Source organism: Rhinoraja longicauda, chromosome 8, assembly GCF_053455715.1.
Source record: "Rhinoraja longicauda isolate Sanriku21f chromosome 8, sRhiLon1.1, whole genome shotgun sequence".
Lineage (NCBI taxonomy): Eukaryota > Metazoa > Chordata > Chondrichthyes > Rajiformes > Arhynchobatidae > Rhinoraja > Rhinoraja longicauda.
Window position 1 is genome coordinate 5,461,509 of NC_135960.1, and position 60,674 is coordinate 5,522,182.

Below are 60,674 nucleotides of genomic sequence, written 5' to 3' on the forward strand. Positions count from 1 at the left end.
GCCGCATCTTTAACAGAGTCATCATCTGTAGCATAGGTAACTGCATTTTTAACTTCGTTATCCTCAGTTTCCTTGTCACTCTTCACAAGTGACGTGTTTCATGAACGTACCTCCTCTGGAATCCTCGTGTGTAGGAAAATAACTGCAGATGCTGGTTCAAATTGAAGGTAGACACAAAATGCTGGAGTAACTCAGCGGGTCAGGCAGCATCTCAGGAGAGAAGGAATGGGTGACGTTTCGGGTCGAGCCCCGTTCTTCTTGAGTCCTGTTCGTTTCACTTTCTTCCATAAATGAACTACTTCCTCCTGCACACTCTTCCTCAGGAGCTGGTTTCTTTAGGCACTTCAGCAAAGACGTAGTGTCTTAATATGCAAATCAAACTCACAAAATACTGAAGTCACGAGAAAAGAAAATGCAGAATATCACTGCAAGAAAATGGCACAATCTAACTTTAGATTGCCTCAAATCTCCTTAATATAACTGGAATTCACGTTGCTTGATGCAAATAAGTGCTGGTAGATTGAAGTACAGTAAATATATATAGAATTCTAGTTCCAGCAGAAAAGTAGCTAAGTTGGCAACACAAAGTAAAGTTACAGTTCAACAGTTGTTTACGGCAATCCTCCAGAGTTGCCATTTATAAATTTACTAGACCAAGTGGATCCGTTGGGCCCAAACCTCTCCTGCATTGGTGCAGCACCCTCTCCTCCCCCACTTCCCCTTCCCCCCCTCCCCCCTCTCCCCCTCTCCCCCTCTCCCCCCCACCCTACCCCCTCTGCCCCTCCCTCCCCCCCCCCTGTTGCACTCCCACCCCCTTCCCCTTCCCTTCTCCCCTTCCCCTCTCCCCTTCCTCTCCCTCTCCCCTTCCCCCTTCCCTCTCCCCCTCCCCCACTCCCACCCCCTTCCCCTCACCCCTTCCCCTCCCCCACCCCTCCCCTTCCCCTCTCCCCCTTCCCCTCTCCCCCTCCCCCTCCCTCCCCCTCCCCCTCTCCCCCTCTCCCCCTCTCCTCTCCCCTCCCCTTCCCCTCTCACCCCTTCCCCTCTCCCCCTCTCCTCCTCCCCTCACCCCCTCCCCCTCACCCTTCCCCTCTCCCCCTCCCACTCCCCTCCCCCTTCCCCTCCCCCCTTCCCCTCTCCCCCTCCCCTCTCCCCTCCCCTTCCCCTCTCCCCCTTCCCCTCTCCCCTTCCCCTCTCCCCCTTCCCCCTCCCCCCTTCCCCTTCCCCTCTCCCCCTCTCCTCTTCCCCCTCCCCCTCTCCCCCTTCCCCTCTCCCCTTCCCCTCTCCCCTTCCCCTCTCCCCCTTCCCCTCTCCCCCTTCCCCTTCCCCTCCCTCTCCCCCTCCCCCTCTCCCCCTTCCCCTCTCCCCTTCCCCTCTCCCCTCTCCCCTCCCCCTTCCCCTCTCCCCCTTCCCCTCTCCCCCTTCCCCTCTCCCCCTTCCCTCTCCCCTTCCCCTCTCCCCCTTCCCTCTCCCCCCTTCCCCTCTCCCCCTTCCCTCTCCCCCCTTCCCCTCTCCCCCTTCCCCTCTCCCCCTCCCCCCTCCCCCCTCTCCCCCCTTCCCCTCTCCCCTTCCCCTCTCCCCCCTTCCCCTCTCCCCCTTCCCCTCTCCCCCTTCCCCTCTCCCCCTTCCCCTCTCCCCTTCCCCTCTCCCCCTTCCCCTCTCCCCCCTTCCCCTCTCCCCCTCCCTCTCCCCTTCCCCTCTCCCCTTCCCCTCTCCCCCCTTCCCCTCTCCCCCTTCCCCTCTCACCCCTTCCCCTCTCCCCCCTTCCCCTCTCCCCCCTTCACCTCTCCCCTTCCCCTCTCCCCCTTCCCCTCTCCCCCCTTCCCCTCTCCCCCCTTCCCCCTTCCCCTCTCCCCCTCTCCTCTTCCCCTCCCCTTCCCCTCTCCCCCTTCCCTCTCCCCCTTCCCCTCTCCCCCCTTCCCCTCTCCCCCTTCCCCTCTCCCCCTTCCCCTCTCCCCCTTCCCCTCTCCCCCTTCCCCTCTCCCCCCTTCCCCTCTCCCCCTCTCCCCCTTCCCCTCTCCCCCTTCCCCTCTCCCCCCTTCCCTCTCCCCCTTCCCCTCTCCCCCCTTCCCCTCTCCCCCTTCCCCTCTCCCCCCTTCCCCTCTCCCCCTTCCCCTCTCCCCCTTCCCCTCTCCCCCTTCCCCTCTACCCCCTTCCCCTCTCCCCCCTTCCCCTCTCCCCTCTTCCCCTCTCCCCCTTCCCCTCTCCCCCTTCCCCTCTCCCCCTTCCCCACTCCCCCCCCTTCCCCCTTCCCCCTCCCCTCTCCCCTTCCCCTCTCCCCCTTCCCCTCTCCCCCTCCCCTTCCCCTCTCACCCCTTCCCCTCTCCCCCCTTCCCCTCTCCCCCCTTCCCCTCTCCCCTTCCCCTCTCCCCCCTTCCCCTCTCCCCCTTCCCCTCTCCCCCCTTCCCCCCTTCCCCTCTCCCCCTTCCCCTCTCCCCCCTTCCCCCTTCCCCTCTCCCCCTCTCCTCTTCCCCTCCCCTTCCCCTCTCACCCCTTCCCCTCTCCCCCCTTCCCCTCTCCCCCCTTCCCCTCTCCCCCCTTCCCCTCTCCCTCCTTCCCCCCGCTTCCCATCTCCCCCCTTCCCCTCTCCCCCTTCCCCTCTCCCCCTTCCCCTCTCCCCCCTTCCCCCTTCCCCTCTCCCCCCTTCCCCTCTCCCCCTTCCCCTCTCCCCCTTCCCCTCTCCCCTTCCCCTCTCCCCTTCCCCTCTCCCCTTCCCCCTTCCCCTCTCCCCCTTCCCCTCTCCCCCTTCCCCTCTCCCCTTTCCCCCCTCTCCCCCTCCCCTCTCCCCCTTCCCCTCTCCCCCCTTCCCCCTTCCCCTCTCCTCTTCCCTTCCCCTCTCCCCCTTCCCCTCTCCCCCTTCCCCTCTCCCCCCTTCCCCCTTCCCCTCTCCCCCTCTCCTCTTCCCTTCCCCTCTCCCCCTTCCCCTCTCCCCCCTTCCCCTCTCCCCCCTTCCCCTCTCCCCCCTTCCCCTCTCCCCCCTTCCCCTCTCCCCTTCCCCTCTCCCCCCTTCCCCTCTCCCCCTCTCCTCTTCCCCTCCCCTTCCCCTCTCACCCCTTCCCCTCTCCCCCCTTCCCCTCCCCTCTCCCCCCTTCCCCTCTCCCCTTCCCCTCTCCCCCCTTCCCCTCTCCCCTTCACCTCTCCCCCCTTCCCCTCTCCCCCTTCCCCTCTCCCCTTCCCCCTCTCCCCCCTTCCCCTCTCCCCCCTTCCCCTCTCCCCTTCCCCTCTCCCCCTTCCCCTCTCCCCCTTCCCCTCTCCCCCCTTCCCCTCTCCCCTTCACCTCTCCCCCCTTCCCCTCTCCCCCCTTCCCCTCTCCCCCCTTCCCCTCTCCCTCCTTCCCCCCGCTTCCCATCTCCCCCCGCTTCCCATCTCCCCCCTTCCCCTCTCCCCTTCCCCTCTCCCCCTTCCCCCTTCCCCTCTCCCCTTCTCCTCTCCCCCTTCCCCTCTCCCCCTTCCCCTCTTCCCCTCTCCCCCCTTCCCCCCTTCCCCTCTCCCCCCTTCCCCTCTCCCCCTTCCCCTCTCCCCCTTCCCCTCTCCCCCTTCCCCTCTCCCCCTTCCCCACTCCCCCCTTCCCCTCTTCCCCACTCCCCCCTTCCCCTCTCCCCCTTCCCCTCTCCCCCCTCTCCCCCTTCCCCACTCCCCCCTTCCCCTCTCCCCCCTCTCCCCCCTCTCCCCCTTCCCCACTCCCCCCTTCCCCTCTCCCCATTCCCCTCTCCCCCTTCCCCACTCCTCCCCACTCCATCCCCCTCAACCCCCCTTATCCTCCCTCCTCCCCCCCCCCCCCCCACCACCCTCCTCCCTCCCTCCCTCCATCCCTAGGAGATAGATTTAAACATTAAAATGGGAATAACGTTCAAAATATAACACCGATTTCAATGAAACTTCTATTAGCACCAAAGGGACGACGGTGAGTAAGGTGGCCTAAAATTGTCGTGCTCTCGTGTACCGTTTTAGCTGTAGTTCAGGAGCAAACAAACGAGGGTTTTAGTATATGGATGATCCCACTAGCTCGTCTGGTCTTCCCTGAAAGGTTATATTACGGTAAATTTGGGAAATATCCTGCTACTTTGAAATTAGAAAACCATAGGTAGAGAGAAAAAAACATATCAAATTTCCAGCTCCACTAACCACTTTAATGGCAATGCCTTTTTTAAATATAGAAAAAATATATATAAATATCTGAATAAATTAAGTCATTCACCCCTCTAGTTTCATTCACCCCAACAATAATTTCATTCACCCTTGGGTGAACCATTCACCAGTTTAAGGAAGCACTGCCTTAGAGCACAGGAGGATGAGGGGTGATCTTATTTGAGGTGTATAAAATCATGGGAGGAATAGATTGAGTAGATGCACAGAGTCTCTTGCCCAGAGTAGGGGAATCGAAGGCCCAGAGGGCACAGGTTTAAGATGAGGGGGAAATGATTTAATAGGAATCTGAGGGGTAACATTTTCACGCAAAGGGTGGTGGGTGTATGGAACAAGCTGCCAGATGAGGTAGTTGAGGCAGGGACTATCGCAACGTTTAAGAAATAGTTAGACAGGTACATGAATAGGACAGGTTTGAAGGAATATGGACCAAACGCAGGCAGGTGGGACTAGTGTAAACATAGAAAATAGGTGCAGGAGTAGGCCATTCGGCCCTTCGAGCCAACACCACCATTCAATAAGATCATGGCTGATCATCCAATATCAGTACCCTGTTCCTGCTTTTTTCCCCATATCCCTGGATTCCTTGAGCCCTAAGAGCTAAATCTAAGAGAGAGGGTTAGATTTGAGCAAGGGGTGGGCAAGTTCGGTTCGAAGGGCCTGTTTCTAACATTGTATCACTCTCTGTCTACATTAAAAGCTTTTGTTGTGTGCAAACCAGTCATCAGAAAGACAATACATGGTTACAATCAAGCCATCTACAGTGTACAGATACATGGTAAGGAAATAACGTTTAGTGCAAGGTAATGCCAGTGAAGTCATATCCAAGAGAGTCCGAGGGTCACGGACGAGGTAGATAGTAGTTCAGGACTGCTCTCTGGTTGTGGTAGGATGGTTCAGTTGCCTGACAACAGCTGGGAGGCCACAGGTCTCATCGGTCATGCTAGGCCTCAATGCTCGGGTCCTCGCCACTCCAAGAGTTGATGCAGTTGGCCTTCAGGTGCCTTCGGGAGTCAGAGAATGGACAGATCTTTAGTTTAGTTTAGAGATACAACACTGGAATTTAGAAGGATGAGAGAGGATCTTATAGAAACATATAAAACTATAAAAGGACTGGACAAGCTAGATGCAGGAAAGATGTTCCCAATGTTGGGGGAGTCCAGAACCAGGGGCCACAGTCTAAGAATAAAGGGGAGGCCATTTAAAACTGAGGTGATAAAAAAATATTTTCGCCCAGAGAGTTGTGAAATTGTGGAATTCTCTGCCACAGAAGGCAGTGGAGGCCAATTCACTGGATGAATTTAAAACAGAGTTAGATTGAGCTCTGACGGCTAGAGGAATCAAGGAATATGAGGAGAAGGCAGGCACGGGTTACTGATTGTGAATGGCGGTGCTGGCTCGAAGGACAAAATGGCCTCCTCCTGCACCTATTTTAACACAGAAACAGGCCCTTCGGCCAACCGAGTCCACACACTAACACAATCCTACACACACAAGGGACAATTTACATTCATACCAAGCAAATTAACCTACAAACCTGTATGTCTTTGGAGTGTGGGAGGAAACCGAAGATCTCAGGGAAAACCCTCACGATCACGGGGAGAACGTACAAACGCCGTACCGACAGGCAGCACCCGTTGTCAGGATCGAACCCGGGTTTCTGGCGCTGTAAGCTCTGCAAGGCAGCAACTACCGCTGCGCCACCGTGCCGCCCTAAAGAGGAGTCTGAGAGGAGTTCAAGAAGATCATAGTTAAAAGTCAGAAATGTTGCAGTAGGAATAGAGATGTAAGAGTGGGGCCGAGCGATTGTAATGCGCGTTTGTAGATCGGCTTCTGTGGCCAGCACGCAAATGGTCGCCTGGGTTGGGCGCCATCTTGTAAGCAATGGCAATCGTAATGCAATGCAGATGAGGAAAAACCTTTTTCACCCAGAGAGTTGTGAATCTGTGGCATTCTCTGCCACAGAACGCAGTGGAGGCCAATTCACTGGATGTTTACAGGAGAGAGTTAGATAGAGCTCTAGGGGCTAGCGGGATCAAGGGATATGGGGAGAAAGCAGGAATGGGGTACTGATTCTGGATGATCAGCCATGATCATATTGAATGGCGGTGCTGGCTCGAAGTGCCGAATGGCCTCCTCCTGCACCTATTTTCTTTGTTTTCTATGTTTCTATGTCATTGCCTTTTTAATAACTCTTTTCTTCTGCCTCTTCCAGCGACTGTGCGGAACCACCTACCCCCTCAGCATCATATTCGTGGTGGTGAATGAATTCTGTGAACGCTTCTCCTTCTATGGCATGAAAGGTCTGTACCCGCTCAGAGCCGTTTGTTTTTTTTACAATTGTTTAGTTTAGTTTAGAGATACAGCGCAGAAACAGGCCCTTCGGCCCACCGAGTCCGCACCGACTACCGATCCCCACACACTTGCACTACCCTACACGCACACACACACACACACGCACACGCACACTGGGGATAATTTTGCATCTTACAATTACACCAAGCCAATTTTAACCTACAAACATAGAAACATAGAAAATAGGTGCAGGGGTAGGCCATTCGGCCCTTCGAGCCAGCACCGCCATTCAATATGATCATGGCTGATCATCCAACTCAGTATCCCGTACCTGCCTTCTCTCCATACCCCCTGATCCCTTTAGCCACAAGGGCCACATCTAACTCCCTCTTAAATATAGCCAATGAACTGGCCTCAACTACCTTCTGTGACAGAGAATTCCACAGATTCACCACTCTCTGTGTGAAAAAAAACTTTCTCATCTCGGTCCTAAAAGACTTCCCCCTTATCCTTAAACTGTGACCCCTTGTTCTGGACTTCCCCAACATCGGGAACAATCTTCCTGCATCTAGCCTGTCCAACCCCTCAAGAATTTTGTAAGTTTCTATAAGATCCCCCTTCAATCTTCTAAATTCCAGCGAGTTTAACCTAAAACCTATACGTCTTTGTAGTGTGGGAGGAGACCAAAGGTCTCGGAGAAAACCCACTCAGGTCACAGGGAGAACACACAAACTCCGCACAGACAAGCACCCGTGGTCGGGATCGAACCCGGGTCTCTGGCGCTGTAAGGCAGTAGCTCAACCACTACGCCACCGTGCCGGTACAGGAAGGTACTGCAGATGCTGGTTAATAGCGGATAGACACAAAATGCTGGAGTAACTCAGCGGGACAGGCAGCATCTCTGGAGAGAAGGAACGGGTGACGTTTCGGGTCGAGACCCACCCATTCCTTCTCTCCAGAGATGCTGCCTGTCCCGCTGAGTTACTCCAGCATTTTGTGATACCTTCGATTTGTACCAGCATCTGCAGTTATTTTCCTACACAACTTGTTGTAATCTCTGATAACTTGATTCACTGTCCACTACGCCGCCAGTTCTGGTGTCATAAGTTCATACGTTCATCAGTGATAGGAGCAAAATTAGGCCATTCGGCCCATCGAGCCTACTCCGTCGTTCAATCATGGCTGATCTATCTCTCCCTCTCAACCCCATTCTCCTGCCCCTCTCCCCATGACCTTTGACTCCCTGCAAGCATATAAACCATTTTAACAACATTGTCATCCGAGTTGTTACTTGAGATGACAAACAACAATAGACAATAGGTGCAGGAGTAGGCCATTTGGCCCTTCGAACCAGCACTACCATTCAATGTGATCATGGCTGATCATTCTCAATCAGTACCCCGTTCCTGCCTTCTCCCCATTCCCCCGTGACTCCGCTATCCTTAAGAGCTCTATCTAGCTCTCTCTTGAAAGCATCCAGAGAATTGGCCACCACTGCCTTCTGAGGCAGAGAATTCCGCAGATTTACAACTCTCTGACTGAAAAAGTTTTCTCCTCGTCTCCGTTCTAAAATTCATTTGTTTAGTTTAGTTTGGAGATACAGCATATCACCGGGTCCGCGCCGACCAGCAATCCCCGCACACTAACACTATCCTACACACACTGGGGACAATTTTACCGAAGCCAGTTAACCTACAAACACGTGTGGTCTTTGGAATGTGGGAGGAAACCGGAGCACCCGGAGAATACCCACATAGATCACGGGGAGAACGTACAAACTCCATACAGACAGCACCCATAGTCAGGATCGAACCTGGGTCTCTGGCGCTGTGAGGCAGCAACTCTACCGCTGCGCCACCCATGTTTAGATTTTGGTTTAGATTTATAATTCTGTGCTGCCTGACCGTATGAGTACCGAGATACAGTGAAAGGTTTTGTTTTACATGCCATCTGATTAAATCGGATCATAATTATAAATGAATACCGTCAAGCCCTTCATTAGTACAACAGAGGGCGGCACGGTGGCGCAGCGGTAGAGTTGCTGCCTTACCGCAAATGCAGCGCCGGAGACCCGGGTTCCATCCTGACTGCAGGTGCTGTCTGTACGGAGTTTGTACGTTCTCCCCGTGACCTGCGTGGGTTTTGTCCTTGATCTCCGGTTTCCTCCCACGCTCCAAAGATGTACAGGTTTGTGGGTTAATTGGCTTGGTAAATGTCAAAATTGTCCCTCGTGGTTGTAGGACGGTGTTAATGTGTGCGGGGATCGCTGGTCGGCGCGGACCCGTTGGGCCGAAGGGCCTGTTTCCGCGCTGTATCTCTAAACTAAATTAAACCAAAAAGAGATCGTCATGGGGATACACAGTGTGGAAACAGACCTAGCGGATCAACTTGCTCGCACCGCCCAACATGCCCCACCTACACTAGTCCCACCTGCTTGCATTTGGCCCATATCCCTGTAAACATGTCCTATCCATGTATCTGTCTAAATGAGAAGAAATGCTGCTAGTGTGCCTGGGCAAATGAAGGCAAGCATCTGAATGGCGGCTTGACCATCCTATCTACCTGAGTGCTGCCACACTCAGGAACCCTTGGAGTGGAATGCCCTTTAGCACCAACTCCTCCGTAATCAAATAAAACAGATTACTCGTCGTAGAGTCTCGGACCAGAGGCCTCAGAATAACGGCACTTACCTTTAGAAATGAGATGAGGAGGAATTTCTTTAGTCAGAGGGCGGTGAATCTGTGGAATTCATTGCCGCAGAAGGCTGTGGAGGCAAAGTCAGTGGATATTTTTAAGGCGGAGATTGATAGATCGGCAGGTCAAATTTCCCTCTGTCTAAATGACTTAGACGAAGGGATTAAAAGTACCATTAGCAAATTTGCAGATGATACTAAGCTGGGGGGTAGTGTGAATTGTGAGGAAGATGCAATAAGGCTGCAGGGTGACTTGGACAGGTTGTGTGAGTGGGCGGATACATGGCAGATGCAGTTTAATGTAGATAAGTGTGAGGTTATTCACTTTGGAAGTAAGAATAGAAAGGCAGATTATTATCTGAATGGTGTCAAGTTAGGAGGAGGGGGAGTTCAACGAGATCTGGGTGTCCTATTGCATCAGTCAATGAAAGGAAGCATGCAGGTACAGCAGGCAGTGAAGAAAGCCAATGGAATGTTGGCCTTCATAACAAGAGGAGTTGAGTATAGGAGCAAAGAGGTCCTTCTACAGTTGTACCGGGCCCTGGTGAGACCGCACCTGGAGTACTGTGTGCAGTTTTGGTCTCCAAATTTGAGGAAGGATATTCTTGCTATGGAGGGCGTGCAGCTTAGGTTCACTAGGTTAATTCCCGGAATGGCGGGACTGTCGTATGTTGAAAGGCTGGAGCGATTGGGCTTGTATACACTGGAATTTAGAAGGATGAGGGGGGATCTTATTGAAACATATAAGATAATTAGGGGATTGGACACATTAGAGGCTGGAAACATGTTCCCAATGTTGGGGGAGTCCAGAACAAGGGGCCACAGTTTAAGAATAAGGGGTAGGCCATTTAGAACGGAGATGAGGAAGAACTTTTTCAGTCAGAGAGTGGTGAAGGTGTGGAATTCTCTGCCTCAGAAGGCAGTGGAGGCCAGTTCGTTGGATGCTTTCAAGAGAGAGCTGGATAGAGCTCTTAAGGATAGCGGAGTGAGGGGGTATGGGGAGAAGGCAGGAACAGGGTACTGATTGAGAGTGATCAGCCATGATCGCATTGAATGGCGGTGCTGGCTCGAAGGGCTGAATGGCCTACTCCTGCACCTATTGTCTATTGTCTATTGTCTCTCAAACTTGCAATAGTATCTTCCTCAACTACCTCCTCTGGCAGCTTGTTCCATACACCCTAGATAGGCCTAGATGGTGTGGATGTGGAGAGGATGTTTCCACTAGTGGGAGAGTCTAGGACCAGAGGTCACAGCCTCAGAATGAAAGGACGTCCCTTTACGAAGGAGATGAGGAGGAATTTCTTTAGCCAGAGGGTGGTGAACCTGTGGAATTCTTTGCCACAGAAGGCTGTGGTGGAGGCCAAGTCAATGGATATGTTTAACATAGAAACATAGAAAATAGGTGCAGGAGTAGGCCATTCGGCCCTTCGAGCCTGCACCGCCATTCAATATGATCATGGCTGATCATCCAACTCAGTATCCCGTACCTGCCTTCTCTCCATACCCCCTGATCCCTTTAGCCACAAGGGCCACATCTAACTCCCTCTTAAATATAGCCAATGAACTGGCCTCAACTACCTTCTGTGGCAGAGAATTCCACAGATTCACCACTCTCTGTGTGAAAAAACCCGTTCTCATCTCGGTCCTAAAAGACTTCCCCCTTATCCTTAAACACTGTGACCCCCTTGTTCTGGACTTCCCCAACATCGGGAACAATCTTCCTGCATCTAGCCTGTCCAACCCCTTAAGAATTTTGTAAGTAAGGCGGAGATCGACAGATTCTTGATTAGTACGGGTGTCAATGATGATGGGGAGAAGGCAGGAGAATGGGGTTTGGGGGGGGGGGGGGGGGGAGTAGGTAGGTCAGCCATGATTGAATGGCGGAGTAGACCTGATGGGCCGAAGGGCCTAATTCTGCTCCTGGAACGTATGAGCGTATGAGGAGGATGCATCGTTCGCTGACTGACCCGCCGTCATTCCTTGTATTCCAGCTGTCCTCACCCTGTACTTTGTAAACTTTCTTCATTGGGACGATGATCAGTCGACAGCCATTTACCACGCCTTCACTGGACTTGCCTACTTCACCCCGGTCTTGGGAGCCCTCATTGCCGACTCCTGGCTGGGAAAGTTTAAGTGAGTTCACGTGTGCGGGGGGGGGGGGGGGGGGGGGGGAGGGGTGGCGTCGCACGTATCCCCCCACACGTTACCACGTGCCGACCTGTACCCCACTATCACCGGCCTCGAGACCAAACATCCCGAAGCCCTGCTCATTGTAGCCGGAGACCTCCGACAAGCCGAACCACAAGGGGGCGTGATGCCAAAGTACCACCAGCATGTCCACCGCGTCCGTGGATATTCCTGAGGCCGAGTCACACAAGTTCTTGATTAGAACGGGTGTCAAGGGTTAACGTTTTCAAAGGTCTTTTAATGTCTTGCTTACCAATTAAGGTACAGTGATATTCGTATTGCCTACAGCCACACTGAAAAAGAAGCAACAAGACACACAACTATATAAAAGTTAACATAAACATCCACCACAGCGGATTCCCCACATTCCTCACAGTGATGGAAGGCAATAAAGTCTAATCTTCTTCCCTCATTTTTCTCCCGCGGTCGGGGCAGTCGAACCCACCGCAGTCGGGGCGATCGAAGCTCCCGTCTCGGGGCGGTCGAAGCCCCCGCGACTTGGAGCTCCCGAAGTCGGTCTCTAAACAGGGGCCGAGAGCTCCAAGTTGTTAAAGTCCGCAGGCTCCCGCGGTTGGAGCTCCCGAAGTCGGCCTCCAGCAGAGGCCGCCAACTCCTCGATGTTAGGCCGCAGTGCGGACGGAGATACGATACAGAAAAAAAATCGCATCTCCGTCGAGATAAGCGATTTAAAAGAGAAGGAATGGGTGACGTTTCGGGTCGAGGCCCTTCTTCAGACTGAAGAAGGGTCACGACCCGAAACGTCACCCATTCCTTCTCTCCTGAGATGCTGCCTGACCTGCTGACTCCAGCATTTTGTGAAATAAATACCTTCTGGTACACTGTCTGTTGGCTGATCAGAACCTCGCCAATGAACTGAAATCAAAGATCAAATAAATTTAAAGAGTTGTTCTCCATTGTCTTCCATTCACTCCCAAAGGAACAGTGTTTAACCTCCAAATAGAGTAAGGATCTGCGTAAAGTACTGTCTGCACTTTTAAAACTCCCCTATTTGCAGTGGGCCTCACTATGACAATGGAGGAGGCCCAGGACAGAAAGGTCAATAGACAACAGGTGCAGGAGGAGGCCATTTGGCCCTTCGAGCCAGCACTGCCATTCAATGTGATCATGGCTGATCATTCTCAATCAGTACCCCGTTCCTGCCTTCTCCCCATACCCCCTGACTCCGCTATCCTTAAGAGCTCTATCCAGCTCTCTCTTGAATGCATTCAGAGAATTGGCCTCCACTGCCTTCTGAGGCAGAGAATTCCACAGATTCACAACTCTCTGACTGAAAAAGTTTTTCCTCGTCCTAAAATGAAGGATGAAAATATTTTTTCTAGCGGCTCATCGCGTCTTCTTGAAATACTGATTTGATATTTGCCTTTTTTGATGACGAACAGGACCATCATCATCCTTTCTATTGTGTACGTCATCGGCCATGTGGTGAAGTCAATCGGTTCCATCCCTATCGTGGGCACCCATACTGTACATGTGTGAGTAAAAGAAAAGATGCTCGTCAAAATAATTTCGGCACCATGTCGCCGTACATGCACAGAGTCTCTTGCCCAGAGTAGGGGAATTGAGGACCAGAGGACATAGGTTCAAGGTGAAGGGGAAAAGATTTAATAGGAATCTGAGGGGTAACTTTTTCACACAAAATGGCGGTGGGTATATGGAACGAGCTGCCGGAGGAGGTAGTTGAGGCTGGGACTGTCCCAACATTTAAGAAACAGTTAGACAGGTACATGGATAGGACAGGTTTGGAGGGATATGGACCAAGTGCAGACAGGTGGGGCTAGTGTAGCTGGGACATTGTTGGCCGGTGTGGGTAAGTTGGGCCGAAGGGCCTGTTTCCACTCCGTTTCACTCTATGACTCTATCCGAGGAAAGACGTGCTGGCTCTGAAGAGGGTCCAGAGGAAGTTTACAAGAATGAAAGGTGGACACAGAATGCTGGAGTAACTCAGCGGGTCAGGCAGCATGTCGGGAGAGAAGGAATGGGTGACGTTTTGGGTCGAGACCCTTCTTCAGAATGATCAAGAATGAACCTAGGAGTGAGTGTGTTAACCTATGATGAGTCCATGTTTGTTGGCACTGGGCCTGTACTCACTGGTGTTTAGAAGGATGGGGGGAGGGGAGAACCTCATTGAAATTTACAGAATAGTGAAAGTCTTGGATATACTGGATGTGGGGAGGATGTTTCCACTAGTGGGAGAGTCTAGGACTAGAGGTCATAGTCTCAGAATTAAAGGATGTTCCTTTAGGAAGGAGATGAGGAGAAATTTATTTAGTCAGATGGTAGTGAATCTGTGGAATTCTTTGCCACAGAAGGCTGTGGAGGCCGATAGTGGATATTTTTAAGGCAGAGATAGATAAATTCTTGATTAGTACGGGTGTCAGAAGTTATGGGGAGAAGGCAGGAGAATGGGGTTAGGAGGGAGAAATAGATAGGAGTATTGAATGGCGGAGAAGACTTGATGGGCCGAATGGCCTAATTCTACTATTCCTTATAACCTTATGACAAACATAGAAAATAGGTGCATGGCTAATCATCCGGATTCAGTACCCCTTTCCTGCTTTCTCCCCATGTCCCTTGATTCCGTTAGCCCTAAGAGCTAAATCTAACTCTCTATTGAAGACATCCAGTGAATTGGCCTCCACTGCCTTCTGTGGCAGAGAATTCCACAATAGCTTGGTTTGGGAACAGCTCCATCCAAGACCGCGAGAAATTGCAGCGAATTGTGGACGCAGCCCAGACCATCACACAAACCAACCTCCCTTTCATTGACTCCATCTACACCTCACGCTGCCTCGGCAAGGCCAGCAGCATAGTCAAGGACGAGTCGCACCCTGGCTACTCCCTCTTCTCCCCTCTCCCATCGGGCAAAAGGTACAGAAGTGTGAAAACGCACACCTCCAGACTCAGGGACAGTTTCTTCCCAGCTGTTATCAGGCAACTGAACCATCCTACCATAACCAGAGAGCGGTCCTGAACTGCTATCCACCTCTTTGGTGACCCTCGAACTGTCCTTGATCGGACTTTGCTGGCTTTACCTTGCACTAAACGTTATTCCTTTGTCATGTATCTATCAGTACACTGTGGACGGCCCGATTGCAATCAGGTGTTGTCTTTCTGCTGACTGGTTAGCACGCAGCAAAAGCTTTTCACTGTACCTCAGTACACGTGACAATAAACTGAACTGAAATGACCTCACCTCAGTATTGCCAGGAAAAATCATCTTGCCTTTTAAATGAGACAAAGCTTCTTTCATTCCCAGGGCCTTATCTATGTTTGGTCTCTTCCTAATTGCCTTGGGGACAGGTGGCATTAAACCGTGTGTGGCAGCCTTTGGTGGTGACCAGTTTGAAGCGCACCAGGTATGTGATCATCCGGTGGGGGGGGGGGGAGGGCGGCTGGGAAATGGTTTTAATGGTCATGACACCAAAGTTACAGGCAGATAGAAAACTGTGGGTCCCAGGAGTGATTGATGGCACTGGGCCTGTGCTCGTTGGAGTTTAGAAGAATGAGGGGGGGGACCTCATTGAAACATACCAAATAGTGAAAGGCTTGGGATAGAGTGGATGTGGAGAGGATGTTTCCACTAGTGGGAGAGTCTAGGACCAGAGGCCACAGCCTCAGAATAAAAGGATGCACCTTTAGGAAGGAGATGAGGAGGAATTTCTTTAGTCAGAGGGTGGTTTAGATTTAGGAGGGTTCGATCCTGACTACGGGCGCCGTCTATACGGAGTTTGTACGTTCTCCCCGTGACCTGCGTGGGTTTTCTCCGAGATCTTCGGTTTCCTCCCACACTCCAAAGACGTACAGGTTTGTAGGTTAATTGGCTGGGCAAATGTAAAAATTGTCCCTAGTGGGTGTAGGATAGTGTTAGTGTGCGGGGATCGCTGGGCGGCGCGGACCCGGTGGGCCGAAGGGCCTGTTTCCGCGCTGTATCTCTAAACCTAAATCTAAATCTAAAATTGCTCCAGCACTTTGTGTCTTTTTTTGTATTATTAGTCTCGGGCCCACTTTAAGTCTGGGTCTGGCTGAATGGCGGGTGCTTGACCACCGGTCACTCTTCTCCTCCACTACACTCCCGGTGGAGGACACCAATGGTGATGAGATACCTCAGCGATGCTCTGGGACACCTACCTCTCTGATCTAACCCCATAGGACCATGAGACATTGGAGCAGAATCAGGCTATTCAGCCCATCGACTCTGCTCCACCATTCGATCGTGCCTGATCTGCTTTTCCCTCTCAACCACAATCTTCCCTCTTCTCCCCATTTGCGGTGCTGGCTGGATGGGCCTACTTCTGCACCTATTGTCCATTGTCTAACCCCTGACACACGTACTAATCAAGGGCCTGTATCTCTAAACTGAACTGAAAACCAAATTATCTTGATGGCAAATAGTTTTACAAAACACGGACATTGCGTTGGTCGATCGGTTTCCTCACCTCTAACTTCTTGCTGTTACGTTTCAGAACGTGGAGAGAAGAAGGTTCTTCTCTTTCTTCTATCTGTGCATTAATGCAGGAAGCTTGCTGTCAACCATCATCACTCCCATCCTGCGAGGTGAGTGTGGCTTCACAATCATCCGCTGGAATTGCATTTGGATCATTGGTGCCTTGTACAATAGGTGGAGCAAAGGGGAAGAAGATACAGAGTGCAGAATATAGAATAAATGGGTGCAGGAGTAGCCCGTTCGAGCCAGCACCACCATTCAATATGATCATGGCTGATCATCCAGAATCAATACCCCGTTCCTGCTTTCTCCCCATTTACCCTTGATTCCGTTAGCCCGAAGAGCTATATCTAACTCTCTCTTGAACACATCCAGTGAATTGGCCTCCACTGCCTTCTGCGGCAGAGAATTCCACCAGGTGCATCACAGCTTGGTTTGAGAACAGCTCCATCCGAGACCGCCAGAAACACAGGTGTGAAAACGCACACCTCCAGATTCAGGGACAGTTTCTTCCCAGCTGTTATCAGGCAACTGAACCATCCTACCAACAACCAGAGAGCGGTGCTGAACTACCGTCTACCTCATTGGTGACCCTCGGACTATCTTTGATTGGACTTTGCTGGCTTTACTTTGCACTACTCGTTATCAGTACTCCATTCCCCGCTAGCCCTAAGAGCGATATCCGACTGACTCCGTTGGGTATTTTCAAAGCGAAGATTCAATCCAAGGCCACTGCAAGAAATTGCAACGAATTGTGGACGCAGCCCAGACCGTCACACAAACCAACCTCCCTTCCATTGACTCCATCTACACCTCACGCTGCCTCGGCAAGGCCAGCAGCATAATCAAGGACCAGTCTCACCCCGGCCACTCCCTCTTCTCCCCCCTCCCATCCGGCTAAAGGTATAGAAGTGTGAAAACCTCCTCTGCAGATTCAGGGACAGTTTCTTCCCAGCTGTTATCGGGCAACTGAACCATCCTACCACAACCAGAGCAGTCCTGAACTACTATCTACCTCATTCGTGAACCTCAGTCTATCTTTAATCGAACTTTGCTGGCTTTACCTTGCACTAAACGTTATTCCCTTATCATGGACCTGTACACTGTAATGGCTCGATTGTAATCATGTATTGTCTTTCTACTGACTGGATAGCACGCAGATAGCACTGTACCTCAGTACACGTGACAATAAACTATGCTGACCTATTGACAGATCCTTGATTAGTACGGGTATCCGTACTGAGGCAGGAGAATGGGGTTGAGAGGGAAAGATAGATCAGCCATGATTGAATGGCGGAGTAGACTTGATGGGCCGAATGGCTTACTTCTGTTCCTATGACTTATGGACATGGAACTGATGCGCTACAATGCTGAGAACAATATCCTGCACTCTGTATCTTCCCCTTTGCTCTATCTATTGTTAAATTTGACTTAATTGTATTTATGTATGGTATACTTGACCTGTTTGGATAGCACGTAGAGCAAAGCTTTTCACCATTAGACCGGAAATGCGTGAGTAACTCAGTGTGTCGAGCAGCATCTCTGGATAAAATAGATACGTGACGTTTCGGGTCGGGACCTTTCTTCAGACCCAACCCGAAGCTGGCTCGAAGGGCCGAATGGCCTCCCCCTGCACCTATGAGTTATCTGTCCATTTTCTCCAGAGATGCTGCCCGACACGTTGAGTTACGCTAACATTGTGTGTCTATTTTTATTTATTCACAAAATGCTGGAGTAACTCATCTGGTCAGGCAGCATCTCAGGAGAGAAGGAATGGGTGACGTTTCGGGTCGAGACCCTTCTTCAGACCTGCTGAGTTACTCCAGCATTTTGTGAATAAACACCTTCGATTTGTACCAGCATCTGCAGTTATTTTCTTACGTGTGTCTATCTTTGGTATAAACCGGCATTTGCAGTTAATTTTCATTACATGCTGCCTAATCCAAGGTTTCAAGGTTTAGACAATAGACAATAGACAATAGTTGCAATAGGTGCAGGAGGAGGCCATTCGGCCCTTCGAGCCAGCACCGCCATTCAATGTGATCATGGCTGATCATTCTCAATCAGTACCCCGTTCCTGCCTTCTCCCCATACCCCATGACTACGCTATCCTTAAGAGCTCTATCAAGGTCAGTTTATTGTCACGTATACCAATTAAGGTACAGTGCTATTTGAGTTACCATACAGCCATACCAAGTGAAAAGCAACAAGATGCACAACCACATAAAAGTCAACATTAACATCCGTCACAGTGGACTCCACATTCCTCACTGTGATGGAAGGCAATAAAGTTCAATCATCTTCCTCTTTGTTCTCCCGCGGTCGGGGCAGTCAAACCGTCCGCAGTCGGGGCGATCAAAGCCCCCGCGGCCGACGATCGAAGCCCCCGTGGGGGTGATTAACCGGGGCGGTTGAAACTCTCTCCGCGGCATGGAGCTCCCGAGTCGGCCTCTTCTTACCAGAGACCGCGGGCTTCACGACGTTAAAGTCCACAGGCCCAGCGGTTGGAGCCTCGATCCCCAGCAAAGGGATCGCAAGCTCCGCGATGTTAAAGTCCCGCAGACTCCCGAGGCTTGGAACGCCGGGAAAGGCCGCCAACTCCACGATGTTAGGCCGCAGTGGGGACGGAGATACGATACGGGAAAATAAATGGCATCTCCGTCGAGGGTAAGAGATTGAAACGAAGTTTCCCCCAACTGCCCCCCCTCACACCCCCACATAAAACAATGACTTTAACACATACTCAAAATAACAAAAAAGAAGAAAGAACAGACAGACTGTTGGCGAGGCAGCCACTGCTGAGTTATTCCAGCACTTTGTGTCTATCTTTGGCATAAAACTGCATCTGCAGTTCCTGTTTATGACATTTAAAGACATTCTTTAGTCAGAGGGTAGTTAATCTGTGGAAATCATTGCCACAGAGGGCTGTGGAGGCCAAGTCAGTGGATAGTTTTAAGGCAGGGATAGACAAATTCTTGATTAGAACGGGTGTCAAAGGTTACGGGGAGAAGGCAGGAAAATGGGATGAGGAGGCAGAGATCAGCCATGATTGAATGGTGGAGTAGACTCGGCGGGCCGAATGGCCTGATTTTACTCCTATAACTTGTGAATTGGTGAGCTTAAAGCTTCTCAATGTACCTTCGTATAAGTGGTAATAATAAACCTAAACAGTCTTAGAATAAAGGGGAGGCCATTTAAAACTGAAGTGAGAAGGAACTTTTTCATGCAGAGAGTTGTGAATTTGTGGAATTCTCTGCCACAGAGGGCAGTGGAGGACAATTCACTGGATGGATTTAAGAGAGAGTTAGATAGAGCTCTGGGGGCTAGTGGAATCAAGGGATATGGGGAGAGGTTGGGCACAGGTTACTGATTGTGAATGATCAGCCATGATCACAATGAATGGCGGTGCTGGCTCGAAGGGCCCACTGGCCTCCTCCTGCACCTATTGTCTATGTTTCTATGTTAAACTTAGCCCTTGTGTCCTCATTGACGTTGCCTTGTGTTTCCATCCAGCGGATGTGGAGTGCTTTGGCGGAGAGTGTTACGCTTTAGCTTTCGGTGTTCCTGCGGCTCTGATGGTGGTTGCCACAGGTAAGCAAAACGATCGACTTCAGCATGTATTTCCTCGCTAACGTTCTGTCCCCATCGCTGCTGGAAGCATCCACTCTTCTCCCTGGATTTATGAAAATTAAATGCAATTGAATTGAATACCGTATTGTCACGTGTGACAAGTCGCAGTGAATTTCTTTGCTTGCGCACCCAAGGTACGCAAATAGCCGCCACATAAAGGGCGCTGACAAAAAGTTACAAATTCCGCCGGGTTACTCCAGCCCTTTGTGTCTTTCTTTGGTATAAACCTGCGTCTGCAGTTCCTTGTCATTGCAAAGTCATCACAAGGGCGGCACAGTGGCGCAGCGGTAGAGTTGCTGCCTTACAGCACATGCAGCGACTGAGACTCAGGTTCGATCCCGACTACGGGCGCCATCTGTACGGAGTTTGTACGTTCTCCCCGTGACCTGCTTGGGTTTTCTCCGAGATCTTCGGTTTCCTCCCACACTCCAAAGACGTGCAGGTTTGTGGGTTCATTGACTGGGTAAAAAAATGTAAAAATTGTCCCTAGTGTGTGTAGGATAGTGTTAGTGTGCGGGGATCGCTGGGCGGCGCGGACCCGGTGGGCCGAAGGGCCTGTTTCCGCGCTGTATCTCTAAATCTAAAAAAAATCTAAAGCCAATTCCTTGTGATGACAAAGGTTGTTCGGCTCGGAAACGGAGCCCCAACAATGGGGGGGGGGGGAGGGGAGGGCATGGCGGGGGAGGGGTCGCTGAGAACGAACAGAACGAAGGGGGGCCGCCGAGAAGGGATGGGGACCCGGGGGTGGGGAGGGAGGGAGGGTGGGGTGCCGGCTCCCCGGTGTAATGGCACGTAGAGCATACGGTACCTAGTAACTTTGTCGCTGGTAAACACGCGGCAGCACGTGCTCTGTCTCGGTTGTACGCAAAACAAAGCGTTTCACTGTGCCCAGGTACACGTGACAATAAAGTCTCATAAGATCATAAGCGATAGATGCAGAATTAGGCCATTCGGCCCATCAGGTCCACTCCGCCATTCAATCATGGCTGATCTGTCTCTCCCTCCCAACCCCATTCCCCTGCCTTCTCCCCGTAACCCCTGACACCCGTACTAATCAACAATCTGTCGATCTCCGCCTTAAAAATATCCACTGACTTGGCCTCCGCAGACATGAAAAACCCATTCCTTCTCTCCTGAAATGCTGCCTGTCCCGCTGAGTATTTTGTGTCTACTATGTGGCCTTATTTTTGTAAATCGGCATTTGCGATTCCTGGTATCCTCTTCTGCCATCCTCTGACTCTTATCACTAAACCAATGTTGTCACCAATTGTCTGGCTCACCCTGCATCTTGCCTGCCAGATGAATCTACCATGTAGGACCTTGTCAGAGGTCCTGATCAAGTCCATGTAGACAGTTGTCACCTCTTCAAACTACCTTCAAACTCCCTTATCAGCCCTCTCCTTGAGTACTTTAGTCCAGAGATACACTGGGGAAACAGGCCCTTCAGCCCGCCGAGTCCACTCTGACCAGCGATACCTGCACGAGGCCACTATCCTGCACGCACAATTTCCAATTTTACCCAAGCCAATTAGCCTACAAACCTGTACGTCTTTGAAGCGTGGGAGGAAACCGGAGATAGCGGAGAAAACCCACGGGGAGAACGAACAAACTCCACACAGTCAGCACCCGCGTGGTCAGGATCGAAGCCGGGCCTTTTGGCGCTGTAAGGCAGCAACTCTACCGCTGCGCCACCGTGCCGCCCAATCTTGGGGTTTGGGGAGGATTGTCACCAAGTATGACAAACGTTCCAGACGCTTCACATTTCCGGGCGGAATCAGAGGAATGGTGAGTCTCAATAGACAATAGACAATTGGTGCAGGAGTAGGCCATTTGGCCCTTCGAGCCAGCACCATGAGGGAGCCGAAGAACAGGCAAAACATGGCCATGAAAATGTGAGCACTGATTTTATTATTTTGCCCCTTTTTCTTTAGCCGTGTTCATAGCTGGGAGTGGCTTGTACACAAACCTTCCACCGCAGGGAAACATATTGGTTGATGTTTCCAGTTGTATTGGGGTAAGTGTGTAGGAACTGACCCACTGACTGATCAAGCTTGTGCAGGGAAAAAAACCCTGCAGATGCTGGTATAAATCGACGGTAGACACAGAATGCTGGAGTAACTCAGCGGGTCAGGCAGCATCTCGGGAGAGAAGGAATGGGTGACGTTTCGGGTCGAGACCCTTAGACTGAATCTGAACTGGTCAAAAGTGAGTGGTTTTGCAAAAAGTGAAGATGGTTGTGAAAGATTGCAGCAGGATCTGGATCGATTGGCCAGGTGGGCAGAGGAATGGTTGATGGAATTTAATACAGAAAAGTGTGAGGTGGGAAGTCGAGCAAGGGCAGGACCTACACAGTAAATGGTAGGCCTCTGGGGAGTGTTGTAGAGCAGAGGGATCTAGGAGTGCAGGTGCATGGTTCCTTGGAGGTCGAGTCGCAGGTAGATAAGGTGGTCAAAAAGGCATTTGGCACATTGGCCTTCATCAGCCAGAGTATTCTGCATAGAAGTTGGGAGGTCATGTTGCAGTTGTATAAGACGTTGGTGAGACCGCATTTAGAATATTGTGTTCAGTTCTGGGCACCATGTTATAGGAAAGATATTGTCAAGCTTGAAAGGGTCAGAGAAGATTTACGAGGATGTTGCCAGGACTAGATGGTGTGAGCTATAGGGAGAGGTTGAGTAGGCTGGGGCTCTATTCCATGGAGTGCAGGGGGATGAGGGTGATCTTATAGAGGTGTGCAAAAACATGAGAGGAATAGATCGGGTTGATGTACAGTCTCTTGCCCAGAGTAGGGGAATTGAGGACCAGAGGACATCGGTTCAAGGTGAAGGGGAAAAGATTTAATAGGAATATGAGGGGTAGCTTTTTCACACAAAGGGTGGTGGGTGTATGGAACAAGCTGCCAGAGGAGGTAGTTGAGGCAGGGTCTATCCCAACGTTTAAGAAACATTTAGACAGGTACATGGATAGGACAGGTTTGGAGGGATATTGACCAAGCGCAGGCAGGTGGGACTAGTATAGCTGGCTGATGTGGGCAAGTTGGGCCGAAGGGCCAGTTTCCACACTGTATGACTCTCTGTGGGAGTAAACCGGGGCACCCAGAGGAAACCCACGCAGTCACAGGGAGAATGTGCAAACTCCACACAGACAGAAGCTGAGGTCAGGATTGAACCCGGGTCTCTGGTGCCGTGAGGCAGCAACTCTACCAGCTGCGACACTGTGCTGCCCGTATTCTTTCTAGATTTTATTTAATACATGAAGTAAATGTCTTAGCCAGCTTCAAAGTCATGTTTTCAGGTCCGTTAGCCAGGACTCTGGATACTTCTCCAGTTCCTGTCTCATAAATTGCCTTCTTAAGGCTGGAAGTTGGGTTGAGTTTAGATTTTTTTTAGATTTAGAGATATAGCACGGAAACAGGTCCTTCGGCCCACCGAGTCCGCGCCGCCCAGCGATCCCCGAGACATTAACACTATCCTACACACACTAGGGACAATTTTTACATATTACCCAGTCAATTAACCTACATACCTGTACGTCTTTGGAGTGTGGGAGGAAACCGAAGATCTCGGAGAAGACCCACGCAGGTTACGGGGAGAACGTACAAACTCTGTACAGACGGCGCCCGTAGTCAGGATCAAACCTGAGTCTCCGGCGCTGCATTTGCTGTAAGGCGGCAACTCTACCGCTGCGCCACCGTGCTGCCCCTTTTAGTTTATTGTCACGTGTACCGACATACAGTGAAAAGCTTTTGTTGCGTGCTAAGCAGTCATTGGAAAGACAATACATGATTACAATCGAGCCATTTACCATGCACAGATACACGATAAGTGAATAACGTTTAGTGCAAGGTAATGCCAGTAAAGTCTGATCAAAGATAGTCTGAGGGTCACCGATGAGGTAGATAGTGGCTCAGGACTGCTCTCTGGTTGTAGGTAGAATGGCTCAGTTGCCCGGTAACAGCTGGGAAGAAACTGTATAGGAAGGAACTGCAGATGCTGGAGATAGACACAAAATGCTGGAGTAACTCAGCGGGACAGACAGCATCTCTGGAGGAAAGGAATGGGTGGCGTTTCGGGTCGAGACCCTTTTTCAGACTGAGAGTCAGGGGAGAGGGAGACACAGAGACATGGAAGGCTAAGGTGCGTAAATGACGGATGCCCCTGAATCTGGAGGTGTGCGTTTTCACACTTCTATACATTTTGCCCCATGGGAGAGGGGAGAAGATGGAGTGGCCAGGGTGCGACTGGTCCTTGACTGTGCTGCTGGTCTTGCCGAGTCAGGGTGAGGTATAAATGGAGTCAATGGAAGGGACGTTTTAAAGAAAGCTATTGAAAATTAGGAGGAGTTGTGATATTGGGGATGGGTAGAACAGTGGGTAACCACGTGGCATGGATTTAATATAGAAACAAGGAACAACAGATGCTGGTTTCCAAAAAAGGACACAAAGTGTTGGAGTAACTCAACGGGTTCGGCAGCGTCTGGAAAACATGGACAGGCAACGTTTCGGGTCGGGACCCTTCTAAGTAGTCAGTCTGAAATGCAGGTTAAGTTCAAGTCTTGAAATGCAGGGTCAGTTTCTAATCGGGCGGCACGGTGGCATAGAGTTGCTGCCTTACAGCGCCAGAGACCCGGGTTCATTCCCGACTATGGGCGCTGTCTGTACGGAGTTTGTACGTTCTCCCCGTGACCTGCGTGGGTTTTCTCCGAGAACTTTGGTTTCCTCCCACACTCCAAAGACGTACAGGTTTGTAGATTAATTGGCTCGGTGTAATTGTAAAAATGTTCCCTAGTGTAGGTTAGTGTTCATCTGCAGGGATTACTGGTCGGTGCGGACTCAATGGGCCCAGGAGGACCTGTTTCCGTGCTGTATCTCTAAAACAAAAAAAATAAACTTAGCTCAACGAGGTTGGACCGCATCAGGAGAACGTGGACAGGCAACGTTTTGGGTCGGGACCTTTCTAATCAGTCTGAAGTGCAGGTTAATTTCAAGTCAACGAGACCTGGGTGTGGTGGTACACCAGTCATTGAAAGTAGGCATGCAGGTGCAGCAGGCAGCGAAAAAAGCGAATGGTATGTTGGCATTCATAGCGAGGGGATTTGAGTATAGGAGCAGGGAGGTTCTGCTGCAGTTGTACAGGGCATTGGCGAGACCGCACCTGGAGTATTGCGTACAGTTTTGGTCTCCTAATCTGAGGAAATACATTCTTGCCATAGAGGGAGTACAGAGAAGGTTCACCAGGTTGATTCCTGGGATGGCAGGACTTTCAAATGAAGAAAGTCTGGATAGACTCGGCTTGTACTCGCTGGAATTTAGAAGATTGAGGGGGGATCTTATAGAAACTTACAAAATTCTTAAGGGGTTGGACAGGCTAGATGCGGGAAGATTGTTCCCGATGTTGGGGAAGTCCAGAACAAGGGGTCACGATTTAAGGATAAGGGGGAAGTCTTTTAGGACCGAGATGAGAACGTTTTTTTTCACACAGAGAGTGGTGAATCTGTGGAATTCCTTGCCACAGAAGGTAGTTGTGGCCAGTTCATTGGCTATATTTAAGAGGGAGTTAGATGTGGCCCTTGTGGCTAAAGGGATCAGGGGGTATGGAGAGAAGGCAGGTACGGGATACTGAGTTGGATGATCAGCCATGATCACATTGAATGGCGGTGCAGGCTCGAAGGGCCGAATGGCCTACTCCTGCACCTATTTTCTATGTTTCTATGTTTCTAAGTCTTGAAACGCAGGATCAATTTCTAACCAGTGAAATTGGTTAAAAGAAATGTCCTCTCTTGTAGTTTGCAATCAGGAATCGCTGGAATCATCGCTCGAGTGCCTATCCGAAAAGGAAACATTGGCTTGATTGGGCCACAGAAAAATATCCAGTTATGTGAAACTCTTCCATTCAAATTTTTTTTTGAGTAATTGAATTAAAATCATAACATATATTTTACATTTCTAAAACAAAGTATTTTTTTGATAGAGTTCTTTGTCTCACAGGGACGTGTTATCAAGGAGATTAAGATGGTTACTCGAGTCCTGTTTCTTTACATCCCTCTTCCGATGTTTTGGGCACTTTTTGACCAGATGGTAAGAAACTTGTTCGTGAAGTCAAGTCATCAAAACGAAAGGTGGTTTGGTAACTTTAGAAAGAGTTATAATGGAGATGAATGAGAGAGGGAGTGAGAGAGGGAGTGAGAAAGAGAGAGAGAGAGGGAGAGGGAGGGGGGAGGGAAGTTGAGAGAGGGAGAGAGAGAGGGAGTGAGAGAGGGGGAGAGAGAGGGGAAGATGAGAGAGGGAGAGAGAGAGGGAGTGAGAGAGGGGGAGAGAGAGAGGGGGAGAGAGAGAGGGAGAGAGAGGGGGAGAGAGGGGGAGTGAGAGAAGGAGTGAGGGAGTGAGATAGGGTGAGAGAGAGGGGAAGAGAGGAGGGGGAGAGAGGGAGAAGGAGTGAGTGAGGGAGTGAGAGAGGGGGAGAGAGAGAGGGGGAGAGAGAGAGGGAGAGAGAGGGGGAGAGAGGGGTAGTGAGAGGAGTGAGGGAGTGAGATAGGGTGAGAGAGAGGGGGAGAGAGGAGGGGGAGAGAGAGGGAGAAGGAGTGAGTGAGGGAGTGAGAGAGGGGGAGAGAGGGGGAGAGAGAAGGAGAGGGGGAGAAGAGGGAGAAGGAGAGGGTGAGAGAGAGGGGGAGAGAGAGGGAGAGAGAAAGGCAAAGAGAGAGAGAGAGCAGGAGGGAAGGTGAGGGAGGGAGAGGGAGAGAGAGAGAGAGAGAGGAAGGGAAAGTGGGAGAGAAAGGCAAAGAGAGAGGGATGGAGTGAGGGAGAGAGAAAGGGAGAGAGAAGAGGAGAAAGAGAGAGTTTGGAGTCCACAGTGGGCGAGCCGCGTTTACCAGGCCCACCGTCCACCATGGGACCCCAGCAGGCGATCCTTGCTCCTCTGCCCGGTTGCTGTCTACGTAGTGTTTGCACGCTCCCTCAAAGCATCCCACCACCTTCAATCAGAGGGTGGTGAATCTGTGGAATTCATTGCCACAGATGGCTGTGGAGGCCAAGTCAGTGGGTATTTTTAAGGCGCAGATTGACAGATTCTTGATTAGTACGGATGTCAAGGGTTATGGGGTGAAGTCCGCAGAATGGGGTTACTTAGAAACATAGAAACTAGGTGCAGGTGGAGGCCATTCGGCCCTTCGAGCCAGCACCGCCATTCATTGTGATCATGGCTGATCATCCACAATCAGTAACCCGTGCCTGCCTTCTCCCCATAATCCCTTGATTCCACTAGCCCCTAGAGCTCTATCTAACTCTCTTTTAAATTCATCCAGTGTATTGTCCTCCACTGCCTTCTGTGGCAGAGAATTCCACAAATTCACAACTCTCTGGGTGAAAAAGTGTTTCCTCACCTCAGTTTTAAATAGCCTCCCCTTTATTCTTAGACTGTGGCCCCTGGTTCTGGACTCCCCCCAACATTGGGAACATGTTGAGAGAGAAAGATAGATCAGCCATGATTGAATGGCGGAGGAGACTCAATGGGCCGAATGGCCTACTTCTCCTACAATGACTTATGAATGTATGTGCTTGTTGTTCCTAGGGATCCCGATGGACTCTACAAGCCACTGGAATGAATGCCAACTTTGTAAGTAAGCACTTTGTGGTGAAGCATCCAGTCCTGTCGTACTAAATGGAAGATGTCTCACTCATACATTATCACGATGTGGAACTAACAAGCTGTCAACTCTTATTTCAGGGCGGATTTATCATACAACCTGATCAGATGCAGGTAATGTGGATGCATTTCAAACCTCTCTGAGCGTCAGTGAGATTTAAGATGTTGGTTATGCCGTAAATATGCAATCTATACACTAAAACTCTCGTTTGTTATCTTGTTTGTGACTGAACTTCAGCCAAAACGGTACACGATAGCGTAACAATTTTAGGCCCACCTCACTCACCATTGTCACTTTAGTGATAATGTGAGTAGTTTTATTGAAATCGGTGTTATATTTTAAAAGTTATTCACATTTTTAAGTTTAAAAGGAGGGGAGGGGAGGGAGGGAGGGGGGAAGGGGGGAGTGAGGGAGAAGGGAGAGTGGAGGGGAGGTTGAGGAGAGAGGGGAGGGGAGGACAGGGTGCTGCACCAATGCAGGAGAGGTTTGGGCCCAACGGGTCCACTTGGTCTAGTAAGGACTAAGATTCTGCTCATTTCGTTTTAGTTTAGTTTAGAGGTACAATGTGGAAACAGGCCCTTCTGCCCACCGAGTCCATGCCGACCAGTGATCCCCGCACATTAACACTATCCTACACACACTAGGGACAATTTACATTTATAATCATCATCGGCGGTGACTCGAAGCGAGTGTGACTGTCCTCTCCATAGGGGCCGCCTGTGCGTGACTTTGTTTAACGCCGGGAGACTGGTGCACAGACAGCCACCACACGGTCCTTGACAGATCTGGGTCATGATCCAGTGGTATGGAGTCCAAGACGACCGGAGACCCTTTTCTGCTGCAGCCTTCATCCATCCGCCTTCCCAGCCGTTGTGACGCTCCACTAAAGTCAGCCATCATCCTCCCTCCGCCTGTTCCACCGATGCGGTCTTGGGATTTATACCAAGCCAATTAACCTACAAACCTGTACGTCTTTGGAGTGTGGGAGGCAACCGAAGATCTCGCAGGTCACGGGGCGAACGTACAAACTCCGCACAGACAGCACCCGTAGGATCGAACCCGGTTCTCTGGCGCTGTAAGGAAGCAACTCTACCGCTGCGCCACAGTGCTGTCCCTTACAGTTTCCACTACAGTTTCTTTAGACTTTAGACATTTAGCGTGATAACAGCTTTGATCGTCCTGCTATTGCAAACAAGTTGCCACGACCTGAGGGACTGAGTTATAGGGAGGGGTTAACCAGGCTAGGATTTTATTCATTGGTGCATTAGAAGTTAAGAATTGATCGTACCAAGGTATATAAAATCTTGAGGGGGCATCGATAGGGTGAATGCACAAAGTCTTTTGCCATGGTTTGTGGATTTAAGAGCCGGAGGGTCTAGGTTTAAGGTAAGAGGGGAAAGATTGAACAGGAACCTGAGGAGCAACCTTTTCACACAGACAGTGGTGTGGTAAATGGAACGACTTGTCTGAGCAAATGGTCCAAGCAGGTGCAATAACTGTGTTTAAAAGACATTCGATGGGGACATCGATGGGAATGACACTTCTTCAGGCTGATCGTGGTGGGAGGGTGGCTGGGAGAAAGTTGGAAGAGAGGTTGGGACAAGATCTGGCAAGTGACAGGTGGATATAGGTGAGGGGGGTTTTGATAGACGGTTGGACAAGGGGCAGAAGATGAAAAGACAAAAAGCGTGAGATAACTATAGGAGAGGTGTGAATTGTGAAGCCAGATGAGGGAATGTAGGTGGAAGGGGGCAGTGGGAGGGGGAACGGGAGAAATGGGTGCAAATCCAGGTGGGGCTCAGGTAAGACGAGGGAAAATGAGGGATGTTTGGGTTTGTTACCTAAAATTGGACAATAGGTGCAGGAGTAGGCCATTCAGCCCTCGAGCCAGCATCGCCATTCAATGTGACCATGGCTGATCATTCACAATCAGTACCACGTTCCTGCCTTCTCCCCACACCCCCTGACTCCGCAGTCTTTCAGAGCTCTATCTAGCTCTCTCTTGAAAGCATCCAGAGAGTTGGCCTCCACTGCCTTCTGAGGCAGAGAATTCCTGCCTTCTGTACCTGCATGCTAACTTTAAGTGACTGATGAACAAGGACACCCAGATCTCCTTGTACTTCCCCATTTCCTAACGACACCATTCAGATAATACTCTGCCTTCCTATTCTTACCACCAAAGTGGATAACCTCACACTTATCCACATTAAACTGCATCTGCCATGCATCCGCCCACTCACACAACCTGTCCAAGTCACCCTGCATCCTCATAGCATCCTTCTCACAGTTCACACTGCCACCCAGCTTTGTGTCACCCGCAAATTTGCTAATGTTACTTTTAATCCCTTCATCTAAGTCATTAATGTATAATGGAGAATTCAATGTTCATACCATTGGGTTGTACATTATCCCTGACCCTCTGTCTGAAGAAGGGTCTCCACCCAAAACGTCACCTATTCCTTTTCTCCAGAGATGCTGCCAGACCTGCTGAGTTACTCCAGCTTTTCGTGTCTATCTCGATCAATTGATGATATCAGGTGAATGTTAAATGTTAACCATCCCCACTCGAATGGCGTTGTGCTGTTTCTCATAGCATTAGGTTGACTACGAATGCAAGACAATGTTACTAAACCCCACTAATTATTATTGCTTGTGTCTTTTTGTTTTGTACAGACAATTAACGCCATTTTGATTGTCACTTTTATTCCAATCTTTGACATGGGCATTTATCCGCTCTTTGCGAAATGTAAAGTTAAGTTGACGTGAGTATTTGCGCCTTCAAGAGACATTTCCGTGCTTTAACCTCAACAACGTGTGGCTGTTAAATGTGGGAAGGGTAGGGTGCAGGAAGGATCTGCAGACGCTGGTGTAGATCGAAGGCAGACACAAAATGCTGGAGTAACTCAGCGGGACAGGCAGCATCTCTGGAGAGAAAGAATGGGTGACGTTTCGGGTCGAGAACCTTCTTCAGTCTAACCTGAAACGTCACCCATTCCTCCTCCCCAAATGAATGAAAGACATGCAAAAAGGCAACGTTGATAAAGGAAACGGGCCGTTGTTAGCTTTTGGGCCCAGGTGAAAACGAGTTACAGACAATGAGACTCAACAAGAAGACTTTGACGCTATGACAACAACTTGGGTGGGGGAGGGACGGAGAGAGAGGGGATGCAAGGGTTACCTGAAGTTAGAGAAATCAATACTCACACCGCTGGGTTGTAAGCTGCCCCAAGCGAAGGGTAATGTCGTGTGAGCTTGCGTAGGTGGACGTTGATGGAGAAAGACATCTAACTGAGGTTTAGTTGATCGGAAAGGTGCATGAGCCCCCAATGGACACCAAAGGTTAGAGTAACTCTGCAGGTCAGGCAGCATCTCTGGAGAACATGAACGGGTGACGTTTCGTGTTGGGACCCTTCTTCAGGCTGTTTGTAGGGGGGGGGGGGAGAAGAAAGGTGAAAGGGGAGAGGCTAGACAAAGCGTGGCAGGCACTACGTCGTCATAGACGAGGGTGGTCTTTGAGAGGCAGATGGTTGGAAGAAAGGCCAGAGATAAGAGCAAAAGGTACGTGGCAGGATTGAAGAGTTGTTGACTGTGAAGCAAAGGGAAGATAGTAGTTGTTGAGGGGGGGGGGAGGGGAGAATCAGGTAGGACTCCAGGTGGGCACAGTTGAGGCATCAGGTTAGAAGGATCTTAGCCCAAAATATTGCCCGTCCATTCCCTCCAGACGTTGCCTGACCCACTGACTTCATTGATCACTTTGTGTTTTCTTCAAGATTCCTTCTATTGCAGTCTCTTGCGTTTCCAACTCCTAAACTCTTGATGTAAGGCGCAGATTGACAGGTCCTTGATGAGTATGGGTGTCAATGGTTACGGGGAGAAGGCAGGAGAATGGGGTTGAGAGGAAAAGATAGATCAGCCATGATTGGAATGGTGGAGATGACTTGATGGGTCGAATGGCCTAATTCTGCTCCTATCACTGATGAACTAACACAGTGTTGTATAACTCGATGACTCTGTCCCTCTAAGCCTTGTATAAATCTATGGCAGTAACCCTATGTCCCCCATGGTCTGTTACATTGCGTACAACTCTATGACTCCATGTTCCTCCAGGAACTATAACAGTGCTGTATAACTATCAATGTGTTCTATGTCTCTCTGGGGCTTGTTACAGTGCTGTACAATGATCAGCCAAAACATTATGACCTGATGAGCCAAAACATTATGACCACCTGCCTAATATGCTGTTGGTCCTCCGTGTGTAGCCCCATACGCAGCAGGGTGCGATGAGACTGTGTATTGTGACACATTCCTCCCGTGACCACCATTAAAACCTTCTGTGGACGTGCCACAGTCGACCTTCTGTCGGTTCGGACCAGACGGGATCGCCTTCGTTGCCCTCGCGCATCGATAAGCCTTGGGCGCCCAACACCCTGTCTTTCGCCGGTTTGTGGTTTGTCCCTCCTCGGACCATTGTCGGTAGGTACTCACCACTGCTGATCGGGAGCACCCCACAAGCCTTGCCATTTCAGAGATGCTCTGACCCAGTCGTCTGGCCATAACAATTTAGCCCTTGTCAAAGTCCCTCAGGTCTTTATTCCTGCCCATTTCTCCTGCATCCAACACATCAACTTCAAGAACTGACTGTTCACTTGCTGCCTAATATATCCCACCCCTTGACAGGTGCCATTGTAACAAGATAATCAATGTTATTCACTTCACCTGTCAGTGGTCATAATGTTTTGGCTGATCGGTGTATACCTCAATGACTCTGGGTCCCTCTAGGCATGTATAAATCTATGGCAGTAACCCTGTGTCCCTCCATTGCCTGTTACAGTGCTGTATAACTCTATGACTGTAACTCTATGCTTCCCTGCACCCCCTCGCTATGCTGGTGATATGCTTCTAGCCTCAACGATATCTCCCTCTTGGGATCACGTTCATAAGTGATAGGACAGAATTAGGCCATTCGGCCATCATGGCTGATCTGTCTCCCCCTCCCAACCCCATTCTCCTGCATTCTCCCCATAACCCCTGACACCCGCACTAATCAAGAATCTATCTATCTCTGCCTTAAAAATATCCATTGACTTGGCCTCCACAGCCGTGTGTGGCAATGAATTCCACAGATTCACCACCCTCTGACTAAAGAAATTCCTCCTCATCTCCTTCCTAAAGGTACGTCCTTTAATTCTGAGGCTATGCCCTCTGGTCCTACACTCTCCCACTGGTGGAAACATCTATCTATCTCTGCCTTGGAAATATCACAACGTCTCTAGACAACAGTCGGCCTAGCGGGGAATCTCGTTGCCTGAGGTCATCTGTCGCCGGCCCCCGATTTGTCCTGGTTTTCGATCTCGCTCCCAATTTCTTACCCCCGCCCCCCCCCCACCGCCCCCCATCCTCCCACTAGAATCAGTCTGAAGAAGGGTTCCCGACCCGAAAGGTCACCTGTGCATGTTCTCCGGTGATGCTGCCTGACGTGTCCAGCACTTTGTGTCTATCTAATCCCCCGGGATCGTGCTCTAACTTTCTCCGCCCCCCCCTCCATTGAAGGCCCAGTGAAACGGTTGACCATTTCCTTCTCTCACTCTCTCACTCTCTCTCTCTCTCACCGTTCCTCAGGCCTCTCAGAAGGATGACGGTCGGCATGCTGCTGGCTTCCATGGCGTTTGTGGGCGCGGCTGTGGTGGAGCTCCAAGTGCGGGTAGGTTTTCGAATCCCGCGCTCTCACCCTTCCCGCTCCCCGCACCTCCCCCTCAGCGTGTGGCACGAAAGGCCTTCCATATTAATTTTCCACCCCATTCCTCCCCCGGCCTCCTGCCTTGTCACCGAGACAACGTTGAGGAGCGACACCTCATCCGGGCACATTGAGGTCTTCTTCATTGGGCCGGCACGGTGGCGCACAGCGGTAGAGTTGCTGCCTTACATCGCCGGAGACCCGGGTTTGATCCTGACTACGGGTGCCGTCTGTACCGAGTTTGTACGTTCTCCCCGTGACCTGCGTGGGTTTTCTCCGGGAGCTCTGGTTTCCTCCCAATCTCTAAAGACGTACAGGTTTGAGGTTTAATTTGGCTTTGGTAAAAATTGTAAATTGACCGTGGTGTGTGGGATAGTGTAGGGGATATCACTGGTGGGCATAGAGATTCAGTGGGCCGAGGGGCCTGATTCCAAGCTGTATCTCTAAACTATGCTAAACTAGATTAAACTAACCCAAATTCTCATCACTGATTTCTCCCATTCACTCAATAGCCAGATGTTTACAGTCTGTTTAGAATCTGATGAAGCGTTCTGACCCGAAAAGTCACCTATTCCTTTTCTCCACAGATGCTGCCTGACAGATGCGCTGAGTTACTCCAGCATTTTGTGTCGATCTAACACATTGCTATGGTCACCTTGGTTTTACCTTGTTAGGGACTTCTCCCCCTTCTTCACCGAAGATAGACACAAAAAGCTGGAGTAACCCAGCGGGACAGGCAGCCTCACTGGAGAGAAGGAATGGGTGACGTTCCGGGTCGAGACCCTTCATCAGACTGAGAGTCACGGGAGAATGGGACCTAGTGATGTGAAAGGGTAAGGTGTGAAAAGGAGTGATCAAAGGGGACGACGATCGAGGAAATGTAGAATGGTTCATTGCTAGCTTAGGGGAAGGTGATAACGAGGCATATATCAGTAATATTTCAGTTTAGTTTAGAGATACAGCGTGGAAGCAGGCCCTTCGGCCCACAGAGTCAGCACTGACCAGCGATCCTCACACATTAACACTACTCTACACACACTAGGGACATTTTTTCAACATTTAAACCAAGCCAATTAACCTACAAACCTGCATGTCTTTGGAGTGTGAGAGGAAACCAAAGATCTGGAATTTAGAAGGATGAGAGAGGATCTTATTGAATATAAGATTATTATATTACATATGATTATTAAGGGATTGGACACGTTAGAGGCAGGAAACATGTTCGCAATGTTGGGGGAGTCCAGAACCAGGGGCCACAGTTTAAGAATAAGGGGTAGGCCATTTAGAACGGAGATGAGGAAAAACTTTTTCAGTCAGAGAGTTGTGAATCTGTGGAATTCTCTGCCTCAGAAGGCAGTGGAGGCCAATTCTCTGGATGCTTTCAAGAGAGTGCTATATAGAACTCTTAAAGATAGCGGAGTCAGGGGGTATGGGGAGAAGGCAGGAACGGGGTACTGATTGTGAATGATCAGCCATGATCACATTGAATGGCGGTGCTGGCTAGAAGGGCCGAATGGCCTCCTCCTGCACCTATTGTCTATCTCGGAGAAAACCCACGCGGTCACGGTGAGAACGTACAAACTCCGTACAGACCGCACCCGTGGTCGGGATCGAACCCGGGTTTCTGGCGCTGCAAGCGCTGCAAGCGCTGCAACTCTACCGCTGCGCCACCGTGCCGCCCCTTCCACTCAAGCTTCTTTCATCTCATTCCCAGTTCTGACGAAGGGGCTTCGGCCTGAAACGTGAAGCCTGTTTCTCTTTCTGCAGCTGCAGCCTAAGGTGCTGAGTGTTTCCTGGTTCAAGCCTGACCTCAGCTGTTCCACATTCCTCCTGTGTATTCCTCATGTTCTGGATTTTGTTGAGGCGGTCCTTTGATTTTTTTTTTTTAATCGTATCTTCTTCTTACAGAGTTTTGTGTAGTTTAAGGATACGGACGCTTCGGCCCACAGAGCCCACAAGTTCACAAGTTATAGGAGGAGAATTAGGCCATTCGGCCCATCAAGTCTACTCCAATCATGGCTGTTTTCCGCCTCTGAACCCCATTTTCCTGCCTTTCTCCCCATGGGCCTTGACACCCGTTCTAATCAAGAATGTAAGGTAGACACAAAATGCTGGAGTAACTCAGCGGGTCCAGCAGCATCTCGGGAGAGAAGGAATGGGTGACGTTTAGGGCCGAGACCCTGAAGGGTCTCGCTGAGTTACTTCAGCATTTTGTGTCTACCTTCGATTTTAACCAGCATCTGCAGGTTTTTTTTCCTACTAATCAAGAATTTGTCTATCTCTGCCTTAAAAGTATCCATTGACTTGGCCTCCACAGCCCTCTGTGGCAATGAGCTCCACAAATTAACTGCCCTCTGACTCCCCATCTCCTTTCTGAAAGAGCGCCCTTTAATTCTGAGGCTTTGACCTCTGGGCCTAGACTCTCCCACCAGTGGAAACATCCTCTCCACATCCACTCTATCTGTGCCTGTCATTATTCTGTAAGTTTCAATGAGGTCCCCCCTTAACCTTCTAAACTCCAGTGAGTACAGGCCCAGTGCTGTCAAACGCTCATCATATTCTAACCCACTCATTCCTGGAATAATTCTTGTAAATCTTCCTTCCCTCAACTTTCTCTCCAATTTACAACTAACTTTCATTGGGGGTGGGGGGGGGGGCACAGTGGCCTAACAGCACCAGAGACCCACACATTAACACTATCCTACACACACCATGGACAATTTAAATTCTACAAAGCCTACAAACCTGCACGTCTCTGGAATGTGGGAAGAAACCAGAGCACCCGAGGAAATTCTTGCTATTGAGGGCGTACAGCGTAGGTTTACTACATTAATTCCCGGAATGGCGGGACTGTCATATGTTGAAAAACTGGAGCGACTAGGCTTGTATACACTGGAATTGAGAAGGATGAGAGGGGATCTTATCGAAACGTATAAAATTATTAACTACGAAGAAGTTATAAGGGGGGACCTCATTGAAACTCACCAAACAGTGAAAGGCCTGGATAGAGTGGATGTGAAGAGGATGTTTCCACTAGAGGGAGAGGCTAGGGCCAGAGATCATTGCCTCAGAAGAAAAGGATGTACCTTTAGAAAGGAGATGAGGAGGAATTTATTTAGTCAGAGGGTGGTGAATCTGTGGAATTCATTGCCACAGACAGCTGTGGAGGCCAAGTCATTAAATGCTTTACACAGGTCTATGTGGACAACATTTACTATCCTATCCTCATCAATGATCTTTATTAATTCCCAAGAAAACCAAAATTTACAAGACAGGCTCCCCCAGCACAAAGGATGAGAGGGGATCTTATCGAAACATTTCAAGATCATTAAGGGGTTGGACACGTTAGAGGCACGAAACATGTTCCCAATGTTGTGGGAGTCCAGAACCAGGGGCCACAGTTTAAGAATAAGGGGTAGGCCATTTAGAACGGAGATGAGGAAAAACTTTTTCAGTCAGAGAGTTGTAAATCTGTGCAATTCTCTGCCTCAGAAGGCAGTGGAGGCCAGTTCTCTGAATGCATTCAAGAGAGAGCTAGATAGAGCTCTTAAGGATAGCGGAGTCAGGGGGTATGGGGAGAAGGCAGGAACGGGGTACTGATTGAGAATGATCAGCCATGATCACATTGAATGGTGGTGCTGGCTCGAAGGGCCGAATGGCCTCCTCCTGCACCTATTGTCTCCATTGTCTATTGTCTATTGAAAACATGCACTCTATCCATGCTGCCCATTGAGCACCCGTTCACGTTAATTCTATATTATCCCACTTTCTCTCCACACTGCTTTCTCGAATGCCATTAAATATGCTGACACAAAATGCTGGGGTGACTCAGCGTGGATAGGCAACATTCCTTCTATCCAGAGATGCTGCCTGAGTTACTCCAGCATTTTGTGTCTATCTTTGGTTTAAACCAGCATCTGCAGTTCCTCAGTCTGAAGAAGGGTCTCGACCCGAAACGTCACCCGTCCCCCGCAGTTACTCCAGCTTTTCGTGTCTGTCTTCGGTTTAAACCAGCATCTGCAGTTCCTTCCCACACGTTTCATCTGCAGTTCCTTCCTGCGCATTAAATATGTTGATATCTTTTTGTTTCCTAGAGCACTCTGGTGCCGGAACCTGGGGTTAAAGAAAGTTACGTTCAGTTCCTAAACCTGGCTGATAAGAATATCAGCATCTCTCTCAAAGGCCAAGATGGCTTTCCAACCACCATGGCACCCTCTCAGGTAAAGTTCTAGGAGCAGAATTAGGCCATTCGGCCCATCATGTCTACTCCGCCATTCAATCATGGCTGATCTATCTCTCCCTCCTAACCCCATTCTCCTGCCTTCTCCCCATAACCCCTGACACCCGTACTAATCAAGAATCTATCTCTCTCTGCCTTTAAAATATCCATTAACTTGATCAGCCATGATCACATTGAATGGCGGTGCTGGCTCGAAGGGCCGAATGGCCTCCTCCTGCACCTATTGTCTATTGACATATAACGAACGCTCCCTGTAAAAAATAATCACCTCACACATCTCCTTTAAACTTCGTCTCTCTCGTCTTAAAACTATGGTCTCTAGTCTTTGAGATTTCCACACTTGGAAAAAAAGGTTCTGACTGTCTACCCTATCTGTGCCTCTCATTATTTCATATACTTCTATCAGGTCTCCCTTCGACCTCTGACATTGCAGAGAAAGCACTCCAAGTTTGTGGAACATTTCCTGACAGTTAATACCCTCTAAACCTCTAAACCATGCAGCGTATTGTAAGAATGGCAATAAGAAAGACCAGAGGCATACAGCGTGGAAACAGGCCCATCGGCCCAACTTGCCCACACTGACCAACATGCCCCATCTACACCAGTCCCACGCCTGCGTTTGGCTCATATCCCTCTAAACCGGTCCTATTTACCTGTCCGACTGTTTCTCAAATGGGCAGCACGGTGGCGCAGCGGTAGAGTTGTGTCCCTTAGAACGCCAAAGACCCGGGTTCGATCCTGACCACGGGTTGCTGTCTGTATGGAGTTTGCACGTTCTCCCCGTGACCTGAGTGGGTTTTCTCCGGGACCTCCGGTTTCCTCCCACACTCCAAAGACGTGCAGGTTTGTAGGTTAATTGTGTTGGTATAAAGGGAAGTTGTCCGTAGTGTATGTAGGATAGCGTTAAGTGTGCGGGGATCGCCGGTCGGTGCGGACTCGGTGGGCCGAAGGGCCCGTTTCCGAGCTGTATCTCTAAGCTAAACTAAAAAAATGTTGCGATAGTGACTGTAGAAAGAATGCAGGAAAGGTTCACAAGACCCATTACATTTTGTCTCGCGATTTTTCACAATGTTGACATTTCCATGGAAATCATATCATTTTATCATATTATCATTGCGCCTTTAAAAAAATCTAAAATATTTATTTCTGCGTCACAGGATCCAGATCATTATCTCAAGTTGCAGCTTGATTCTCAAAATCAATCCTTCATGTTTGATCTGACCTATGAAGGCGGGAACACCACATGCCGTCAAACTCTCAGGGAAGCCAATGCCTTCAGCATTCTGCTCTATAAAGAGGGTACAAATCTGCATTGCAGATTGGTAAGTATTAACCGTCACCTGGAACCTTTATAGACACCAAAACTGGACTAACTCAGCGGGTCAGGCAGCATCTCTGGATAAAAGGAATAAGTGACGTTTCGGGTCGAGACCCTTGTTCAGACTGAGAGTCAGAGGCGAGGGGGACCCAGAGATATGGAAGATACACAGAACAAATGCACCCCTCCCAACCCTTCCGAATTTGTCGGAAAGTTTCCGCTTATTTCATTTCCGCCATTCTGATTTCGCCTCACATTTTTCCACAAAACAGTCGGTATTTGCAATTTGTCAGTTCGGCCGCTGGAGGTTGCAAGGGGTTCCGCGAGAAATCCCCCCCCCCCCCCCCCCCGCGCCCTGGAAGTCTCCCCGAAAATGTGGCACCTAGGCTGGGCAAGGCAGCCAATCTTGACCTCATCGGGACTTCCACGGCCGATCAGTGGGTTGAATTTGCAACCTGCGGCCGGGGCTCTGGAACTCCAGCCCAGCTGGAGCCTGCGCATCTATCCCCATAGCCGACTTTCTCGGCCGGCTGGATAAACCAGCAAAGCTCTGGAACCAAGAGTGCCATAAAATCAGTGGCGGAACTGTAATGAGTAAATATTAAATTTAAGTGCAAGATTACATAACTATATTAATGACTTAAGATGGGGTTAAAATATAAAACACAGCAATAAAGTCAATTACCACCTTTTTGGGCTGATTATCAATTAATGTGCGAATTTACTTCAACGAGTACTTCCGTATGCTTAGTCGAGTAGCGTATATCAATTCTTTCTTCGTAACTTAGTCATACATTTTATGACCATTGGTCTTTTATTCAATACCATGAGAATTGGGATGTGGAAGGAAAAAGCAAAATAGAAAAAACAAAACAATTTTCTCTTTGTGTTGCAAGAAGTATCTCTGTTCAATAACCTTTCTATAAATAGCAGAATATACTCATGATAGGCCCGACATTGTACATGTTGTCCAAGAACTATTGCTATTGAGGGCGTGCATCGTAGGTTTACTAGGTTAATTCCCGGAATGGCGGGACTATCATATGGTGAAAGACTGGAGCGACTAGGCTTGTATACACTGGAATTTAGAAGGATGAGAGGAGATCTTATCGAAACGTATAAGATTATTAAGGGGTTGGACACGTTAGAGGCAGGAAACATGTTCCCAATGTTGGGGGAGTCCAGAACAAGGGGCCACAGTTTAAGAATAAGGGGTAGGCCATTTAGAACTGAGATGAGGAAAAACTTTTTCAGTCAGAGAGTTGTGAATCTGTGGAATTCTCTGCCTCAGAAGGCAGTGGAGGCCAATTCTCTGAAATCATTCAAGAGAAAACTGGATCGAGCTCTTAAGGATAGCGGAGTCAGGGGGTATGGTGAGAAGGCAGGAACGGGGTACTGATTGAGAATGATCAGCCATGATCACATTGAATGGCGCTGCTGGCTCGAAGGGCCGAATGGCCTCCTCCTGCACCTATTGTCTATTGTCTATAGAACTACAGACTGTTGGAAATAACAGTCGTTTTTCACACATGAATGTAGTGTAACGCGTACGCGCATTTGGCGTGCATACTTTTTTTTGCTGAAAAGTTGCATTGCGAGCCATTTTATGAATTTTTATGTAAAATTCTGAATTTTGGACATCAAAATTATGAATTTGTAAAATCAAATGTTGGGAGGTCTGGAAATGAATGAAAGATATGCGAAAAGCTACGATGGCCAAGGGAAGGTGGAGCCCACAAGGGAAGGTGGAGCCCACAATGGTCCGTTGTTGGCCGTGGAGTCGGCGATAACGAGTTATACAGACAGTGGAACGCAACTCGTCACCACCTCACATGTTATAGGAGTAGAATTGGGCCATTCGGCCCATCGAGTCTACTCTGCCATTCAATTACTCTGGAATTTAGAAGGATGAGAGGGGATCTTATTGAAACATATAAGATTTATTAAGGGATTGGACACGCTAGAGGCAGGAAACATGTTCCCGATGTTGGGGGAGTCCAGAACCAGGGGCCACAGTTTAAGATTAAGGGGTAGGCCATTTAGAACGGAGATGAGGAAAAAGGGTTTTACCCAGAGAGTTGTAAATCTGTGGAATTCTCTGCCTCAGAAGGCAGTGGAGGCCAATTCTCTGGATGCTTTAAAGAGAGAGATAAATAGAGCTCTTAATGATAGTGGTCAGGGGGTATGGGGAGAAGGCAGGAACGGGGTACTGATTGTGCAGGATCAGCCATGATCACGGTGAATGGCAGTGCTGGTTCAAAGGGCCGAATGGCCTACTCCTGCACCTATTGTCTATTGTCTATTAACTCTGCCTCCTCATCCCATTTTCCTGCCGAAAGGGCCTGTTTCCGCGCTGTATCTCTAAACTGAATATAGCTTTAAGGGTTAACGGAATCAAGGGATATGGGGAAAAAGCAGGAACGGGGTACTGATTTTAGATGATCAGCCATGATCATATTTGAATGGCGGTGCTGGCTCCAAGGGCCGAATGGCCCACGGACTGCACCTATTTTTCCATGTTTTTATGGTAACTGTCTTGCCTTCACACCCAGCTGGAAGACGAGAAGTCCAAGCCACAGAAAGGCAAGGCCACCATGAGGTAGGCCAGTTCCCCGCTGATTCCTCCCCGCCTGATACCAGCCGGCAAACCCATCGTTCCACGTCCGACACAAGGCCTGGCTTCTTCCCACAGGTTCGTAAACGCCTACGGCAGAGACCTGAACTTCACGCTGGGCGGTGAGCAGTTCGGCACGGTGGAAGCAAACTACGGCAGCTCCACGTACAAAGTCGTCACGCGGGGACAGTAAGTGGAGATGGACACAAGACAAGACGCCAGAGAAACTCAGCGGGAGAGGCAGCATCTCTGGAGGGAAGATAGAAACGTAGAAAATAGGTGCAGGAGTAGACCATTCGGCCCTTCGAGCCAGCGCCGCCATTTCCTTGATCAGCATCTACTTTAATGTTGTTTTCACACCTTACATTCTCTTTGCACCCATCGATAGCTCCAGTTTCCCTTTCCCCTGAGTCTCTCGACCCTAAACCGTCACCCATTCTGAACTCGCTACAAGGTGGACAAGACACGCTCCCAGAGGACGGAGAGACTGGCCTTGCACTCGACAGTTAGCCCTCCTGCATATAGATATAGAACTTCAGATCAGCACCTCTCCGCTTGAGGGCACAGCTGCCTGACATCGCCAGAGACCCGGGTTCGATCCTGGCTACGGGTTCTGTCCGTGTAGACTTTGTACACTCTTCCCGTGACCTGCGTGAGTTTCCTCCAGGTGCTCCGGTTTCTTCCCACATTCCAAAGACGTGCAGGTTTGTAGGCTAATTGGCTTCTGTAAATCGTAAATTGTCCCTCGTGCACAGGATGGCGCTGGTGTACGGGGAGATCGCGGGACAGCGCGGAATCGGTGGGCTGATGGGCCTTTTTACGAGAATGATCCCGAGAATGATTGGGCTAACGTACGATGAGCGTTTGAAGGCACTGGGCCTGTACTCGCTGGAGTTTAAAAAGATGAGTGGGGACCTCATTGAAACTTACCGGATAGTGAAAGGCCTGGACAGAGTGAATGTGGAGAGGATGTTTCCACTGGTGGGAGAGTCTAAGACCAGAGGCCACAGCCTCAGAATAAAAGGACGTTCATTTAGAAAGTAGATGAGGGTGAATTTCTTTAGTGGTAAATCTGTGGAAGTCATTGCCACAGGCGGCTGTGGGGGCCAAGTCAGTGGTTAACTTTAAGGCGGAGATTGACAAGTTAGTACAGGTATCAGGGGTTATGGGGAGAAGGCAGGAGAACGGGGTTGGGAGGGAAAGATAGATCAGCCATGATTGAAGGATGGAGTAGACTTGATGGGCCGGATGGCCAAATCTGCTCGTAGAACTTATGAACATGTGCTTCCATCAAGTCTCCCCTCAGCCTCTGACATTCCAGAGAAAACATCTTACGAGCATGAGCATTCCACATTGTATCTCTAAGATAGAAATGTAAGATAGACACAAGAAGCTGGAGTAACTCAGCGGGACAGGCAGCATCTCTGGAGAGAAGGAATGGGTGACGTTTCGGGTCGAGACCCTTCTTCAGACTGAGGGTCTCGACCCGCCCGAAAGGGTCTCGACCCTGAAATGTCACCCATTCCTTCTCTCCAGAGATGCTGCTTGTCCCGCTGAGTTACTCCGGCATCTTGTGTCTATCTTGGTTTAAACCTGCATCTGCAGTTCCTTCTTACACATAGAAACATAGAAAATAGGTGCAGGAGGAGGCCATTTGGCCCTTCGAGCCAGTACCTCCATTCATTGTGATCATGGCTGATCATCTACAATCAGTAACCTGTGCCTGCCTTCTCCCCATATCCCTTGAATCCGCTAGCCCCTAGAGCTCTATCTAACATGTGGATTCCTTGCTCCTTGTCCTAATCTGTTGCTGTTGCCACAGCTACCAGGGAACGTGTGAGGATGGTGCGGTCGAATACGCTGTGGATGTGGGCCTGTTGGACTTTGGAGCAGCATACACCATTGTTACAGATGTGGTAGTAAGTACGCCCACACTACATAACATAACATAACATAACAACACTTTATTGTCATTCGGCACAACACCGAACGAAATTTCAGCAGTCACAAAAGAAAAGAACACAGGACACCCGGCCCCAACACAAACATCCATCACAGTGACTCCAAACACCCCCTCACTGTGATGGAGGCAACAAAACTTCCCCTCTCTTCCCCCCGCACCCACGGACAGGCAGCTCGACCCCTACCGAGGCAACCGACACGCACAGCCCCCGCAAGAGGATGGAAGGCCCCGTGGCCGAGCCGCCCCGGGCACCGAAACGTCCCGCGGCCGCACCGGGCGATGTTAAGTCCAGAGGCCGAGCCGCACCGGGCACTGAAACGTCCCGCGGCCGAGCCGCACCGGGCACTGAAACGTCCCGCGGCCGAGCCGCACCGGGCAATGAAACGTCCCGCGGCCGCACCGGGCGATGTTAAGTCCAGTGGCCGAGCCGCACCGGGCACTGAAACGTCCCGCGGCCGAGCCGCACCGGGCACTGAAACGTCCCGCGGCCGAGCCGCACCGGGCAATGAAACGTCCCGCGGCCGCACCGCACCGGGCACTGAAACGTCCCGCGGCCGAGCCGCACCGGGCAATAAAACGTCCCGCGGCCGCACCGGGCGATGTTAAGTCCAGTGGCCGAGCCGCACCGGGCACTGAAACGTCCCGCGGCCGAGCCGCACCGGGCACTGAAACGTCCCGCGGCCGAGCCACGCTGGCGATGTTAAATCGTCCCGCAGCCGAGCCGCGCCGGGCGATGGAAGGCCTGATGATCTGCGACCCCACCCTTGGGAAATCCCAAGCTCCTGTGCTTTAGTTCAGTTTAGTTTAGAGATACAGCGTGGAGACAGGCCCTTCTGCCCACCGAGTCCGTGCCGACCGACGATCCCCGCACACCAACGCTATCTTACACGCTAGGGGCAATTTGACCGAACACTATTAACCTACAAACCTGCATGTCTTTGGAGTGTGGGTGGAAACAGAAGATCTCGGAGAAAACCCACGCACAGGTCACGGGGAGAACGTACACACTCCGTACAGACAAGCACCTGTAGTCGGGATCAAATCCGGGTCTCCAGGCGCTGCAACCGCTGTAAGGCAGCAACTCTACCGCTGCGCCACCGTGGCCACCGTCAGCACGGAAATTAGCGCTAGGGTCGGCCGCCATCTTGGAACCATCAATTTGGGGAAGGAGCAATGAATGTTAACCCGTTGTTTTCTTTCATCCTCAGCCCGGAGAAGGCAGGCTGAAGATCTGGAAGACTGAAGACATCAGAGCGAATACAATCCACATCGCCTGGCAAATCCCACAGTACGTGCTGATGTCTGCTGGAGAAGTGATGTTCTCAATTACTGGGGTGGAGTTTTCCTACTCTCAGGTACGGGCCTCCTCTCACCTGCACCTATTCACGGAGACCCAACTTCAACTATGAGTGGACAAATATTCCTATTGGCAATGGTGGGTTTAATTCAGACCCAAGGCAGGTAGTATTACAACGCTTAAGAAACGTGCAGTTGATCGGGTGGATGCCCAGAATCTCTTGCCAAGAGAAGGGGAATCAAGATCCAGAGGGCATAGGTTTAAGGTGAAGGGGGAAAGATTTTACAGGGGTCCAAGAGGAAATTCTTTTCACACAAAGGGTGACGGTGTATGGAACGAGCTGCCGGTGGAGGTAGTTGAGGCAGGGACTATTGCAACATTTAAGAATGAATTAGACAGGTATTTTTTTAAATTTAATTATTTTAGAGATACAGCGCAGAAACAGGCCCTTCGGCCCACTGGGTCCGTGCCGCCCAGCGATTCCTGCACACTAACACTATCCTACACCCACTAGGGACAATTTTTACATTTTTACATTTGCCCAGCCAATTAACCTACAAACCTGTACGTCCTTGGAGTGTGGGAGGAAACTGAAGATCTCGGAGAAAACCCACGCAGGTCACGGGGAGAACGTACAAACTCCGTACAGTACAGCACCCGTAGTCAGGATCGGACCTGAGTCTCCGGCGCTGCATTCGCTGTAAGGCAGCAACTCTGCCGCTGCGCCACCGTGCCGCTCGGTACATGGATAGGACAGGTTTGGAGGTGCAAGGGTCAAACGCAGGCAGGTGGCACTCGTGTAGATGGGGCATGTTGGTCCAAAGATGGGTGAGTTGGGCCAAAGGGCCAGTTTGCATGGGGTATGGCTATGCTGTCTGGCCCATTGACTTACTCCAGCATTATCTGCAGAGGGCAGGTAAAGGGATCTTAACTGGCCTGAATAATGGAAACAAATGGACTAGTTGAACTGATGGAACTAATCCTGGATCACAAAATGCTGGAGTAACTCTGCAGGTCAGGCAGCATCTAGGAGAGAAGGAATGGGTGGCGTTTCGGGTCAAGACACTTCTTCAGATTGTGCGTAGGAAGGAACTGCTGGTTTACACCGAAGATAGACACAACATGCTGGAGTAACTCAGTGGGACAGGCAGCATCTCTGGATAGAAGGAATGGATGGGTGATGTTTCGGGTCGAGACCCTTCTTCAGACCCACATCTCCGCAGTGGTCAGGCAACCAAGGGCTGCAGTTTTCTGAACTGCCACCAGATGGAGACAAACGTCAAGCTAAAATCTTCCCAAAATTCAGAATTGCTTCACTCAATAGACAATAGGTGCAGGAGTCGGCCATTTGGCCCTTCGAGCCAGCACCGCCATTCAATGTGATCATGGCTGATCATTCTCAATCAGTACCCCGTTCCTGCCTTCTCCCCATACCCTCTAACTCCGCTATCCTTCAGAGCTCTATCTAGCTCTCTCTTGAAAGCATTCAGAGAACTGGGGCAGAGAATTCCACAGATTCACAACTCTCTGACTGAAAAAGTATTTCCTCATCTCTGTTCTAAATGGCCTACCCCTTATTCTTAAACTGAGGGCCCCTGGTTCTGGACTCCCCCAACATTGGGAACATGTTTCCTGCCTCTAATGTGTCTAACCCCTTAATAATCTTGTGGTGGGGGGGGGGGGGGGGGGAGGGTGTGGGGGGGAAGCAGATTCAGTAGCACTCAAGTCTGAAGAAATCGGAAAAGTCTGAGGAAGGGTCTCAATGCGAAACATCACCTGTTCCTTTTCTCCAGAGAGGCTGCCTGGCTTTGCTGAGTCAGAGTCATAGAGTGATACAATGTGGAAACAGGCCCTTTGGCCCAACTCGCCCACACCGGCCAACATGTCCCAGCTATACTAGTCCCACCTGCCTGCGTTTGGTCCAAACCTGTCCTATCCATGTACCTGCCTAACTGTTTCTTAAATGTTGGGATAGTCCCTGCTTCAACTACCTCATCTGGCAGCTAGTTCCACACACCCACTGCCCTTTGTGTGAAAAGGGTACCCCCAGATTCCTATTAAATCTTTTCCTCTTCATCTTAAACCTATGTCCTCTGGTCCTCGAATCACCTACTCTGGGCAAGAGACTCTGTGCATCTACCTGACCTATACTGCTCATGATTTTATACACCTCAATAAGTTCATCCCCATCCTCCTGCGCTCCAAGGAATGGAGTCCAAGCCTACTCAACCTCTCCCGATAGCTCAGTCCCTCTAGTCCTGGCAACATCCTTGGAAATCTTCTCTGTACCCTTTCCAGCTTGACAACATCTTTTCTATAACATGGTGCCCAATTTTTGATTGGACTTTACTGGACTTCATCTTGCACTTAATGTTATTCACGTTATTCCCTTTATCATGGATCTGTTCACTGTGGATAGTTCGATTGCAATCATGTATTGCCTTTCCGCTGACTGGTTAGCACGCAACAAAAGGTACACGTGACAATAAACAAAACTAAAACTAAATTAATTTGCTTCTACTTTTGTTGTTTCAGGCTCCTGTGAACATGAAAGCTGTGCTTCAGTCGGGCTGGCTCCTGACTGTGGCTTTCGGGAACATTATTGTGGTTATTGTGGCCAAGTCTGCATTCTTGGAGCAGGTACCAGATTACTACAGCTCCCTCTGCCAATCCTTTACCTGTGGCAGCCTTTAGAAATTAGCTGGAACTGAGCCGTGTTAAATTGACACCTTGCTTTGTATACCATTTCAATGGAAAGTCTGCATGTGTGTCTGTTTGTGTAGGAATGTGTGTGTATGTAGGAGAGTGTGTGTGTAGGAGAGTGTGTGTGTAGGAGAGTATGTGTGGGTGTAGGAGAGTATGAGTGTGTGTAGGAGTGTGTGTAGGAGAGTATGTGTGTAGGAGAGTGTGTGTGCGTGTGTAGGAGAGTGTGTGCGTGTGTAGGAGAGTGTGTAGGAGAGTGTGTAGGAGTGAATGTGTGTAGGAGAGTGTGTGTGTAGGAGTGTGTGTGTAGAAGAGTGTGTGTGTGTAGGAGAGAGTGTGTGTGTAGGAGAGTGTGTGTAGAAGTGTGTGTGTGTGTAGGAGAGTGTGTAGAAGCGTGTGTGTGTAGGAGAGGGTGTGTGTAGGAGAGGGTGTGTGTGTAGAAGAGGGTGTGTGTGTGTAGGAGAGGGTGTGTGTGTGTAGGAGAGGGTGTGTGTGTGTAGGAGAGGGTGTGTGTGTGTGTGTAGGAGAGTGTGTGTGTGTAGGAGTGTGTGTGTGTGTGTAGGAGAGGGTGTGTGTGTGTGTAGGAGAGATTGTGTAGGAGAGTGTGTGTCTGTAGGAGAGTGTGTGTCTGTAGGAGAGATTGTGTGCCATAGATTCATACAGCGTGGAAACAGACCTTTCGGCCCAACTTGCCCACACCGACCAACATGCCTCATCTACACTAGTCCCACCTGCCTGCCTGCATTTGGCCCACCTACCCAATCTATTCCTCATGATCTTATGCACCTCTACCTCCTCCGGCAGCTCGTTCCACCACCCTTTTGTGTAAAAACGTTACCCCCTCAGGTTCCTATTAGGATGGTGTACATACTCCCTGCGACCGCGTGGGGTTTTCCCCGGGTGCTCCGGTTTACTCCCACTCTCCAAGGACGTGCAGGTTTGTAGGTTAATTGGTTTATGAAAGATTGTTAATTGTCCCTTGAGTTTAGGGATAGTGTTAGGGGTCATCGCTGCTCGGCACCGACTTGATGGGCCGAAGGGCCTGTTTCCACGCTGTACCTCTAAAGCCTGAAGTCTACTTTAGATCAGTTTAAAGATACAGCACGGAAACAGGCCCTTCGGCCCACCGGGTCCGCGCCGACCAGCGATCCCCGCACACTAACACTGTCCTACACACACACTGGGGACAATTTTTACATTTACCGAGCCAATTAACCTACGAAATTGAAGATCTCGGAGAAAACCCACGGAGGTCATGGGGAGAACGTACAAACTCCGTACAGACAGCACCCGTAGTCGGGATCGAACCCGGGTCTCCGGCGCTGCATTCGCTGTAAGGCGGCAACTCTACCGCTGCGCCACAGTGACCGCCCTTGGGGCTTCAGCCTGAAAACCTGTCGGATAACAGAGGGGGTGGCGGGCTGAATGTTTTACTGTGTGCAATTCCAGCAGTGCCGATGATGGTGACTATAATAATAATAATAATACATTTTATTTATATAGCGCTTTTATGACCTTTTTCCACCCACAGTGGGAAGAGTTTGTGCTCTTTGCCTGTCTCCTGGTTGTTGTCTGCATCATCTTCTCCATCATGGCCTACAACTACACCTACGTGAACTCTGAAGAGCTGGTCATGGCGGTTAAGGACGCGGAAGAGGAAGAGGAAGAGGAGATTGCTCCACCACCACCGTACACGGACGAACCCCTCAATGCAGTTTACAAGCAGACCAGCATGTAGACCAGGGGTCGGGCCTAACATCACCCTGCCCCCAGCGCCATTCACCAGTCTGCCCCATTGTCCATCCGCTCTTGAGAAGGTCTTCTCCAATGATCGTGTTCAGCCTGATGCCAAGACCATTCTTATTTTGAAATAGCACCCGTCACTGAGGTGACTGAGGTTAGGGTTGAGGGGGATGGTGTGTGTGTGGGGGGGGGGGGGGGGGGGGTGGAGGGAGAGAAGGTATTGGAGAGGGGACATTGACAATGGGGGGGGGGAGAATTTTAACAAATTAGTTTATACCGCTCAGAGCCTAGTCATCATTGGGCGGTCACGGTGGCGCAGCGGTAGCGTTGCTGCCTTAAAGCGAATGCAGCGCCGGAGTCCCGGGTTCGATCCCGACCACGGGTGCTGTCTGTACAGAGTTTGTGCGTTCTTCCCGTGACCTGTGTAGGTTTTTTCCGAGATCTTCGGTTTCCTCCCACACTCCAAAGACGTGCAGGTTTGTAGGTGAATTGGCTTGGTAAATGTAAAAATTGTCCCTCGTGGGTGTAGGATAGTGTTAATGTGCGGGGAACGCTGGGCAGGGCGGAACCGGTGGGCCGAAAGGGCCTGTTTCCGCGCTGTATCTCTAAACTAAAACTAAACTAAAAATCACATGACAGGAAGCACGTGATTCCACAGGAAGGGAGATTGTTGCCAGGACAACAGATTTTCGCCATGGTGGATTTTATAGACAATAGACAATAGGTGCAGGGGGAGGCCATTCGGCCCTTCGAGCCAGCACCGCCATTCAATGTGATCATGGCTGATCATTCTCAATCAGTACCCCGTTCCTGCCTTCTCCCCATACCCCCTGACTCCGCTATCCTTAAGAGCTCCATCTAGACTCCGCTATCCTTAAGAGCTCTATCTAGACTCCGCTATCCTTAAGAGCTCTATCTAGTTTTATGGGAACCAAGGAGGATGAGGGGACGTGTCATGGTGGCACACATGAGAGATACTTGGTTGGATGGATTATGATGGCCATATTTTCAATAGACAATAGTGCAGGAGTAGGCCATTCAGCCCTTCGAGCCAGCACCGCCATTCACCGTAATCATGGCTGATCATCCACAATCAGTACCCCGTTCCTGCCTTCTCCCCATATCCCTTGACTCCGCTATCATTAAGAGCTCTATCTAACTCCCTCTTGAAAGCATCCAGAGAATTGGCCTCCACTGCCTTCTGAGGCAGAGAATTCCACAGCTTCGCAACTCTCCGAGTGAAAAAGGTTTTCCTCATCGCCGTTCTAAAAAGGTTTTTCCTCATCTCCGTCCGAAAAAGATTTTTCCTCATCTCCGTTCTTAGCATAGAGTCAATTTACCGTACAGGAGAGATTTAGTTTTCCTGTTAATCGGGGAAGCAAAATGAAAGACCTTTTCCCCCAGAAGGCGATGGGATTGTGGAACACTCTGTCTGAAACGCTGGTGGAGAGGCAGATTTTCGATTATACTTGCACTCGAAGGGTTGTCCGCTCTGACACTGGTTGACCAAGAACTGGAAGGTGACTTCCGCTAAATAATAGCTTGCGTGGTCACAACGGGCCGAATCATAGTCATCATCATCATCATCATCATACTTTATTAGCCAAGTGTGTTTTGCAACATACGAGGAATTTCATTCGCCATTTCATGGCGGCACGGTGGCGCAGCGGTAGAGTTGCTGCCTTACAGCGAATGCAGCGCCGGAGACTCAGGTTCGATCCTGACTACGGGTGCTGTACTGTAAGGAGTTTGTACGTTCTCCCCGTGACCTGCGTGGGTTTTCTCCGAGATCTTCGGTTTCCTCCCACACTCCAAAGACGTACAGGTATGTAGGTTAATTGACTGGGTAAATGTAAAAATTGTCCCTAGTGTGTGTAGGATAGTGTTAATGTGCGGGGATCGCTGGGCGGTGCGGACTTGGTGGGCCGAAAAGGCCTGTTTCCGCGCTGTATCTGAAATATGAAAATATGAAAAATACAGTCATACCAATAAAAAGCAACAGAACACACAAAATACATTTTAACATGAACATCCGCCACAGTGACTCCTCCACATTCCTCACCGTGATGGAAGGCAAAAAAAAAAGTCCAATCCTCTTCCCTTCTTTGTCCTCCCGCGGTCGGGGCACTTGATCCTTCCGTTGACGGGATGATCTTGGCTCCTGCCGCCGGTGGTCGTGCCCTCCGCACTGGGCCGATCAAGCTCCCACATCGGGTGGGGATCTCAGCGATCTGACCCAGGTCGGGGCCGGTCGAACCTTCTGCGACTTTGGAGCTTCCCGACGTTGGTCTCTACCGGAGACTGCGAGCTCCTCGATGTTGAAATCCGGAGGCCGCGGACGGAGCGTCGATCCCAGGCAAGGGATCGCAGGCTCCGATGGTAAGTCAACGTCCCCACGGTGGGGCTCAAAGTCAGTCCCGAGCAAGGCCGCCGGCTCCATGATGTTAGGCCGCAGAGCAACCAGAGAAACGATCCGAAAAACAATCGCATCTCCGGCAAAATAAGAGTTTGAAATAAGTTTCTCCTGAAACCCACCCCCATCCCCCCCCGCATAAAACGAACCGGAGAACATTAACACATACTTTTAAAACACAACAAAATAACAATAACAAAAAGACAGACAGACGTTGGCGAGGCTGCCATCGCTGACAGCACCACCCGGTAGCTAATGTTCTCCTTCGGTAATGTAAATGTCACCTTCAGTCCATGGTCTTTCTTTATTCCTGGTCAATCCCACTTTTATGGTCCATCCATCCAAAACGCTGTACAATCAACCTGTTGTAAAGTGGGGAGACACGAGGAAGAACTGCAGATGCTGGAATCTCGAGCAAAACACAAAGTGCTGGAGGAACTCAGCGGGTCAGGCAGCAACTGTGGAGGGAAAAGGGCAGGCGGCTTTTCGGGATGGGACCCTTCTTCAGGCTGATTGTTGTAAGGGGGAGGGGGAGAACGCTTGAAAAGGGCTGGTCATTTGACAAAGCTTGGCGGGTGATAGGTGGATACAGTTGAGGTGGGTGGATGAGTAGCAGATGGGTGGACGATGGCATGAGATGAAAAGAGGGCAGACATGGAGAGAAGAGGAGTGAAATGTGAAGCCAGAGGCGTGGGTGGCAAAGTGGCGGAGCTGCTGCCTTACAGCTTCAGGGACCCGGGTTCGATCCCCACTACGGGCGCTGTCTGTATGGAGTTTGTAGGTTCTCCCAATGACCACGTGGTGTCTTCTCCGGGCTCTCTGGTTTCCACCCAAAGACGTGCAGGTTTGCAGGTTAATTGGCTCTGTAAATTTTCCTCTTGAGTGCAGGGTAGAACTGGTGGATTGTCGGTCGGCAAGGACTCAGTGGCAGTAAGTCACTGGATGCTTTCAATAGACAATAGGTGCAGCAGTAGGCCATTCGGCCCTTCGAGCCAGCACCGCCATTCAATGTGATCATGGCTGATCATTCTCAATCAGTACCCCGTTCCTGCCTTCTCCCCATACCCCCTGACTCCGCTATCATTAAGAGCTCTATCTATCTAACATATTTCCTGCCTCTAACGTGTCCAACCCCTTAATAATCTTATATGTTTCGATAAGATCCGCTCACATTCTTCTAAATTCCAGTGTATACAAGCCTAGCCGCTCCAGTCTTTCGACATATGACAGTCCCGCCATTCCGGGAATTAACCTAGTAAACCTACACTGCACGCCCTCAAATTTGGAGACCAAAACTGCACACAATACTCCAGGTGCGGTCTCACTAGGGCCCTGTACAACTGCAGAAGGACCTCTTTGCTCCTATACTCAACTCCTCTTGTTATGAAGGCCAACATTCCATTGGCTTTCTTCACTGCCTGCTGTACCTGCATGCTTCCTTTCAGTGACTGATGCACTAGGACACCAAGATCTCGTTGTACGTCCCCTTTTCCTAACTTCCTCTCTTCCTTTCAAGAGAGAGTTAGATAGAGCTCTTAAAGATAACAGAGTCAAAGGATATGGGGAGAAGGCAGGAACAGGGTACTGATTGTGGATGATCAGCCATGATCACAGTGAATGGCGGTTCTGGCTCAAAGGGCCTAATGGCCTTCTCCTGCACCTATTGTCTAATGTCTATTATAGTTCTATCATACGTTCAATCGCGGAATCTCCCTCCCTGAAGTTACTTCTTGCCAGCCCTGACTAGTCCTGGTCTTTTCTTGCTTCCAGTTCTTCCTGCCCCAGCGATCAGTCTGCTGAAATGTGCCGATCTGAAGCATCACCTCCAGAGATGCTGCCTGGCCTGCTGAGTTACTCCAGCACTTTGTTGTCTATCCTTGGTAGAAACCAGCATCTGCGGTTCCTTTTCATTACAACCTCTCACCAGTGTTTCTCTGGATGACTGGGCTTCCCTCTCTTTCACCTACACTTGGTAATGGCCGCCGATGATTCTAATTCACCGCAGCCAGCCCTGTTTTAACTCTGGGGAGCACCGTGTTGTAAATACGCACACTAGCCCCCCAATTGCTACGATTAATGGTTCGTGTGATAGCAGTTAATGTTAATGTTCACCACACTGTTAACTAAATCTTTGCTAATTTCCCCAGAGTGTGGTCAATGTGGATTCTCGGCGCTTTAACACTCATTTAAAACTTTTAAACAGATTCATAGAACCGTTCATAGGTTCCAGGAGCAGAATTAGGCCTTTCGGCCCATCATGTCTACTCCGCCATTCATTCATGGCTATCTATCTTTTCCTGTCAACCCCATTCTCCTGCCTTCTCCCCATAACGCCCATACTAATCAACAATCTGTCAAACCCCCACCTTAAATACATCCACTGACTTGGCCTCTCAGCCGTCAGTGGCACTGAATTCCACAGATTCACCACCCTCTGACTAAAGAAATCCCTCCTCATCTCCTTTCTCAAGGAACGTCCTTTTCTTCTGAGGCTGTGGCCTCTGGTCCTAGACTCTCCCATTAGTGGAAACATCCTCTCCACATCCACTCTATCGAGGCCCACAAAACAACTGGCCGTGTCCAGTTTATTGTATGTTAATTGTACTCTACCAGTAAGTGAGGATTTGTATTTAATCATAGGGTCATGAGGCAGAGAATTCCACAAATTCACAACTCTCTGAGTGAAAAAGTTTTTCCTCACCTGTTCTAAATGGCCTGCCCTTTATTCTTAAACTGTGGCCCCTGGTTCTGGACACGCCCCCCAACATCGGGAACATGTTTCCTGCCTCTAGCGTGTCCAATCCCTTAATAATCTTATATGTTTCAATAAGATCCCCTCTCATCCTTCTAAATTCCAGTGTATACAAGCTCAGCCGCTCCATTCTGATGCAGCGTAGGTTCACCAGGTTAATTCCTGGAATGACGGGACTGTCGTATGTTGAAAGACTGGAGCGACTGGGCTTGTATACACTGGAATTTAAAAAGATGAGAGGGGATCTTATTGAAACATATAAGATTATTAAGGGATTGGACACGCTAGAGGCAGGAAACATGTTCCCAATGTTGGAGGAGTCCAGAACGAGGGGCCAGTTTAAGAATAAGGGGTAGGCCATTTAGAACGGAGATGAGGAAAACCTTTTTCAGTCAGAGAGTTGTGAATCTGTGGAATTCTCTGCCTCAGAGGGCAGTGGAGACCTTGATGCTTTCAAGAGAGAGTTAAATAGAGCTCTTAATGATAGTGGAATCAGGGGGTATGGGGAGAGAGCAGGAACGGGGTACTGATTGTGAATGATCAGCCATGATCACATTGAATGGCGATGCCGGCTCGAAGGGCCAAATGGCCTACTCCTGCACCTATTGTCTATTCTTTCAACCTACGATAGTCCCGCCATCCTGGGAATTAACCTCGTGAACCTCCGCTGATAAAACTGATGCTGGCTGTTTTATTCAAAACTTGAAAACAGGCCCTTTGGCCCACCGAGTCCGTGCCGACCAGCAATTGCCATGTACACGCGCCTACACACACTAGGGACAATTTGACAACTTATTGAAGCCAATTATCTTACAAATCTATACATCTTGGGAGTGTGGGAGGAAACTGGGGCACCCGGAGAAAAGCCAAGCGGTCACGGGGAGAACGTACAATCTCTGTACAGACAGCACCCGTGGTCAGGATCCAACCCAGGTCTCTGGTGCTGTAAAGCAGCAACCCTACCGCTGCGCCATCGTGCCGACCCTTCTTAATGTTGCACATAAAATTGATCTGTAAAGAAATCAAGGGCAGAAATCTCCTACAAGTAGCAAGTAAGAACTACAGTGAATATTATAATGTGAAGCAGGTAAACTCAGGTTAGTTCTGAAGATAAGTTGTGGACAGTATTTCTTTTAGTTGTCAAAAGGGTGTCAGTATGCACGATTAATAAACATTCATCTCACCTGCCAGAAAGACTTCAGGTTCTTAAGAATAAACTAGACCAAGTGGACCCGTTTGGCCCAAACCTCTCCTGCCTTGATGCAGCACCCTCTCCTTCCCCCCTCCCCCTCCCCCTCATTCTCCCCCCTCCCTCCACCCCCTCCCTCCCTTCACCCCCCTCTCCCCCCACTCCCTAGGAGATAGATTTAAACTTTAAAAAGTGAATAACTGAAAAAATATAACACAAATTTCAATGAAACTTCTTTCATTAGCACCAAAGGGATGAAGGTGAGAAAGGTGGGCGTAAAATTGTCACGCTATCGTGTACCGTTTTGGCTGTAGTTCAGGAACAAACAATTAAACAAGAGTTTTAGTATATAGATATCACCAGCAATTTGACCTGGACTAGCCATATTGAAGCAATGGCCAAGAAAGCACACCAACGTCTCGACTTCCTTAGAAGGTTTAGGAAGTTTGGCATGTCCCCAACAACTCGCACCAACTTCTACAGTTGCGCTATAGAGAGCATTTATCAGGATGCATCACAGATCGCTGGAAATTGCAGGGAGTTGTGGACGCAGCCCAGATCATCACGCAAAGCAACCTCCCTTCCATGGACTCCACCTGTACTTCACGCTGCCTCGGCAAGGCCAGCAGCATAATCAAGGGCCACGCCTCACCCCGGTCGCTCCCTCCTCTCCCATCAGGCAAGAGGTACAGAAGTGTGAAAATGCACACCTCCAGATTCAGGAACAGTTTCTTCCCAGCAGTTATCAGGCAACTGAACCAGCTAGAGCGTGGGTCTGACCTCTCATCTACCTCATTGGAGACCTTTGAACTATCTTTTATCGGACTTTATCTCGCACTGAACGTTATTCCCTTTATCCTGTAGCTGCATTCTGCGGACGGCTTGATTGTAATCATGTGTAGTCTTTCCATTGACTGGATAGCACGCAACAACAAAAATATTTTTCATTGTACCTCGGTACAGATGCTAATAATAAACTAATAATAAACTAAACAAAAACAAAATAATGATGGTTGGTAGATCTGCTGCCTCACAGAGCTGGAGACTCAGATTGGACTGTGACCATGGGTACTGTCTGTGTGGAGTTTGAACGTTCTTCCTGTGATTGCATGGGATTCCTCCAGGTGTTCCAATTTTCTCCCACATCCAGAGTTGCCAACTGTCCCGTATTAGCCGGGACATCCCGTATTTTGGGCTAAATTGGTTCGTCCCGTTCAGGCCCACCCTTGCCCCGTATTAGGCCCGGGGGGCGCTTGTAGGCCTGGACGCTGTAGGCCCGTACACTGTAGGCCCGGACGCTATAGGCCCGGATGCTGTAGGCCCAGACGCTGTAGGCCCGGACGCTGTAGGCCTGGACACCATAGGTCCTGACAGTCTAGGTCCCAAGGCCCAGATGCCATCTAACAGAGGTTGCATAGCAACCCGCCTCCCAGCCCGGGCAGCCGCCATTGATGGAGCGGGAGCACGTGGCCGCTTGCGGGGTGAGGTCACCTTGTCCCTTATTTGGGAGTGAGAAAGTTGGCACCCCTACAGTGGGCCGAAGAGCCTGTTTCTGTGCTGTATGTCTATTTCTAAACTAGACATTTAGAAACTTTTTAGAGGCGCAAATCATCACAAAACCAAGCACCAATTACAAGTCGAAACATCACCCATTCCTTCTCTCCCGAGATGCTGCCTGACCCGCTGAGGTACTCAAGCATTTTGTGTCTCCCAATTTCAAGTTGGTTCTTCTAAAATGCCTAGACAAATGAATAGTGCAAAAAAAGTGTTTGTGAAGGTAAATGTGATACTGGCGTCTGTTGCAAGAGGCTTAGACTTTGGTACACCACGTGACAGTAATAAACCTAAACCTAATCAGCCAAGGCACCTTGGGGGCGCAACGGTAGAGTTACTGCCTTACAGCGCTTGCATCGCCAGAGACCCAGGTTCAAACGTGACAACAGGTGCTGTTTGTACAGAGTTTGTACCTTCTCCCTATGACTGAGTGGGTTTTCTCCAAGGTCTTCGTTTTCCTCCCACACTCCAACGACGTACAGGTTTGTAGACACAAAATGCCGGAGTAACTCAGCAGGACAGACAGCATCTCTGGAGTGACGTTTCGAGTCGAGACCCTTCTTCAGCCTGAAGCATTTTGTGTCTACCTTCGATTTAAACCAGTATCTGCAGTTCTTTCCTGTACAGGTTTGTAGGGTAACTGGCTTGGTATAAATGTAAATTGTCCTGAGTGTGTGCAGAATAGTGTTCGTGTGCGGGGATCGCAGGTCGGCACGGACTCGGTGGGCCGAAGGGCCGGTTTCCACGCTGTATCTCTAAACTAATCTAATCTAAACCTCAGGCTTACGTCAGGTTGAGCTGCTATCAGTAAAGCCGCATTGCTACATCAGGTTGCATGAACAGAGCTGGAAGTTTGATTTTCCTAATTTCACCCTCAGTTGCTTATGAAAGTTGCTCTGACAAATCTTTATCCTGAAGCATAACACTATTCAGATACTAAATGATGTCTGCAATGGCTTTAATGATACAACTTTAAAGCAATATTTCCTCCTACTTATTCAGATAAGGGTGTGCGGTTTGATGAAAGCCTACCCACTCTGACTTGCCCATTATATCATTGCTGCTCTGAATTAAATCAGCTGCCGAAGGAAATGGGTCCGGCTTAGAAATTCAAACAGCTATGGGGAAAGAACAATCTAATCTGCAAAGTGTCTATGAAACAAAAGAGACCGATGCTTGAAAGTGCGCACCACCAGACTCAGGAACAGCTTCTTCCTCTCTGTTATCAGGCTTCTGAATGGTCCTTCCATAAGCTAGGGTACTGTCCGATTCACCTCTACCCCATTGCGGACATTGGACTTTGTCTATGGAACTGGTGCGCTGCAATGCTGAGAACTATATTCTGCACTCTGTATCTTCTTCTTTGCTCGATTATTGCACTTGAGTTTGAACTGATTGTATTTAGAAACAAAGAAAATAGATGCAGGAGTAGGTCATTCGGCCCTTCGAGCCAGCCAGCAGCCACGTGCTCCCGCTCCACCAATGGCGGCCGCCCAGGCAGGGAGGCGGATTGCTATGCAACCTCCGTTCGGCGAACACACTTGGTCCCGCTCCCCGAACACAATCTGTTAGCTGACACTGTCTGGCCCTACAGTGGCCCCTGGGCCTATAATGTCCGGGACTACAGCGGCCACAAGGCCTGCAGTGTCCGGGCCTTCAGCACCCCCCCAGGCCTAATATGGGACAAGGGAGGTCCCGTACGGGACAAACCAATTTAGCCCAATATACGGGATGTCCCGGCTAATACGGGACAGTTGGCAACCCTAGTTTGACTGCCTGACCGCGGGAAGAGGCAAGGAAGAGATAAGACTTTTTTTACCTTCCATCACAATGAGGAGGTGCCTGGGGGAGAGTCAATGTGATGGATGTTTATGTTAAATTTATGTCTGTTTTGGTTGCTTTTTATTGTCATGGCTGTATGGTAACGACATTTCGTTCAAATTCAATTCAATTCAATAGTCAATAGTCAATTTATTTGTCACATACACATAAATGCGCAGTGAAATGAAAAATTCAATTCAAATGAGCACAGGAGGATGAGGGGTGATCTTATAGAGGTGTGTAAAATCATGCGAGGAATAGATCGGGTGGATGCACAGAATCTCTTGCCTAGAGTAGGGGAATCGAGGACCAGAGGACATAGGTTCAAGGTGAAGGGGAAAAGATTTAATAGGTTTCCGCGAGGTAACTATTTTACACAAAGGGTCGTGGGTGTATGGAACGAGAGAATTACACAGATTCACAACTCTCTGGGTGAAAAAATGTTTCCTCATCTCAATCCTAAATGGCCTATCCCTTAGTCTTAAACTTGGTTCTGGACTCCCCCCAACATCGGGAAATTTTTTCCTGTATCTAGCCTGTCCAATCCTTTAAGAACTCCATCTTAAGAGTTTCATTGTTCTGTCCTGTCTGGGACATATGACAGTCACCATGGCTATCCCTCGAGGTCGAGGATGATGGTCTATGTTCTGATGTCTTAACGAAGGCGCCTGTGCGAGTGTTTGTTTAACGTGTACTTGATGTTGCACTCCAAGAAGCACACGGTCCTTCACAAATCGATCAACTAATTCCAATGGCAAGGGAACCAAGACGATTGGAGCTGATAGATTTGTTGCAGCCTTCATCCAACTTCACAGCCGTTGAGTTCAAGACAACTTTGACCGCCTGGTCCGCTGTTGAGGTTTTGTACGTTGGATCGTTCTTTGTCTGGACTCTCATCCTCGACCTTGCTGCCATGGGTGGCCCCACGAGAAGCTAGTGCTTCCGACGGCATCTCTCTCAGAATCGCTGGGGCACGCAGGCCTCTTCACCACGACAAGGTGAACGATCCGAAGAGGATATGACAGTAAAACAGTCTTGACAAATATTTATCTGGGTTCGAAAAACAATTCTATGGTTTTTCCAAGTGCCTGGGATTTCCGTGACGTCCCGTCCCCCGAGGGAGGCGGGGATGGGGACGCGGGGAGGCGCATGCGCGGGGATGGGGGAACCCCCCCCGGCTGCTCCTCCCCCTTTATCTTGGCGTCGGCGCATGCGTGGTGAGCTCCTTCCCTCCCTCCCGCCCAAAGATACTAGAGGAGCAAGATAGACCACTCGACTCTGAAAACCGTAGTATGTCATGGCGCCATTTTAGTAGGCAGAAACTTGCAGAAACATTTAAAAAGAAAAATAACAAAAATCCGTGAATTGATAGATGAGATATATTCTGCATTTTAATGGTATCATCACGCAAACTGTTCCCCCACAACACTGATTACACTGCGAGACGCATAGCGAATGGCGGGTTTTGATTACTAAAATGGCTACTTTGCGTACTACACTTCGGTGCTCTCGCACAGCTATTTGGACCACACTTCTTCCCACCCTGTCTCCTGCAAAACGTCTATCCCCTACTCCCAATTCCTCCATCTACGCCGCATCTGCGCCCGGGATGAGGTGTTTCACACTAGGGTGTCAGAGATGTCCTCATTCTTCAGGAAACAGGGCTTCCCCTCTTCCATTATAGATGAGGCTCTCACTAGGGTCACTTCTACATCCCGCAGCTCCGCTCTTGCTCCCCCTCCTCCCATTCGTAACAAGGACAGAATCCCCCTCGTTCTCACCTTCCACCCCACCAGCCAGCGGATCCAACAAATCATCCGCCAACATTTCCGTCACCTACAACGGGACCCCACCACTGGCCACATCTTCCCATCCCATACTGCCTTCAACCACTGAAGGTCACCTCACCTTCTGTCTCCTTTCTCTGTTCATTTATTTATTTACTTATTTATCTATTTATTCATTTCCCCTATGTTCTCAAAATCTCTGTAAAGCGTCTTTGAGTATATGAAAAGCGCTATATAAATAAAATGTATTATTATTATTATTATTATTATTATTATTATTATTATCCCCTCCCCTTTCTGTGTATCTGCAGAGACCGTTCCCTCTGTAACTCCCTGGTCCACTGGTCCCTTCCTACCCAAACCACCCCATCCCCGGGCACTTTCCCCTGCAACCACAGGAGATGCAACACCTGTCCCTTTACCTCCCCCCCTCGACTCCACCCAAGGACCCAAACAGTCTTTCCAGGTGAGACAGAGGTTCATCTGCACCTC

At 49.9% G+C, this 60,674-nt stretch overlaps 1 protein-coding gene across 1 annotated transcript; it reads left to right on the plus strand.

Moving 5' to 3' along the window:
* Positions 1 to 6,360: 6,360 nt before the first annotated feature.
* Positions 6,361 to 48,830, plus strand: slc15a2 (solute carrier family 15 member 2). The gene is made up of 21 exons (XM_078403293.1): positions 6,361 to 6,446; positions 11,123 to 11,264; positions 12,719 to 12,811; positions 14,596 to 14,695; positions 15,803 to 15,893; positions 19,297 to 19,374; positions 21,345 to 21,427; positions 25,198 to 25,284; positions 25,400 to 25,489; positions 26,979 to 27,023; positions 27,135 to 27,167; positions 29,728 to 29,816; positions 32,674 to 32,755; positions 36,883 to 37,008; positions 38,186 to 38,350; positions 40,899 to 40,945; positions 41,039 to 41,149; positions 42,783 to 42,879; positions 44,132 to 44,278; positions 46,756 to 46,860; positions 48,455 to 48,830. The coding sequence occupies exons 1-21, from the start codon at positions 6,440 to 6,442 to the stop codon at positions 48,659 to 48,661; spliced, it is 2,025 nt and encodes a 674-aa protein (XP_078259419.1). The 5' UTR covers positions 6,361 to 6,439; the 3' UTR covers positions 48,662 to 48,830.
* The last annotated feature ends 11,844 nt before the right edge of the window (positions 48,831 to 60,674 follow it).

Coding starts and splice junctions, on each gene's coding strand:
- slc15a2 (XM_078403293.1), top strand. Junction 27,168..29,727: donor TACAACCTGATCAGATGCAG/GTAATGTGGATG, acceptor TGTTTTGTACAG/ACAATTAACGCCATTTTGAT. Junction 38,351..40,898: donor CAAATCTGCATTGCAGATTG/GTAAGTATTAAC, acceptor CTTCACACCCAG/CTGGAAGACGAGAAGTCCAA.